This window comes from Zeugodacus cucurbitae, chromosome 3, assembly GCF_028554725.1.
Source record: "Zeugodacus cucurbitae isolate PBARC_wt_2022May chromosome 3, idZeuCucr1.2, whole genome shotgun sequence".
Taxonomy (NCBI): domain Eukaryota; kingdom Metazoa; phylum Arthropoda; class Insecta; order Diptera; family Tephritidae; genus Zeugodacus; species Zeugodacus cucurbitae.
The window spans coordinates 63,898,555-63,970,643 of NC_071668.1; the positions used below are offsets into that span (position 1 = coordinate 63,898,555).

A 72,089-nucleotide genomic window follows, 5' to 3' on the forward strand; every position below is an offset into this window, starting at 1 on the left:
GCGCATATTCAGACGAAATCAAGCTACTCTCATAAAAAGTTCCACATACGCCATGGCAGTCGTAGTATTGGCTGCTATTGCTGCTGGCTAATGTTGAAAAGTGAAGCCTTCACTGCTGTTAAGAGGTTAAAGCGCTAAACAACAAATGTTGTATATACTTGCCAATTACAATAATAACAACAACAAGGCATGCGCAAGCGATTCAAGGCACTTAGCTAGTAATATGCATATCGTACATATACACTTGCATGCATATGAAAAGCATGTTAAGGTCAAAAGTTATGATTTTTATGCCTTTCCGGCCTTTCCGTTGCTCTACGCTTGGCATTGCTTTTGCTTCGTACGTTTTTTTCACTTTTCTAAAGCAGTCAGTGGAAAATTTTTTATGCTCTTACTTGTTGTTAGTGTTATTGTATTGAAAATAAAGAGTATTAAATGCATGCATTTCTTAATACTATATAAAATATATAGAGCCAACTAGACTAAAGCACTAATGTAAATGTATTAAATATGAACTTCTAAGCAATTTAAGAAAATCATTTTTAAAGAAATTATTGAAGAATATTTTATATTTAGAGGCTGAAATAAAGTCTGAATTTCAATTTGGTATAAGCCAGCCTAGATAAATGTTTTTCATGACAAATTCGGTTTTTGGTTCAGAAACCTTTTTGGCAACTTTGACTGTAATATGTGGAAGAAGTAGTGTTTATGTATTTGTTCTTTTCTATTTTATATTTCTTCGTACAATCTTTCCAATATTCCGTCAACAAGACCTCAGAAAGAATTAGTAGAGTTACCATGTTACTGAAATTATAATAAGATCGACATTCTTGGTGACCGACTAAGTCAACAACCACAACATTCAGATGAAAATAAAAGCATAGCTTGGTACATGTCAGTTACGGATATTCTTTGAAGTATGAGTGCCATAAAGAGGGCAGCGGATGTATTGTTTCTGATAACACTGATTGGGCGCTCGAAACTGATAATCTAATGCATATCCTGTTTATCAATTTTCCAATTAGACTGACCGTAGCGCAGTCGCCGAAAATTGTAAGGCTGGCTAGCTATGTCAGTCTACTGTAAAATGGAAACAAGTGGGAGATAATAGTGATCTTGTGGATTAGTACTAGACTGGACAGTCATTAACACTTACGCAGTCGCAAGGTCTTTCTCACCCTAGATAAATGGTAAATTCACGCTGTCTGATTAAAAAATTTTATCGGACGCTACTTGAAGAACATACTCAAAAGAAGACGAGATGTAATCATTGCCTTTGTGAGATCTGAACAAAAATTTATTAGATCTCACTTTTTGAAACACCTACCCGAGCTAGCGGATATAAAATTAAAATCCCTATGCATATTTGTAGTAGGTTCAGAACACTTTGTTGTACCTTAAATACTAATTAAGGTGGCCATTTTGTCTCAAGCTACTGTGCTTAATATCTTAACTGTACTTTCAACCCATTTACCGCTAGGTAGTATGCATGGGAGACAAAATTCTATGTGAATAATGGTACAAATTCTATTTTTGGTAATATTTACACTACATTTGTGAGCATTTAATTTCGTAGCCAAGAGGCATGGCATTCTCATAAAGAACTCAGGTGAAGACAAAATTTTCATGTGAATGGCGAAACTAGTTCTAAATCGATTCAGTTTGAACTATTATTTTCAAATATTTTTTAATGCATAAGGCACAAGTATTTTTATCAAGAAAAAATAGAAAACGACAGCATAAAATATAACTAAAACTTACCCAAAAGAAGTCACAAGTAGGGGACTCATAATGAGAATATCACCACTTTTCTGTACTTGATAAATTAACAAAATATTGACAAGAAAGAAAGTTTTTGGTGTTCTTAATAAAATATAAAGCTCCAGAAACAGCGGTTTGTTACTCAAATTATATTCGTAACTATTAGGTCTACAATTTGCTTCCGCCGTTTTTTTTTTTGTAAATTTAAGGCTTTTTTGTATAAAAACGGTTACAAAAATGTTATTCAAAACATTGTCCGTCGCTAGCTACTACTTTTGACCATCTTTCTGGCAGCATGCGTATTCCGTGCAATGTCGAGAATTCGACTCAACAAGTTGAGAATAAGTTTGGGATGCAAACAGAAGTCTACAAATATTTTGTTGGGTCAATGTTGACACAAATGTCCAAGATCGATATAAAAAAATCGATTTAATCGACTAGTGCTTGACCCTAGAGACATCTAATGAAAAACGGCGGAAGCAAAGTTGTAGAACAATAAGTTAATTCTTCTACAATGCATGTTTTCACATATATTTCAGTATGACAGTCTTTCTTAAATCACGCCATTCAATGCATTCCAGACATAGAATGGTTACATGGTTTGTGTTAGAACTGAAAACAAGAAAAAAAGTTGACTTCGGTTGTACCGAATAATATATATAATATACCCTTCACAGGTGCTTTTCTTTTAGTAACTGTGTGTTTAAGCAAATCTAAAGACGTAAGAAAAAGTAAGTAAAAAAAAGAAAACATTTTATTAACCGATCTGAATAATTTTTTCGGACATTAAATTATTTCTATGAGCAATAACTTACACCAAATTTCGTGAAGATATGTAGTAAAATGAGGAAGTTTTCCATACAAGCCCTTGATTCCGATCGTTCAATTTGTATGGCAGCTATATGATATAGTGGTCCGATATCGGCAGTTCCGACAAATGAGCAGCTTCTTGAAGAGAAAATAACATCTGCAAAATTTCAAATGATATCTTAAAAACTGAAGGACTAGTTCGTATATATACAGACAGACAGACGGACGGACAGACAGACATGGCTAAATCGACTCAGTTCAACATATTGGTCATTTATATATGTACATACTTTATAGGGCCTCCGACGCTTCCTTCTGGGTGTTACAAACTTCGTGTCAAACTTAATATACCCTGTTCAGGATATAAATATTAATTTGCTTAGTTTTCAACAAATTTATTTTAATAAATAACGTATTTGATATCTTAACAATTTATCAAGAAAATATCTTTTTTTTTTACTATAGAATAAGAAAATCTTTATAAATTAACTAGATGTTAAGCTAGTCAAGTGCTCAGTGTATATTCTTAAATATGTTCCAAACAATAAAAAAAAAATTGGAAATATTTGAAAACAAAGTAGAAATTTCTTCTTAAGTAGCTAGAATAAACCATCTTTCTAAAGATCCAAGATAGTTATCGATTTTGTGTCAGATGCGTGCTATTGTCAAAATACTTCTCGATCTCACCAAGCAGGCACAAGTTTAAGAAAGTTCTTCATATGACAACTAAAAAGTTATGATGTTATAAAAATGTCGAACCAATTTATAGGTTTATTTAAGGGGTTAGGGGTAGTCAGAGAAAATGCAAAAATCAAAATTATTATCCTGATCCTGACTACCCCTAACCCCTTAAGTGACTAAATCTTTTCGTATGAAGATTGAACTTCAAGATAGGAGTATGCTTTAAAAAGAATCATTTTATGTGAAGTCTTTAAGTCAATATTGCTGGTATAAATAACTACATATATAAAATATGTCTGCCTTAAATGAAAATATTTAGCGCTCCACTAGAGCGTAAAATTCGTTATAATCTCTATATGATATGCCATCTTTAGCACTGTTTTTGCTTCATTTACAAAAAAATTGCTCTCATCTGAATATTTTATCAAATAAAAAGATATGATAACATCCCGCTGGCTTAAATACTCATACGACAAACTAGCTTTTTATTTACAGTTAGAAAAAGTGATTTTCATTAGGTATAATATTTTCATGCAACTAATTTAGAATACCAAACATATTATTATGCCCATGGCTGTCTTCATACAACTTTTAACTCATCATGTCAAACAAATAGCTTTTATTATTATACTGGTATTAACACAACAACAATAACGTTATATTTTTGCTCCATATACCATTTAGGTAACCAATTATGGCACTACATAATATACATACCGATTTCCAAAAGGGGGGAAAACTAAAAATTTCACAGGTGAATTAGTTTGTAAATGAAACTTTAACAACCAATCGCCTGTGGTGTTTGTTTGTTCACTATTAAAATGTAAGCAACAACTCGCGCCAATTTAAACAAAATTGCGAACAAAACGGCAAAACTCTCTGTGCAAAAAAAAAAGTATGAATGCAGAAAAAGTTTGTGAAATATTTACAAAAACAAAAACACAAAAAAAAAACCAAAACTGCACACATACATGCACAATACGCTTTCGAATTTCACGTCAACACCACAAAATCACTTTATAATGAAGGTAAAAATAGTTCACAACTTTTCATAATTTATACCGAAAGTGCATTTGTTGCGCAAAACATCGAATTGAGCCGCAAACAACGGCCAGCGCAACCACCAGCAGCGGCTAAGTAGCACCAGCAAACAATTGAAAACGAAACAACAACAACATGATATGTACTGTTACTTAACCCTTGGCGTTTGTCAGTCAAACCACCCGCAAAGTGTAAGCGAAACACACAGTAAAATAAACGAATATTGATGGATGAATGAATTTCATATACTTTCTTGTATGCATAAACATAAAAGTATGCATTTTTATATCGTAAGGATTGCCAACTGGTAGGCATAACTTTTTGTATTTTCCGAAAATTATGTTTATTGAAAATTTTCTAGTTAGTAGATATTAAACTTTTATAAAATTCTTTAAGTGATTTTATATGGATATCATGTTTCAGGATTGCCATCTGTCTGGAAATTAATTAATTTGTTAATTGTTAAAGTAATTTTAATTTAAATGAACCATTTCACAGCCATTATTATAATACATGAAAAATAAAAATATATATATACAAAAATAAATTTGTCTAGAGTTGCCATCTAACATTTATGCTTTTTTAATTTTTATATTATTTTTTTGGTTTGCTTTCTTTAAACACAAATATAAAGGGGACTTTTCGATGAAGCGCTAAAATTTTATTATTCTTATGTTACATATGGTATAGGGTTGTCAATTATTTGTAAAATATAATTAAAACAATTTAATACTATTAAATATGTATGAAATGAGGTAGTCAGAGATAAATTAGAATTTTCAGTAATTTTTTTGCCATTAAATCCTGTTATTTTACACAAGTAATAATATGACATTATTACTAAATGCTTTGACTTGAAGCAGGGGCGAACGCAGGGGGGGGTTTTGGGGTGTTAAAACCCCCCCCCAAAGTAATTGAATTTTTAAATAATAGAATTTAATTCTACATGGTCATTTGAAAAATTGTAATTTGTTGTTTTAAAAGCAATCTTTCTGCCGACGATGCATGAATATGTAAAATAAATGAATACATTAGTCACTAACAGCGTTGCCGTTTTGATACAATTGTATCTTTTTTGATACTTTTTTTCTAAATTTTGTGATTTGAAACTTTTTTGTTCACAAACGGCCTATTTTGACACTTTTCTGCTGATAGAATTTAATTTTTTGAAACTATGAAAATGTTAAACTAAAAACAAACCTATTGTATCTGGATAGTATTAAAAAGTTATGGGAATGTAGGCCAATCAAAAAACCCAGAAAAATATAAACTGGACTATGCCTTATAACTCTATGGCTGCTGAACTGGGTTTTTTTTAGAATTAAGGGGAATTGTGAGTCGAAAATGGACTTCTTTTGAAAATTAGTTCTGAACTGAAATATTTCTAATATTTTTTTTAGAGTTTATTGTTAATCATAATACAGGAAAAATAAAAACTCATTTATTATGACTTTCAGTTTTCGTTCCATGAGCAAACTGTTGTGATAATAATTTACAAAGTTATAACTTATTGTGTTGACACAGTTCCAAAAAAAAAAATGTTCTTTGCGGTGACTAACATAAGCCCTTGGAGATTCTTCTAAAACCAATCAGTTAAAAAAAAAAAAAACAATTTTATAAATAGATAATAAAATTCAAAAAAAAATTATAATAATCAAATTCAAAAATTAACAAAATGGCAGCCTTAGGAAATTTTTTCAAGATTTTCGGAAAGAAATCAACAGTTATTGCTCTTAAAAAACAAATTTTTGAAAAAAATCCTTCGATCAGACCTGAGTTTATTATGTAATCTAAAAGCTGTATAAATTTCATTAAAATCTAGTGAGCGTTTTTTGAGTTACAGTTGTCACCAGTTCAAAAAACATAGTTTTGAGAAAACCGCACACACACCAGCGTTTCGGAGTAACTCGGATATTAACTTAACGAAAAAAAATGATTTTTAGAAAATCCTGACTACTCCTAACACCTTATGTGACTATAAATATATAATTCTAATAAAATTTAAAATTTGTAATGTTAAGGTTGTATTATTTAATATACGAATATAATCTATATAATAATATCTACATAAATTTATTTTTATTTTCTATAAAAGTCTATGAACAACGTTCAAAAGTATGTGTTAAAATCTATTTTAAATTCATAAGGTTGCCAACTATAAAAAATTAAAATAGTGAAATAATTTTAGTTAAGCTTAAATAATTTTTAGTATACATACATTTATATAAAATTATCACAACTAAATTCTGTAAAAAAATTAATTTTAGGTTATAGGGTTGCCAACTATTTTTAAATTGAAAATATCTTACTTAAATAATAAAATATTTTCAAATTTATTAAATAGTAAAAAAATTTTACAGGAGAGATTTTTAAATTGTAAAATTAACATATCAAAAATCTTCTATGCAAAAATATATAGGGTTGCCTACTATTTTCAAATTTAAAATGGCTTAGATAAATAATAAAAAATTCTAAATGAAGAAACTCTACTGAGTTTAAAAATTTTAGTTGACAAAAACCATTTCTGTCAACATTATGCCCTACAACCACGCTCAGCGCCTGCTAATATGCTATATAATACATACATTTTCGTGGCAGCTTCACAAAGCCTGCAGCTAAATAAATTCAATTATAAACTCCGCTGTATAAACTGCGTTTTTTAGTTCATTTTAAATATGAAAAACCTAAATCGCAGATAAACAACAAATTTGCAGGTCATGAAGCCACTACTGTGGCGCCCAACAGACTTATACAAAATGTGGTCGCGCTGACAGCAATGACAGCGCATAACTGAATTGTGGTTGATTTTATTTGTGTGTTTCTGTTGTTGTTGTTGTTGCCACTTTTTAACAAGCATAAAAATGCAAAACCAAAAATATTTGGCAGCTTTTGTCAAGCGCGCATACCTGCCGGTCAAATTACAAAGCACACCACACAACACACACACACGCGAAAATAAAACACCACACAAAAGCGACTGAAGCGCACGAGCATGACAGCATTTCCGATATTTGACTTCAGACCGAGCGGTGAACTGGAGAGCTTTTCAAAAGCGTTGTTGCACTTTTTTTCAGTTACTTTTGTGGAGTTGGCTTTTTGTGGCGCTTTTTTGGTTCGCTGCATGGCATGCATTTAGGCGCTGACATGCGGCAATTTATTGTGTGCCCTCAACGAGAGAGAAAAAAGGATTAATAAATAAACAAACAAACAAAAAACAGAATGCATAAAGAAAAGCGAATAAATGGAAAGTAGAAAGTAGTTGGGAAAAATAAACAATTTACTGTGCACTTAAAAAATAACGCAAAAAAGGCAAATTGTTGCAAGCAAGCCGTCAGCGTTCGCTGCCAAGCGAATTTGAGCGTTGCGCTTGTCGAAGCGGAAATGCAAATATGCCCAGCGGCAATCGCAACAGCACAGCACTACAATACTATGTACATATATACACACACCTCAACCAAGCTGCTACAAATAGAATGTATGAAACGACACGAAAAACTGTTCAACTCGCTTCGTTGCGCTCAAATGTATGCTATTATTTTGTAATTAAAATGCAAAAATGGCCCGCCGGTGAATTTAAAGCGAAAATTAATTAAAATCTTTTTAGTTTGTCCTTTCACAACAAACGAAGTACTTTTCAGTCAGCGAATGCCAAGTTAAGTGGCGTCACTATAGCGTAGCTTAGACGCTGTTGCCGACCTTAAGGCACTTATATATACGTACATATAAAATAACTTTTTTCATTGCGCTTCTTACTTCGCTACGCTAACGAACCTTTGCCGCTTTATTCTAAGTAACACAACTATTCATTTTCTAGGCCTACCATGCAACAGCTTGCCATTCCCGCAAGGTAGGAGTACCTCCGTATTCTGTGTATAAGTATACATCCAGGCGCAAATATTTTTGTTATGCATTTTAGATGACGATTATTTAGGCAACTGTGCCGACATTTCCGCATCTTAATTTTCTCTGCGAAAATGTTATGCAAACGCCTGCAGGTATGCAGTAAGTTGCGAGTAAAGAAAGGCTTACAACATGCACAATACAAAGAAGTAAGTGAATGATGATGCGAAGTTGTAAAGAAATGTATAAAATTTAAGTTATCTTAGTTACTAATGAGAAGTTAAATGGTTGGGTGTCATGGTTTTGTAAGCTGCTTGTTAACGCCTAATAATATGCTAAACTTTTCTTATGATTATAGGTGTATTAATAATAGAATTTACCGATAAATTGGAAGACGAAGGATCGCTTCTTTTGAGTCCTCCTGTGACGTTAGAATGGCTACTAGTGTAGTAGTCCGTAATGGTAGCCAATAGAATCTACTAGGCCGTCCGAAGCTCGATACTCTTGAGCGCGTTAAAGTGTATTAAAACGATGTTTTAGAATTTCATGCGCCTATCCTTCATTGAAGTAGAATTGTGAATTTATTGTACGTATAATTTTCATGAGTTTACATTCATTACTTTTTGAAACTTTTTCAATAAAGAAATATATTTCATTAATACTGCAATTGCCATACAGCATTGATTTCCAGTTTTAAAACAAGACCACGGTTATTACAGAATATTGAGCATACATTAAGCTGATAACGAAGAAACATCTTGCTACTGAGCTTCAAAGAATGCAATGTCAACAATGAGTGCTCTTAAGAAGCCTCAAATTATAGAAGAGAGAGTAGGTAGTTAGTACTCAGTTCAAATAAGCACTTGTCTTGATACTAAGATTTTACCTGATTTATAGAAACTTAATTAAGCGAATTAATACAGGATATAGTCATATGAAACCTAATTTCTTTCCATTTATTATAATATAGCTCGTTGAGATCCATTCCCATCCTAAAGGTATACTAATTTAAATATTGCGAGTATATAAAATATCAATCAAAGTGGGATAGAGGTTGTCAATAGCTAGTATAACAGGTCCAAAAAATACTGATTAAATATATTGACGAAGTGATTTCTAGCCACATCCACAAATCCCATCCTTAAGGTATACTATAAATATTGCGATAATAATATATCAGTTGAAGTGTGACAGTTATTTTCAATAGTTGGTATGACAGACCTAAAACAAACATTGGTTACATGTACTAGGGTGGGAAATATCTCCCTTCGGCCTTTTTGCTCTTTATTCAACGCTTTATAAAAAGTGCTACAGTGATCCGATTTAGTTCAAATATGAGATGTTTCGTACGATAATCTCTTTCCATCTAGACGGCAAATTCATAATACGCCCCTCGTATAAGCCTCCCTCCTTATTTGCGAAGAACTCACTTTTCACAAGCCTCTTTTGGGTTCAACTTTACACCACCAAGGTCGTTCGCCATGGACAGGAATAGATGGTAATCACTTGGCGCTAAAAACTCCCATCCGAGCCCCCGTAGCTTCTGACGAGTCATCAACGAAGTGTGTAGTCTGGCGTTGTCCTGGTGGAACACTACACCCTTCCTGTTAGCCAATTCTGGACGCTTCTGATCGATCGCCTGCTTCAAGCGGTCCAGTTATTCACAGTAGATGGTAGATTTAAGCTTCTAAGCATCTGGTAATATGGGGGCAGCTCATAGTGGATAATTCCCTTCCAATCACACCAAACACACAGCAAAACCTTCGTAGCCGTCAATCCCGGCTTGCCAACTGTTTGGGACGCGCTTTTTTGTAAATACAGCCTTCTGTAGATGGTTTAATATGGTTTGGTGACTAACTCCCATCTCCTGGGCGCTGTCATGAGATGCCACATGCTGGTCTAACTCGATGTTTTCCATGATTTGATCGGTATTCATCGTCATAGGTCTTCCGCCGGCTGGCTTATCCCACTCTGAATCGTCGAAACCATTATTCTGCAGTTCTAAGTGATAGAGTACCTTCCCCAACCCACAATTAATCTCACAGAACGTTTCTCTAGCGGATTTATAAATATTTATTATACACAGCAAAAGGTCTAACTCTCGTATGCTCAGCTCATATTTAATTTTACTTGGTGAATAGAGTTCCAATTTAACTATTCATGATTGATTTCTATAGAAAATAATTTCAGACTTGAAACTCTCTAGAAGCTGCCGTCTATTGTTAGATCGTTCTCATGACAGTCGGTTCTACGTAACGGGAATGGTTCCTGATTTCAACCAAGGACTGTTAAGTCGACAGCGTGCCTTAAAATTCTTTACGGGCGATTTTATACCGCTACAACAACAATAATATATGTAAAAGTGTTGGAAGTCAGTTTTCAGCTTCAACCAGTCTATACCTGAATAATAGCAAAAAAAAAGTTTAAAACACATATGTTTACGTAGTGAACCTGGCGACTCTACACCAACTCACGATAAACCAATTCATTAAACAACGGAAAATGGCGAAAATATTAAAAGGCGGGAGTTAGCTCGCCACAAAGTGTGTGTTGATCCTATAACTTCAACGTTAACGACGAATCATGTCACTACAGGCACGCACACACATACTGATCCCGCTATATAAAAATGCGCATAAAAGTGTTATAAAAATGGGTAGATTGCCAGCGTAAACGTTGCCACCAATTCAAAATGTCATCAGCGTGGCTAACACGCCTGCTGACCCTTTTTTTTACGGCGCGGTCGCGGGCAATCAAAATCGCCACTTTAGCGTGAAGGGTTTTTCTGATGATTTTTCTTGTTGTTGTTGATATTTTTGTTTTTTACTGAAGGTACTGCCAACGCAATTTTTTTGTTGTTTTATTTTTATTAATAACACAAAAACAAACATGCGTACCGCTTCGCCTCAAATACACCAAAAAATTTCCGGATGCGCCACGCCGAACTGACCAAACACAGTTCAGTCGATTGTGAATTCGGTCGTTAACGAGTTTCGTATCAGAAATTAAAAATGTATCCAATGTGTACAACGGTAGCTGTAGAATTGATGCAAAATGTGTGTGTGTGTGTGTGGAAAAAGAATCACCACATCAAAGATACATGAGGAGGCACACAAACACACTCACACATACATACTCAAAGTAAGCGAGAGAAAAATGACTCATGTGAGCTGAATAATCACCACATCGCTTGTCTGTCTGTGTGCGCCAGCGGTCAGCGGTAGTGACGCAAAAACTGCTGCTGTTGCTGCTGAAAATACATAAAGTACCATCCACTCGCCATGGATACATTAAGGTGCTTTATGGCACTTTTTGCGGCATGTAGGCATTTAACGTAAATGAAGTAGGCTCTCGGGGGAAACGCGCATTCACCGTTACTGAAACAAGTGCGTACACCGGTGTATATATATACATTTACATCTACATATATATATTGCTGTAGGCGTATAGCGCACTGGAAATGAAAAAAGAATGTCAAGTGTCTCTTGTATATGGACTTTGCAGTCGGTCAAACAATTGGGTAGTTAAGTAAAAGTGTTTTAAAATTAAATTTCTTCATGATTGACGATGATCCGGTGATAGTGAGAGTAGTCGTTACAGGAAATTGCGTTTAACGGCATTGTATGCTGAAAGTGTTTTTTTTTTACAGCTTATGAATAATATAAGACCCAGTGATGGTTATTATGAATTTTAACAAAATTATTTAAAATTAATCACTAACGGTGAAGAAAATTATAAAAATCTGAATTTAAAAAATCATGGTGGAAATGGATATATCGTCCAAAAAGAATTAACTTACGTATCCATTTGTTTGCGTGACGATTCTAAGTGATTGATATTTTAATTTGAAAATCGGAACGACAATTCTTATTTACAGTAAGTGACGTGTTCAAAAAATAACGGAAATTGTAAAATTAAAATTTCACGGCTTTGGAGTTTCACCTCGAACGTTTTAACTATATACTATATGAGGATGACTGTACAGGACAAGGGAAAAAGCGTATATTGAACAACATATTGTCAGTCTGTGAGTCATAGGGGCCTATTTTTAAATTGGAATTCGCGTTACATTCAAAATCATTAATTTCCAATTTTTTCTGTCGAAATTTCAATTTCTACTATAACAATCTTCTCTTTTAAAAGTGTTTCTGGAAATCTATTTTGTGTCTTCTTAATGACTCCTTGCTAAATCGATAATATTATAGAACAACTGAAAGAATGTAGTCTCTTACATCAACTGTTTAGCGTTAGATAGAAAGAAGAGGCCCTCAATAAAATGTGTGGATCAACTCGATACAATTAGTTATTGTTTTGGATAGTGTGTTTCTCTGTTAATTTTAAAAGTTTCTTTAATAAAGGAACTCAAAAGACTTCAACACTCATACCGTTGACTATAGAAAATGTATGGCTATGTACCATACAAAATTGTCCTTATTGGTTGTAATATTAGCTGGTTGTATCCTTATGAAAAATTTAGTAACGGTTTTGAAATTCTCTATTTCACTAATATTGGATATTCCACTTATATGTATATTGTATAGAGACTTAGTCTTCTTACATAAAACACCACCTCTATGCATAAGATTATTTAGGGCCGCTGTTATAACGGTTAATTCACAGAAACACTTACGCCTGAACAACGAAAGAAAGAATGTGTTTCGCGCGCTTCGCTCAACTTATGGTCAACATGATCGGCCTTCTGAGCTTAATGTGCGCAACATTGAATATAGATCATATAGATCTATACCATTACCCATCTTTAGAGCCAGCCAGACCACGTCCAGCATGCAGTGAAGAAAATATGTCAGCCTTAGCTGAGAGTGTGCACGAAGACAGTGGAGAGTCGATTCGGATTCGCCTTTCGCAGCAACTCGGACTGACGTATGGAATGACTTGGCGCATTTAACGTCGAGATCTTAAATTTAAAGGGTACAAAGTACAGTTTGTGCAAGAACTGAAGCCGCTCTATGGGCTCTTGAAAAGTTCCAACAAGATCCGACGTTTTTGAGCCAAATTCTGTTCATCGATGAGACCCATTTCTGGCTCTATGAGTATGTAAACAAGCGAAAGAGATTCAAGAGCTGTCATTTTATTCATAAAAAACAATGGTATGGCATAGTTTGGTATCATCGGTCCATATTTCTTAAAATATGATGCCGGTGACAAATGTGACCGTCAATGGCGACTTTATAACCATCTATTTGATGACTGAAATTAATGCTCGTGATCTTGGCGACATTTAGTTCCAAAAAGCCCCTTCCCACACATCGCAACAATCAATGGATTTAATAAGAGAACACTTCGCTGAGCAGATAATTTCACGTTTTGGGCCGGTCGATTGGCCATCAAGGTCAGTGTAAAGTCTATGTGGATCATCCCGCATCGAATCATGCCTTGGATCAAAACATCATCGAAACGCTCGAACGTGAACGACCGATAATGGATGTAGGCGCTGTCAATATTTGAATGAAAAAATCTTTAAATAATAAATGACAAGGAATGTTCTTTCGAATGACAATAAACATTCCCCATTAGAATTGATTTTTTTTTTAAGGGGAACCACGAAATGCAGCTGTCATTTCTTTGCATTATATTAAATAATTGTCACAGCAGGAATAACAAAGTTCGCTGTGAAGATATCTGTTTGGGATAATGGTATGCCAACAATACACAGACCATTGACGAATTCAACTATGTAAATCACTCGTGCCATACAAACAGTATTACCCAAAACGCTCTTTTATTAATTGAAATTTCAGCAAAAGGAGTCTATTTTGTCGTGGACATAAAAAACGTCACTTATTTATGTTATAATCACTTACATATATATAAATAAAATTTGTTCTTTTTACCTATAGTGCACCCTGTATATTTAATACAATATTCGTATATATGTGCATATGTCAACAATAAAATTGCGCTCGCACACCAACGGATCAACAACGAATATCCGGTGAAAATGGCCGACCGAAAATTCAACAACGAACCACAAAGGCGTATCGTACGTATTGTGGCTGTCGTTATTATTGTAAATGCTATGTGAGTTTCACTTGAAACACTACTGTATTTGGCATTGTAATTAAATATATGTAAGCAGATATGAACATATTTATGTATTTGTATTTATAATAAATGTTATAATTTCCAGGGAATACAAACATTGAATATACTGATATGTGAATTAGGGTGAACCATTAAGTTTGAGAACAATAAAAAAATGATTAAAGGTTGTTATTTTTAGACCTTTGTCAGTCAATCTGAATTCTTAATCGATTATAGCCGAAACCATCCTCCTTTTTGTTTTTTGGCGCCAACTAGAAACACCAAGTGAAGCCAGGTGACTTTCCACTTGCTCTTTTCAACGAAGTGGAGATCGTCCTTTTCCGCAGCTCCCTCCAGCGGATACTGCATCGAACACTTTCAGAGCTGGAGTGTTGTCATCCATTCGTACAACATGACCTAGCCAGCGTAGCCGCTATCTTTTTATTCGCTGGACTATGTCAATGTCGTCGTATAAATGGTACAGCTCATCATTCCATTGTCTGCGGTTTTCACCGTTGCCAATGTTCAGAGGTCCATCTAGCGCAAAACCTTTCTCTCGAAAACCCTAAGAGTCGTCTCATCGGATGTTATCATCGTCCACGACTGTGCGATTTGTAGATTTTGATTTTGGTTCATCGAGAGAGCAGTTTACTTTTCAATTGCTTACTCAGTCCAAAGCTGCACCTGTTGGCAAGAATGGTTCTGTGTTGGATTTCGAGACATTGTTGGTGTTGTCAACGCTAGTTCCAAGTAGACGAAGCTATCTACTACTTCAAAGGTATGACTGTGACGTGGGAGCCAAGACGCGAGTGCGCTGATTGTTTGTTTGATGACAGGAGATATTTCGTCTCATCCTGATTCACTACAAGACCCATACGATTCGCTTCCTAATCCAGTCTGGAAAAAGCAGAACAAACGGTGCGGTTGTTGCTTCCGATGCTATTAATATCATCGGCGTACGCCAGCAGCTGTACACTTTTATAGAAGATTGTACTTTCTCTATTTAGAGATGATGTCATATATAGAAGTTCACGGAAGTGAGGAAAGTTTTTGATTGCCATTCACTTGGGAGTGGCCAGGAACGATTCTTTTGCATATGACTCAAGCAGCTCACCACTTCCGGTTTTATACCAAGTATCCCCTTGGTAGCCAACAGACATCCATTTGGAAGCGAGCTAAAGTGAGAATGCGAAGTCTACTTCTGCGGTTGTGCGTAGGGTTTGGGACCCATCACATAAAAACAATCTCCCCAATGAAAGACCAAACAGAGCCTCGGATGAGAAACCCCAACACAAATATACTGAAATGTGGGGTCTATTGCTTCTGACCAAAATAAAAAATATTTGAAAATTTATTGGTCATAAGTCATTTGGGATTCTTATAAAGCTTATATCATCCTGCATTTAATTTGATAAAAAGATTTTTAGTAGATTTTTTTTTTTGAAATTTAGAAAAAAAAAGCAAAAATTAATTTAATCGAAAATATTATATGCCTAAAAATTAAAAAAACAATTATGACCACCCCTAATGTATGTATGTACTCATATGTGCGCCGCTTACGATATAAGCCCATAGGCTGCCATCTCCTGCCATTTGCAAAATCAGAAATTGCCTGCACGCGCAAGTAGCTGCTACATAAATTATAAATGAATGCATTTCACATATCAAGTGTGTATTCACAATAACAGATTTTTTTTTGGTTTTTCGTGCGTAATCATTTTCTTTCTTTTCGCATGCTGCTTCGCACACATCGTCTTTTTTGACAGATAAAAACGGAAATGTTACATAAATTAACAGGATATGAAAATTTCTTAAATGAAAAGCATAAATATTGTATTTATTATTGATTGCAAATGCCTATAAATTCTGCAACAACAACAATGAGCAGGTGTTTTACCGTTATTGCTTATTTCTATAGACACTTGCATATATGGACTTTTAATGATATGTGTATTTATATGCTCTCTGCTGATTGGAAATGAAGCCCAGCCGCTGTCTTTTGTTATTGAATTCATTATTTGTAGTCAATCAATCGGCGATTAATGCTGTATCGTGCGCATACCTGCACACATGAATAAATACAGACGTATGTATATCATATTTAAATCAACTTCTTTTGCAGCAATTATGTATGCGCATTAAGTGGCATTACTCAGTCGTAGCGCATGTAGCTCATAATCTATGGTATTTACTTGCAGTTATAAGATAATTAACTGTATGTACGTTATTGCTTAATAATTTTAATTATTCGGAGACTTTGTTGAGAACATGCATACAAATGCAGTTCCTTTATGATTATACATATATCTCTAATACATTGAGAGTAGTGCGCCTTAAATTGGTTAAAATTATGATTTAATATGTTTGACAGCTGTTATTCGTTAGAATAAGAATTTGTTTGTCTGTCAAGCATGAAAAGTATCAAAGTATTTCCGGTTTTTGTTCTATCCCTCTCTCAAATCTATCCTTAGTATAAAGCAGGGGTGCAACCGAACATTTTATACTCTCGCAATTTATTGATGTAATTTTATAAAGATAACACAATTCGACCCATATATTCGGCATAAAGTTCAATAGAATAACGAAAATCATCATAAATAGTATATGGGAACTGAGGTAATTCTTGAACCGATTTCACTCGTTTTCACCACCAAGATACAATATATCGAAGACTATAAGCTCACTTAATTTTATATTACTTATAATTAGGTATATGGGATCTGGGGGATGTTATGACTCGATTTTTACCATTTCAGGTACAGAGAGAAACTGTTATAAGAAAAAAATCCAGAGGGAATGAATTACTTTAAAATATCTGAGAGATTTACCTATATTTTTGGTGAAAAATTACCTTTAGGCACTGAGTTCTTAATGTTCTATATCAGGGGCCTTGAAAAGTCATGGTCCGATTTTTACAATTTTTTCACAAGTGATGTCACAGCTCAAATACAGTATTTGTGTAAAGTTTTATTCCGCTATCTTCATTTGTTGCTAATGTATATATGTATTATAAAGTGAACAAATCAGAAGGATTCAAAATTGAGTTATATGGGAAATAAGCGTAGTTGTGAACCGATTTTGCCAATATTCCACCCCTGTCATTAGGGTGTCAAGAAAGTGTTATATACCGAATTGAAATTGGTCGAGTAGCTCTTAAGATATGGTTTTTTGTCCATATGGGAGGTGGGCGTGGTTATTATCCGATATCTTTCCATTATCATTATCATTATTATATCATTTGTATAAGGAAACGGCTAAAAGAAACGACTGCAAAAAGTTTGGTTTATATAGCTTTATTGGTTTGCAAGATATATACAAAAAACCTATTTGGGGCGAGGTCACGCCCACTTTTCCAAAGAAATTACATCCAAATGTGCCCCTCACTAATGCAATCCTATGTTCAAAATTTTATTTTCATAACTTTATTTATGGCTTAGTTATGACACTGTATAGGCTTTCGGTTTTCGCCATTTTGTGGGCGTGGCAGTAGATCGATTTTACCCATTTTCGAAAGCAACCTCCTCAGGGTGCCAAGGAATATGTGTTCCAAGTTTCATTAAGATATCTTAATTTTTACTCAAATTATCGCTTGCACGGACAGACGGACGTACAGACATCCGGATTTCAACTCCACTCGTCATCTTGATCATTTATATATATATAACCCCATATCTAACTCTTTTATTTCTTGGTGACAATCGTTATGTGAACAAAATACTCTGTGCAACTTGTTGCGAGAGTATAAAAACAATTGTCTCTAAGTTCGATTTTGGTTCAGAGTTTCCGCATGACAGAATCAGCATTTCTATATTTTTTTCAGTGTTCTTTATATAGATATATATGTTAAAATTATCAGTTTCTCGGAGTACTTACCATAAGAGGTTAATAGAAATACCACCAAAAACTTTCTGTGCAGATTTCTATCTCGCCCATATTTATTTCATTGTCACATAATATTTCCAGGAGCAGATATTTAAAAAAAATTACATGTGTGGATGCCTTTTACTGGGATGATCGGTATCGTTATTGAGTTTTTTAGCTTCTCATAGTAATTACTTCGGCATTGGACGAATGCTAAACACACATCCAAATATCAATTCAACTTGGCTATCCTATAGATATATTATAAGTAATAGCCTTTTTGCACAGGAGCTAATTGATCAATTAACTGCCCTCTGCTCGATTAGAATGCTTATTAAGATCGATTTACCATACAAAATAAAATCTACATTAATTTTTAATTGAATTTTAATCGACTTGAAAATCAAATGCAACTCTGCGATAAAGACGTATGATTTACGTCCTTTGTCTGCGATTGGCTGAATTTTTTTATAAAAAAAAATTTCGCTGCTGAAAAATATTAATCAGCTGATAAAACTTATCAACTTCTTATGAAAAGCAAAACCAAAAATGTATAACAATTGATCGGTAATCGAGTAGTCGGCAGTAAAAAGGCAAAAAAGGATTTCTCAATAAAAATTTTGATTGATCAATTTATTTGGCTATCTAAAAACGCTATAACGGTTCCTCACGTATACATTTCTAATTTATCAAACACGTCCAGATTTGGCTACCGAAATCGTTGCTATAAGACAACCTGTACCTGTACCTCTTGGATAAGAGTTCGACATATAAAATCAGTTTCTGATATTCCGAATGACACGAAATGAATCTCTGAAGTTAACATTATCTTGCTGAATGCAATCATTGATGTTTCTGAGATACTTTAACTGAGATACTTTAACTGAGATATCTGTTTCCTTCAGATAACTAACCGATGTATAAATGTTAACATCCACAATGGCAGTACTTCTGATGTTTTCCATTGATTCAGGTTTCAAAAATATTGCTTATAACGACTATCATATCGTTTTTCGAATGGATGAAGTTTCTTCTTTTCGGTAAGTATTTACTACAGTACCAATAGGTGGTAGTAGAAGCTAAAGGAGGCATCGCATCATCTACTAAAAAAAGAGGGTGTGTCAAAATTGCCTCAACCTCCTTAGGACTTGCAAAATATAATTAGGTCGTCAAAGAGCTAATTTAGAAGAACCAAACAGCCTACGGATGGACTTAATTGTTGCTTCAAGACGCTTTTGTCTAACTTATCTACTAAGGAGAAAGTTTATAGATTGAGACAAGAAAACGAGTTATTACTATTATTATAGGCTTCCTAAAGGTTGACGTATTAATTTTTAGGATATATGCTAATCAGACCTATCCTAATCGACTCAGTTACCAGAACGAACTGTTGTTAAAGCGAGTGAAAACTTTTCTCAAATATACTATGAAGTATGCTGCTGAGGTGACAGTACTTGGGCGGATAAAAAGCCGGGTCTATTCAGACTCTCGTAGAAACGACTTTAACTTTATGATCGTAGTTTCTTAAGGAATGATAATCGTGTCATACATATGTATTTATAGTATGAGTTAGAGTTAGAAGATCAAGCGTTAAGGTATTTAGAATAGTTGCAGATTAAACTTTTCAAGAAATATTTAACGTTACATGGACTGTATATGAGCCTTGGCGGTGTCTTATATGAATTTTAATTATTTGTTACACATTTTTTTATAGCAAAAGACTTTCTTAGAGGAATCCTTAACAGAAAAGAATTTATTTAGAGAAACCCCCTAAGTGACTTCTTTATTACTCCCACTTCCACACAGCTATCAGTAGATATTGCCAAAGTACCCATGCTAACTTTGACTAATCCACTTCGATGCAAAGATCTTAATTATACGCGTCCCTTGAATGGCCGCTGCGTGTACACCTGCATCAGTGAACGGTACAAAAGTCCTTAATGAAGAGCAACAACTAACCGAACTATGGCTGCGTTATGTCTCTCTCTCTCTTTGCCGTCACCGCTACCAACACGACTTCAACTGTCAACAACATGACCATAGCTCACTTCCACACGACTAGCCACATTTCATTGTGCAACTTGCATTTGCATTTGACATTTGTAGTTAGCGGAATTTCCCTACGTTACGTGACGTGACGATGCAATGAACGCAAAGCGGAAAATGCGTAGGACTCGCAGCTAAATTTTAGCCCTACAACGTTTGCCAGTTCAAAAGTACATAAATACGACTGGTGGACGCGATGCGGACAGGAGACTAAAGTTGCTCAGGCGGGTAAGTGCACACACGTAAGCACATTCAGTTGCATATGTCTGTTGTTGTATATATGTATGTGGTATGACTAAAATTGTTGTAGCAGTCAAACACTAATTGTCGGCATCGCTGTCATGCACAGTTAATTATACGCTGTGTTCCCCATGTCTAGACATTGACATGTAATTTTGCATACGGATATTCCCTAACAGTGCTTTAACAGGAGCATAAATAAACAACAGCAACAACAACAAACATAAACAAGCACTTAGTGGAACGTTGATAATTATATTAATTTTAAGCGTTAGGGTTTAAAAAAAAAATATTGGAAAACGTTTATACTTAAATTAGTGGGAGAACCGGGAAACGTATAAACAGTTATCACGAACATGTAATAAAAACGCGGAAATAATTATAGATGCATATTTATAGGCGCTCAGGCACATTGGTATACATATGTGCATAGAAGGTGGTCAAAAGTCAACGCCCTATGGGCAGATTGATTCGTTGTCAGACTAGCCTTGAACAAAACATATCGGAGAATTTCATGACAGTACTACTTTTTGGAATTAAGATATGGAACTGAATCTTAAGGCCCAACAGCAAATATTGACGATGTGTCCTCAAAATTTTGGTAGAAAACATCACTGACACCCGGAGCTCAACCATGATGAATTATTGAGTCATGGAGATGATGACCTGATATGTTCCCTAAGATTTATAAATAAATAAGTTGAATATCTTATGATGGCTTAAAATCTTTTTAATACCAACTAAAACCCCGTATACCTTAATTTAAATCTCACCAATTCATCATTAAGAATTTAAATTTTTACGAAATAAATATTTCAATACTAGATATCATTATGATACGACTATACTATTATGATACGACTAAACTATTGACTACCTTAGGACCAGCATTAACAACACCAACAATGTCAGCCTCAAAATCCAACGCAGAATCATTCCTGAAAACAGCTGATGCTTTGAACTGAGTAGGGAATTGAAAAGTAAAATCCTCTTTCGATGAACCAAAAGCTAACTCAACAATTCGCTTAATCTTCCCGTACTGCTTTATGGTGCAGAAGCGCGGACGGTTTCGTCATCCAATGAGACGGCACTAGTAGTTTTCGAGAGAAAGATTTTGAGGATAATTTATGATCCTTTGAACGATGGAACGATGAGCTGTAAGTTATTCGACGATATTGAACTAGTTCAGCGAATAAAAAGACAGCGGTTACGCTGGCTAGGTCATATTAGCTGAATAGACGAAAACACTCCAGCTTTAAAAAAGGAAGGTCTCCATTATGTTGTAAAGATCAGCTTGAGAGCGATCTGGTATCGCTTGTTATTTCCAATTGCAAGAAGGAGAAACAAAAGAACAATAGTGCGCAAGAACGAATGAACAAGAACAAGAACGAATGAACAAGAATGAACAAGAACGCACTATTGTTCTTTTGTTTCTTCCAAACCAATTGCTTTCTAGCATCATTTTCCAACACCGAAAAGAATATCATTTTTCCACAACGTCATGTGGTATATCTGAATTTGAAGAACTCACACCTCATAAATTAACCTGCCTGAAATATTCCAGCTTTTGTAATACGGCGACATTATGAAGATAAGGGTGCGTACAAAGTTTTTAATTTTTTTACTGATCAAGCGAAATATTACATGACAATACGGTAACTCGATAGTACCTGACCTCGTGTGACCGATAAAGGTTACTGATCTCGTGAAAGGCCATTGACTCCTGTAAAATGGTCATTGAGTTCATTGAGGTTTGTTTACAATTTGAAGTATCGCTGGAACTCAGATTTGTTTATATTTTGGGGATCACGCGAAGTCCGGTTTGGTTACATTTTGAAAGATCACTTGAGGTCAGATGTGATGTAAATTTTTTATATATATATATATATATATTTGGCGTAGGAACCGCTTTAAGCGATTATAGCCGAATCCACCAGAGCGCGCCACTCATTCCTCCTTTTTGCTTTTTGGCGCCAACTGGAAACACCAAGTGAAGCCAGGTCACTTTGCACTTGGTCTTTCCACCGGAGTGGAGGTCGTCCTCTTCCGCGGCTTCCTCCAGCGGGTACTGCATCGAATACTTTCAGAGCTGGAGTGTTTTCTTCCATCCGTACAACATGACCTAGCCAGCGTAGCCGCTGTCTTTTTATTCGCTGAACTATGTCAATGTCGTCGTATAAATCGTACAGCTCATCGTTCCATCGTCTGCGGTATTCGCCGTTGCCAATGTTTAGAGGACCATAAATCTTGCGCAAAACCTTTCTCTCGAAAACCCCAAGAGTCGTCTTATCGGATGTTGTCATCGTCCACGCTTCAGCGCCATACATCAGGACGGGAATAATGAGCGACTTATAGAGTTTGATTTTGGTTCGTCGAGAGAGGACTTTGCTTTTCAATTGCCTACTCAGTCCAAAGTAGCACCTGTTGGCAAGAGTGATTCTGCGTTGGATTTCAAGGCTGACATTGTTGGTGTTGTTAATGCTGGTTCCCAGATAAACGAAATTATCTACAACTTCAAAGTTATGACTGTCAACAGTGACGTGGGAGCCAAGACGCGAGTGCGCTGACTGTTTGTTTGATGACAGGAGATATTTCGTCTTGTCCTCATTCACCACCAGACCCATACGCTTCGCTTCTTTATCTAGTCTGGAAAACGCAGAACAAACGGCGCGGTTGTTGCTTCCGATGATATCAATATCATCGGCATACGCCAGGAGCTGTACACTCTTGTAGAAGATTGTACCCTCTCTATTTAGTTCTGCAGCTCGTATTATTTTTTCCAGCAATAGATTGAAGAAGTCGCACGATAGTGAGTCACCCTGTCTGAAGCCTCGTTTGGTATCGAACGGCTCGGAGAGGTCCTTCCCGATCCTGACGGAGCTTTTGGTGTTGCTCAACGTCAGCTTACATAGCCGTATTAGTTTTGCAGGGATACCAAATTCAGACATCGCGGCATAAAGGCAGCTCCTTTTCGTGCTATCGAAGGCAGCTTTAAAATCGATAAAAAGATGGTGGGTATCGATTCTTCTCTCTCGGGTCTTTTCCAAGATTTGGCGCATGGTGAATATCTGGTCCATTGTAGATTTTCCAGGTCATTATTTTTTATATAATATAATAAATAATATAATAAAGTTTGGGAATACTAAAAAACATTGTTGTTGTTTCTAACGAGTTAATTATTCTAAATTTATTAATGGTAAATAGCTCAAGCTTGGCTAATATCAATTCCAGACAATTAGTCAGATTCGTCGAAAGTGTTTTAGTCCCAGTATAACAAAAACTGTAAATTGAAGGAGAAGGAGAGCATAGATGATTCCACGTCGGCTTCCTCTATACAGTTTTGACAATTTATTTTCGGAACGATTTTTAAACTTATCGCATCCGTGCCTATTGGAGAATGTCCAATCAGCACTCCAATAATTGTGGCAAGAGAAACTTTGCTAAGAGTCGGGAGAACCACTTACGCTCCACTCCGAACTAGTGAAGACCACGGAAACGGACAAGTGCTAGTTGTTTCCCAGCATTTGAAGAGACTTGGAGTGATCTGACACTCGACTCAATGATTAGCATCCAATTGTTTTTACTGAGGAAAACCGTTTCAATTTAGATGGACCGATGGCTTTCAATACTATTGTTTGTTGTCATGTTGACTTGTATTTGTAGAGGTTGGTATATAATGTTCGACTCTATCAGAAATTAAAATACAACACCTCGATTGAATTTGTGGTAATTAGGGGTGAGAAGAAGACCTTTATACCATAAATCTGACGATTGCCCTTCTTACGAATACGTCAACTTTTTTTGGACTTATTACACTTATCACGCCGTAAGCAAATCCGCTAATATTCTGAGGGCTATTTAATAAAGTTTACTGAATACAATTAATTGAGGAGGAAAGTAACACGACTAAAGTGCAGGGAAGCTTGAGTCAGCCAACATTTATATGGTGAAAGTGTTATTAGTTAAATTTTGTTAAATTTTCGATGCAGTTCTTACATGCAGCTGCTTTGAGGCGGTTGATGACAGACGGTTGTACGGATAATATTTTAATACAAGTCCTATTTAACTCTTAGATCTCATACTTAGAGCCAATTCCACCAGACTCCAGCACAATTTATTTCCCAGACTTTTCGTTACACTGTGTATATGTAGAGGTCGCAGCACCTTAACAAAATAATCAATTCTGTTAACCTCTAAGCAATGGCATACGGGACAAACACTTACAGCTGCATATGTGAATATTTATATATACAGATGTTATGCACATGCTGTGCCTACTAAATGCAAATAATTTCAGTTTAGACCAAAGTGCATCTTCATTCTCAGGGCAAACACTAGAGTCAACGCCTTCAACAGAGCAATCGAGCCAACGACATTGCCAAGTGGACAAATGTCATAGCATTACACAGACGTAGACACACACATCCTTACACACATTTAAGCATAGTATGGATTGTGAAACATCAAGGTGTTTGCCATTAAAATTTGCATACGGCATTATGGGAGTTGAGCATGTTGTCGATGTCAATTGTCGCTAATTTGGTGTTGGTGTTTATATTTATGTACCTATTATTATGTTTATCTAACGTTTGTCAGCTAAATACTAGTTAGATCCCTTTAAGGTGGTGTATTAGCAGTGAATTAAACATATATATATATATATGTATACATTTATATAATTAGTACTCAGTTGAAAATGTCAACTAAATTGTACACACATGCAATATAATTTATATACTCCGCTTGGCTTTGCCTCTACTCTGCTCAATAAGCACTACTGCATTAAAGTCGTAATAAATATTAGTCACTTAAAAATTATGAACACTGCAGCGCTGAAGATGATTATAATATTTAAATTTTCAACATTTGCATATTAAATTATCTTGTTATGCTATATAAATACGCGTATGTAATGGTCTATGGCATTTGTCTGTGATTTGTTGGCGTGTTTGTTTTTGTTGTTGCAAATTATGTATTCAAAATTAATCATTCGGAAAATTATTAAATAAATACTCACATGCAAACACACACACACTCGGTTGAACAACAATTTATGCAAGTGATTTTACACGTACACACACTCACACATAAATGTGAAGTAGTGGTGTCTTAGCGGAGAAACTAACTGACAGGGAAGTTTCTGCAGGGCCCAATAAGGGGCGCATTACATTTTGAGATTAAGTGAAAGACAGTTAATCTAGTGAAGATTAAGTTAAAATTATTATAAGTAAGAAGAACCGGAAGTGATCCAAAAAGGCGACAAAATAATTGTACATAAACAAACAAGTTATAAAAGGTCTAGGCTCAAACTAGAATTTGGACAAACTGTCTATATGGAAAATTACTAGTCTATAAGTGAGAATAGAAGAATGAGCTTAAATTAAAACTGAACTTCGTCTTCTTGACTGGCGTAGACACCGCTTACGCGGTTATAGCCGAGTCCAAAACAGCGCGCCACGTATCCCTCCTTCTGGCAGTTTGGCGCCAATTGGTTATACCAAGCGAGGCCAGGTCCCTCTCCACCTGGTCCTTCCTCTGCTTCCACCAGCGGGTACTGCATCGAATACTTTCAGAGCTGGAGCACCTTCATCCATTCGAACAACATGTCCTAGCCAGCGTAGCCGCTGTTTTTTTATTCGCTGGATTATGTCTATGTCGTCTAATAACACATACAGCTCTACGTTCCATCGTCTGCGGTATTCGCCGTTCCCAATGTTTAAGGGACCATAAATCTTCCGCAAAACCTTTCTCTCGAAAACTCCTAGTGCCGTCTCATCAGATGTTGACATCGCCCACGCTTCTGCACCGTATAGTAGGACGGGAATGATGAGAGATTTGTAGAGTTTGGTTTTTGTTCGTCGAGAGAGGACTTTACTTTTCAATTGCCTACTTAGTCCATAGTAGCACCTGTTGGCAAGAGTGATTCTGCGTTGGATTTCCAGGCTGACATTGTTATTGCTGTTAATGCTGGTTCCCAGGTAGACGAAATTATCTACAACTTCAAAGTTATGACTGTCAACAGTGACGTGGGAGCCAAGACGAGAATGCGCTGACTGTTTGTTTGACGACAGGAGATATTTCGTCTTGTCCTCGTTCACCACCAGCTATCATACGCTTCGCTTCCTTATCCAGTCTGGAAAAAGAAGAGCAAACGGCGCGGTTGTTGCTTCCGATGATATCAATATCATCGGCGTACGCCAGCAGCTGTACACTCTTGTAGAAGATAGTACCTTCACTATTTAGCTCTGCAGCTCGTATTATTTTTTCCAACATCAAATTAAAGGAGTCGCACGATAGTGAGTCACCTTGTCTGAAACCCCGTTTGGTATCGAACGGCTCGGAGAGGTCCTTCCCAATCATGACGGAGCTTTTGGTGTTACTCGACGTCAACTTACACAGCCGTATTAGTTTTGCGGGGATACCAAATTCAGACATCGTGGCATAAAGGCAGCTCCTTTTCGTGCTGTCGAAAGCAGCTTTGAAATCGACAAAAAGGTGGTGTGTGTCGATCCTCTTTTCACGTTTCTTCTCCAAGATTTGTCGCATGGTGAATATCTGGTCCATGGTGGACTTTCCAGGTCTAAAGCCACACTGATAAGGTCCAATCAGTTTGTTGACGGATTAAGATTAACTAGTATAAAAAACCAACTTGATCCTTTTCGAAGTTCCCAACATTTTTAAAGAAAAAATACAGAAAATTCAAATTGAACAGGGAATTTTTTATTATCATTTGAAAGAACATTCTTTGGCATTTATTTTTTAAAGATTATCTGTTGCAAATGTTGGCCGTGGCTACGTCTCGATTGGTCTATTTTCGATTGCTCGTCCGAGCATTTTGACTAGTAATTGCCGAATGGCACGCTGATGTTTTGTCCAAATAGACTTTAGACTTTACCGCACAGAAAAAGTGTGACATCATACGATTTTGGTGGCCAATCGACCGGCCCAAAACGTGAAATTATCTGCTCACAGAAGTGCTCTCACAATAAATTCATTGATTGATGCAATGTGTGGAAAGTGGCTCCATCTTGTTGAGACTAAATGTCGCCGAGATCACGAGCTTCAATTTCAGGTATCAACTAGGCAGTTACAATGGTCGTCATGGACGTTTACTATCTCATCGTCGTCATTTTTGAAGAAATATGTACCATCGGTCCAAAATCCACACGAAACCGTTGTTTTTTCGATATGAAATGGCAGCTCTTGAATCTCTTTCGGTTGCTCCTCGACCCAAATGCGGCAATTTCGCTTGTTTACAAACCCATTGAGCCAGAAATGGGCCTAATCGCTAAACAGAATTTGGCTCGAAAACGTCCGATCTTCTTGGAACTTGTCAAGAGCCTATCGAGCGAAGCAATTTTTAAACGTTGTTGAGGCGTAAGTCCATGATGAAATTTCAAACAATACTGAACAAAAAAAACATGACAGCTTGACACGATTCACGCATGATCTGTCAAAAAAAATGCTGTTGAAAAAGTACCTCTACTTGGATCACCCTTTAAATTTCAAATATTTCAGACCGATTATGGCAACTACCGTCTCGAAGAACTATTGAACTTTTATGAACCCAATTCTAACGCAACTAAAACAAATAAACAAAAGACTTCAGTTATACTAACTGGTGCTGGAAGTTAATACCTTCCGTTCCTTATCCAAGAAAATAAATTTAACATCTTTTGAGCTTCCATTTCAGTTCTTAAAATAATCAATATTTTCTCAAAACTCAGCGCCCCTTACTACATAACAATTATTTCAGGGCGCCTAAAACCTGCAGGACCGCACTGTAAGGGATTGGAGATGTAATTGTTTGTAATGTAAACTACATAAGTGGATAAATACATGAAATATTTGCATTTGTGTGCGTGTGGCGGAAGTTGACTAACATGCAAATGCTAATTACTCTATTTGAAACTTAAATATTGAATTTTAATCAGCAAAGACGGCTTTCTTTCGGTAAATATTAATTTTGTCAAAAGGTCAATAGACGCGGATGTAAAGCAAAACAGAGTTTTAAAGCATAAAAGTGACTAGGTATTCGTTGGGTCAATTGGTTTTATAAGCGATATGTTTGAGGTATTTTTAAAGTGTATTTTAAAGTATTTTCATTTTAGAGGTTATATTCGGTAGTCCACTACCCTCACAGCAGAAGTTAACACTCACAAGCGACTTGTCTTTTATTTCGTAATTATGATAAGAGTTTGGATACCCCTTGGTAGATTTTGGGTTTAAATTCCACCAGAAACAAAATCTAGAAATCCCTGATGTACATACATATACATATCTTCCATCTCTTTCGACGTTTATTTTCTTTCATAGTTAATACATTCCTTAGGAAATCAACAATCAATTTCATTGCAAACTAGAATTTGTAGTTTAATTTCCGTGTAATGTTTTAAAGAAATTTTTTTCATTTGTAAGCATATTCGTTAGGTTCTACCAAACCAGGAATCCTCTTTAATCTGCGGTATCGCATACCGCACTTTTAATGGTGCCAATATGTGGCCAATTAGCTGTTTACATTCAAAAGAGACCACCGGATTCTTAGGAAAAGCAAGTGCAGCATTGATGCGTTTAAGTAGTATATGCACATTGGAGCCATCGTAGGGTAGTCTCCCGAAAACCATTGCATAACAGACAACACCACATGCCCAGACATCGGACATGAAAGGATCGTAGGCAATACCTATGGGTGTGAATAAATAAGTATTGGATGAATTCTATTACAGATAGAAAATGTAGGCGAGAGCACTGAAAACTTTTACCTTTGAGGATTTCAGGACTCGCATAGGCATAGCTACCGCAAAAGGTTTTCGAGAGTATCACTTGCTGATCACTGGTACGCGTATCTTTGCGCGCAAAACCGAAGTCGATTAGTTTTAGCGTATATGTTTCATCTAGTAGGAGGTTCTCGCATTTTATGTCGCTAGAGAGAGAGAGAGTAAAATATTTGATTGAGAGTATTCCAGGTATATTACAGACTCTTTAGATGCTTACCGATGCACCACATTCTTCGAATGTATATATTCTACGGCGCTGATCAATTGTTGGAATAGATTGCGACTATGTGGCTCTTCAAGGAACTTCTTTTCACGTACATAGTCGAGTAGTGTGCCATTCTCTGCCAGTTGCATGATTAAATAAACTCTGGAAGAATATAATGTTCTTAGTTAGAGTGAGCGATAATATATTGATATTTAGCTTCAGCTTAAAAGCTTTTACCACGATATTTGAGTCTACCCAAACAGGTATGGACCTCGATCTATATTCTTCCATGGATTGTTGCAACAGCAAACTTCATAGTTTTATCTATCATTTATTAAAGACCCAACTGAGAACTAGTCGGTCAATTCTACAAGAAAAAATAGTTTTCCAAAGTCTGGCGAAAGAGTTCTAAACTCTTAAGTTTTTGATCTGACTTCTAACACTAAATTCTGAATTCATAAACCGCGGACAACTGACTTTTCTTTATCGGATATGTTTTAACTTGATCACAAATAAACAGATCATCACAATAATAAACTTCCAAAGGTTTTTTGCACACCGGGATCTCAGAAAATGGGGACTTAACGATAGAACTACCTACCTACCTGGAGTAACCATTAGCATAAGTGAGCTAAAACATTTGGCAAACCAAAGTAGTCCTTACCGACTTCAGAACAGTTTCTGAGGACTTAATAATTGATCAGATGATAAGTATTGAGTTTCACCGAGCCCAATGGGGCAACCAGTCAAACTCAAAACATCGATTTAGCAGGATACGCCGCAACCAGTTATCGCAGTCAATTCGAAGAAATTTCAACTCACCTATGACTAGTCTCGATACTTTGATAGAACGTTATCAAGTTCTCGTGATGCAATCCCTTGACGGCTTCAATTTCACGTGGTAGAAATTTTGTCGTATACTCCGCTGGCGCTTTCACTTTCGATATAATTTTAACGGCGACACGTTTGCCATACTCCTCCGAAAACCCAATTTTTACCTTTGCATAATTACCGGTACCTATCACCTTACCAAGTACTATGCCATGATCTTCTAATATGGTTTTCGGTCGTCCATTTATGTAGGACTTTGTTTCAGTCGCTAAAGTTGCACCCGATCCTACGCGTTGCACGGAGAGGTCTGCTTGCGATCGGTCATCTTCTTTGGAAGCACCACCATGCTGTCGTAACACCTCGTTAACATTTGTGCTTTCGTCGGTCTTGTTCGTATTATTATTGATATGGTCGATGATTTGGTTTTCTACAATTTTACTCGTCGCACATTTCGTGAACGTTTTTTGCGGTGGTATTGGCATAACCGAATGGGATCGCCTACACACTACTACGCCGTACTTTTAACTTTTCAACGGTAATTGTTTTTGGATTCTTCTGTGATTTGCGCATGGACAAAACTTGCATGAAATGGAATTAGCGACCTAATTTAAGTTGAATTTTCGTTATGATTTAATTTGATTTGTAGAATCCGTAGGAATTCGCTGTTACAGCGCTTTTATTAACGCAGTTTGATAATGTTTCAAAAATGGTTTATGTTTATAATAAATTTTGAATTTTTTACGTAAGATTTTGAAATTTTATTAAATTTTTTTTCTGACTTTCTTATGATTTTTGAAAACTTTTCTGTGAAAGTGTAAATAATGTTATTGAAGTATATATGACATGAAAAAATCTATTTCCTGTGATTTCATACAAGGTGATGTAGTAGAAAAATTTTTGAGAATTTATTTGTATGTCTTAAGAAAGGAGAAAGGAAATGTATCTGTATGCCTTAAGAAAGGAAAAAGTCCCATTTCCGAAGAACAATATATCTTTCGAGAAAGGAAAAGGAAAACGAAAACGGAGAAGTAATGAAATAAAAATATAAAATAAAATAAGGCAGAAGGAAGTCCTAAAGGACCTAAAAAAATAAAATAAAATTAAATAAAATAAATTAAATTAAATTAAATTAAATTAAATTAAAATAAAATAAAATAAAGTGAATTAAAATAAAATAAAATAAAATAAAGTGGATTAAAATAAAATAAAATAAAATAAAATAAAATAAAATAAAATAAAATAAAATAAAATAAAATAAAATAAAATAAAATAAAATAAAATAAAATAAATTAAAATAAAGTAAATTAAAATAAAATAAAATAAAATAAAATAAATTAAAATAAAATAGAATAAAATAAAATAAAATAAAATAAAATAAAATAAAATAAAATAAAGTAAATTAAAATAAAATAAAATAAAATAAAGTAAATTAAAATAAAATAAAATAAAATAAAATGAAAAACATAATTAACGAGCAGAGAAGCGACGAATCGAATACGGCAATTATATGTCAATCAACCCTTCTATCAAACACACCACACAGGGTGCATCAAAAATTTAAAATCTATTTAAGGGTTGTTTGTCAGGTGTTACACCTGTCTGGCAAGGTCTAGCAGTAACCAAGACGATCAGTAACGACAAAAACGACAAACAAATCAAAAACAGTTTTACAAATTTTTTTATATGAAAAGCACGTGTAACAATAATATTTTAATGATTTTTAAAGAAAACTAAATTAAATTGGAATAAAGAACTGGCGAAAAGCAACAATATAAAGAAACTTAAATAATTTATTACAAAAGTACATCAAAAGTAGTATGCTATGCTAATACCGGTAATATTTGAAGCAAACAAATCCTTTTGATGGCGGAAGTGCATGTCATCGGACAGATCTTAAAAGCTGTTGATTTTGCGGAACCACACATCTACTGCAAGTGGAGCCTGCAAAGCGGTGCGTAACAAACAATGTATTAAATCCACATATTTTTATAACCCTCACCGCTTATTGTATACCGCACAGGTAGCGCTTGGAAACTCATACAAGGTGAAGTAGCCGGTCAGACGTTGGTCTCTTCGAATCGCTTAGAAGAATCGTCCGATTTCGCACATCCCTTGGATATACACCTGGCCACTGCCTCCATACAGGGTTGGCCGAAATTGCATGTGGAAGTGCATGCAGTGAATGTGTTGCATAAAAGTTGGCCCGTTGGTTACGGTTTTGTGCATCTACCCAGTCGCCCGGGAGCGCATCGCTTAGAGTTGCTGACTTGGAAATTGGCACCCCTAACTTGGTACGATAGTGTGCGTGAGAAATTCGGTGGTGGCGGCGTGGGACTTAGTAAGCCAGATCTAATCTATACTGGGGTAGAGAGGTGGGTTAATGTATATATAATTACAAGGCGCAAATAAGCAATAGCGATTATACGTATTTGTATTGCCTACAATTAAGCAAATAAGCAATAAAGATTATACTTTCAAAATGCATTGCCTACAATTAGGCGCAATTAATAATTATAGCGTTATTGCAAGAAATCTTGTAATCATATATATTTTTTATAGATACAAACTACAAACACGTTCATCGGGAAAAATTATCATCGACCTTAATTTGATTTATCGAAATTTCGCTAAATTTGGTGTAGAATTTAAGTGAGCAGAATTCTCAAAATACAAAATGAAGTTAATACTCTTGCCAGCACAGTTCTTGCTGTTGCTACAAGTTACGAGTGCAGTGAAAATTGGTATATCGAGAATAAATTTGGACATAACTAGTACCACAACTACAACAACAACCACAGAAATGCCACTAAGCGCCACAGAGCCCACAACGGTAATTGATTTGCTAGAGAGTACTGCAACAACCGATATTACGGAGCCAGAAACAGAGAGCACTACACCTACAACAACAACTACAACCTTTAAATCAACGAAAACAACAACAATAAAACCTAACTTTACGATATCCCTATTTCCACCACGTCTACGAACTACAAAATCACCAAAAATTACCACAACAACTATTGTTACAACATCAACAATACAACCTACTGTAGCAAGCACGATTGCCACCAATACAGTAGAGGATACCCCCAAAGCTTCAAATGTTAAAGCTCATTCAAGTCCAGGCGTCTACTATTGCAAATGTGATCTTCTGCTGGATGCATGCGATATCAATTGTTGTTGTGACAGAGATTGCTCACCGGAAGCATTAAATATCTTTGATTGTAATGATGCGCCAATGCAGAAACAGTTTAGAAGTCGCTTGGAAGAATTTCAATATCAACATGGACTGCCGTCGTGCAAAGTAAACGATGGTTGGCTGTGCGTGTTTCGGTCAAATACGCGAAAGGAGCGACAGAAGGTGAGTGCATTTGATATTTGAGATTGAGATTAAGATAGAGATAGAGATTGACATTTAGATTGAGATTGAGATTGAGATTGAGATTGACATAGAGATAGACATAGAGATAGACATAGAGATAGAGATAGAGACAGAGATAGAGATTGCGATAGATATAGAGATAGGATAGATATAGAGATAGAGATAGAGAGATAGAGAGATAGAGAGATAGAGATAGAGATAGAGATAGAGATAGAGATAGAGATAGAGATGGAGATGGAGATAGAGATAGAGATAGAGATAGAGATAGAGATAGAGATAGAGATAGAGATAGAGATAGAGATAGAGATAGAGATAGAGATAGAGATAGAGATAGAGATAGAGATAGAGATAGAGATAGAGATAGAGATAGAGATAGAGATAGAGATAGAGATAGAGATAGAGATAGAGATAGAGATAGAGATAGAGATAGAGATAGAGATAGAGATAGAGATAGAGATAGAGATAGAGATAGAGATAGAGATAGAGATAGAGATAGAGATAGAGGTAGATATAGAGATTGAGATTGAGATATAGATTGGGATTGAGATTGAGATTGAAATTAAGATTGAGATTGAGATTGATATTGAGATTGGGATTGAGATTGAGATTGAGATAGAGATAGAGATAGAGATAGAGATAGAGAGAGATAGAGATAGAGATAGAGATAGAGATAGAGATAGAGATAGAGATAGAGATAGAGATAGAGATAGAGATAGAGATAGAGATAGAGATTGAGATTGAGATTGAGATTGAGATTGAGATTGAGATTGAGATTGAGATTGAGATTGAGATTGAGATTGAGATTGAGATTGAGATTGAGATTGAGATTGAGATTGAGATTGAAATTGAGATCGAGGTTGAGATTGAAATTGAAATTGAGATCGAGGTTGAGATTGAGATTGAGACTGAGATTGAGATTGAGATATTAATGATATTAATGTTGATATTGAGAATGATAGGGCTATAAATATTGTATAATATTATTATATCATTATTATAAAATTTTCTGAACATTTCAGTCTCCCGAAATCGATTTGAATACAAACCATTATTACAAATGGCCTACACTCATTTGGGATACCGTTGCCGAACAACACTCTGAAGGAAATTTGAACGCTTACAGATATGGAGACCCACTGCAATTTCTAAATATGAAAACAATGACACTAAAACAATTTGGTGAGTGAATATAGACCTCTACTTATGTTAAAAACTAATAACATACACTTTCAATCCCTCATTAGATCTTCCAAATACTTTTCAACCGCCACACTGTCAAATAATGGAATCTGTCAAATTTTTAAAACCATACAAAGCCAACTGTTTAGCTGTCACATTAGAAGAACTACAATTAAGCGCACGAAATATAATAAATTTTATACAAAATAACAAATTACTCTTAAAACCCATCAGCGAGGCCAACGAACCGGGTTATATTACGAATATTTTAAGTAATTTCAAGTTAAAAATTTGTGATGTAGAAAAGTGTGACATAATGCCACTAAATAATAGCACTGCTGTAGAACAGCGGCTGCAATTCTTTTACCCCGCAGAGATAAAATTTAAGCTATTACATAACTACACACAACTGCTTGGTGGCTTGGTGGAGTTGAACGTTACAAACGGCACGCAAAAGGGACGAGAATTATGGCAAACATACCACTTGGAATATATTTACAAAAACTTAACGGTAAAAAATCTCAATAAGGAATTAAACGAGACCGCTTTCGAAAAAACTGCAGTCAAACTCACCTCTGGCGCTTTGGGTTACACACAAGGCAAACCCATAATTATAGCACGTTTTATAGCAAACAATGAAAGTGCAGCTTTGTCACAATCTAATCAAGTTTTAGATTATTTTCATGTGAATGCCACAAAAGCAACTGCAAATCACACATTTTCCTTATTCACCACACATCAAAGTCTGTGTAGACACGTTGCAGCGCCGGAAAATCTCATCAATTATGGCATAAATGTGCTGAAGCAGTGTAAGCTACGCTTTGGCAATGAAAGTCTCACGAAAATTCCACAAAAGGAACGCAATTTCACTGAAATGTGCCTGCAACTACAAACCCAAATCAACGCACAATTATTTGTTGCTGTTGATTTTGAATTTGATGAAAAATTTCCGGACTTATATATCTCTCAATTGGGACGTCCAGCAAATCGTAGCGACAAATGGACGCCATTAAAAGTAGAAAATCAAAATTTCGCGCCCATAAGTGGTGAATTTAATGCGCAAACACAGAGTTTCAGTTGTCGCAATATGTTGTTAAATATTGCTTACGAGTTCCTAGTGGGTCAATTCACCGAAGCGGGTGTGGCGCAACAGGCGTTGGTGAAGCATGCCACATTGTTGTTTGGCGAACGCAATGATTTGGAATTCGAATTGGATGAAGTGATCGAGGTGCCGCTCACGGTATCCGTTATGTTCTTTGATTACTCTAAAGATGTCTACAACTCTGGTGTTTTGCGAACTGAAGTCGGCATCTTGTGGATTATTATCTTAATGAATTTTATAATTTTATATACGAATAATTAACTATTTATAAATTAACTGCTAAATATTGTAGTATATAGTTACTAGTATTATGAGTACGTAATTAGTATGCAATGAGCATATAAATAATAAATACAAGTGGAGAACGTAGTAATGCTTAATTACCTTGAATATCATTTTCGATATTGGGAAGTATAATTGTAATTAGCGGTAGTAATGGTTGCAGTATGTATGTGATTGGCGTTCAACCGTTTAGCCGGTTATAGCCGAATCGATGAGAGCGCGCCACTCCTCTCTTTCCTTCGCAGTTCGGCGCCAGTTGGAGATTCCAAGTGTAACCAGGTCGCTCTCCACCTGGTCCCTCCAACGGAGTGGAGGCCTTCCCCTTCCTCGGCTTCCTCCGGCGGGTACTGCATCTAACACTTTCAGAGCTGGAGCACTTTCATCCTTTCGCACAACATGACCTAGCCAGCGTAGCCGCTATCTTTTTATTCGCTGAACATGTCAATGTCGTCGTATAACTCGTCGTATTCGCCGTTGCCAATGTTCTGAGGTCCATAAATCTTGCGCAAAATTTTCCTCTCGAAAACTCCTGGTGTCGTCTCATCTGATGTTGAAATCGTCCAAGCTTCTGCACCGTAAAGCAGGACGGGAATGATAAGCGACTTATAGAGCTTGATTTTGGTTCGTCGAGAGAGGACTTTACTGTTCAATTGCCTACTCAGTCCAAAGTAGCACCTGTTGGCAAGTGATACTGCGCTGGATTTCGAGGCTGACATTGTTGGTGTTGTTGATACTGGTTCCCAGGTATACGAAATTATCTACAACTTCAAAGTTATGACTGTCAACAGTGACGTGGGAGCCAAGACGCGAGTGCGCCGACTGTTTGCTTGATGACAGGAGATATTTCGTCTTGTCCTCATTCACCTCCAGACCCATTCGCTTCGCCTCCTTATCCATGCGGGAAAAAGCAGAACAAACGGCGTGGTTGTTGCTTCCGATGATATCAATATCATCGGCGTACGCCAGCAGTTGTACACTCTTGTAGAAGATTGTACCTTCTCTATTTAGCTCTGCAGCTCGTATTATCTTTTCCAACATCAAATTAAAGAAGTCGCACGATAGTGAGTCACCTTGTCTGAAACCTCGTTTGGTATAGAACGGCTCGGAGAGGTCCTTCCCAATCATGACGGAGCTTTTGGTGTTGCTCAACGTCAACTTACACAGCCGTATTAGTTTTGCGGGGATACCAAATTCAGACATCGCGGCATAAAGGCAGCTCCTTTTCGTGCTGTCGAAAGCAGCTTTGAAATCGACAAAAAGGTGGTGTGTGTCGATCCTCTTTTCACATTTCTTCTCCAAGATTTGGCGCATGGTGAATATCTGGTCCATGGTGGACTTTCCAGGTCTAAAGCCACGCTGATAAGGTCCAATCAGTTTGTTGACGGTGGGCTTAAATCTTTCACACAGTACGCTCGATAGAACCATATAGGCGATATTTAGGAGGCTTATCCCTCGGTAATTGGCACAGTTTGTGGGATCTCCCTTTTTATGGATTGGGCAGAGCACACTGAGATTCCAATCGTCAAGCATGCTTTCTTCCGACCATATTTTGCAATGAAGCTGATGAATGCACCTTATATCAGCTCTTCGCCGCCGTAATTGAATAGCTCTGCCGGTAATCTATCCTGCCGCTTTGTTGCAGTAAAGGTATTTATTATGGGATAGTAATTCTAATTGGAATGATAATGTGAATTGTAATTGTAATGGTAATGACACTTGTAATGGTAATGGTAATTATATTGGTAATGGTAATGGAAATTATAATTGCAATGATAATGGGAATTGTAATTGTAATATTAATTGGAATTATAATTGTAATTTTAAAGATAATTATTATGGTAATGGAAATTAAAATTGCATTAGTAAAGTGAATTTTAATTGTAATGATAATGGAAATTAAAATTGTAATGGTAATGGCAAAAGTAATTGTAATGGTAATTTCAAATTATGTTAGTGGGTTTCCGCTGCTTATTGAATTAAATTGTCCTAGTCCCATTTAAGGGAGCCTTAATATCGATACAAATTTTCAGAAATAATCACTACAGTAATGGTAATTTAAATCATATTGTGATTTTGATAACTTTAATGACAACAACAAAAGTAATCGAAACGAGAATTATAATGATAATAGTAATTGTAATGGTATTTGTAATTATAATGCTTGTAGATGATAATGGTTAAGTTAACTCGATGTATAAGGACCATATCGTTACGAGTGCGTTCATTACCCAAACTTAAACCCATATATGAATGTAATTATTGTATATCACTCATATTGTTTCGATTATTTCCCAGTAATTTTCAACGTAAGAATATCAAGAAAAATCATGATACAACACTTAAAGATCGTATTCTCAAAATATAAAAGCGCAAAACTTCAAAATCAATAACTGAAAAGAAAAAAAAATTTTTCACAATTTCAACATTAAATATCGCTCTATTCAAAAAATAAAAAATACTAAAACATGCGTCGTATCTATTCGACGAACCTACTCAAGCATGTTAGGACCGAAGAAGAACTTGTACGAGAAGAAAAGCGCACACATTGTCCGACCATTGCGGTCGAGCAACCGACCGAATTTCCAGAAGTCATCATTGCAACTGAATTCCTGGAGTCCAGTCACTATCACATCGAGACTGCGCAGAAATGGTTGGTTTTGAATGGCAAAAATGGACGACAACATAAATTTCCACTGCAAACCATCTTGCCGAAAGTACAAATGACGCGCACGGTGGCGCCGAAGCAACTACCACGCGACGTTGAAGTTGATCGCCGGCGCCGACAAAACAGTAAACTGGATTTATTGCAAATGCTAGAAGAGGCTGGCATTACCAATACCGATCTGATGCCAAGCGAAACACTTTATTACACCCTCTCAGATAATGTATACCCACACTTTCTACCGCTGAGCTTCTTCGATGATTACGACTTTGACACAAACTCACCGGAGGCGTGGTTGAGTTTGGGAAAAGTAGAGGATGCCGTATATCCATTGCCAGCAAAAGCTTTCGTGCCATACAAACAGAGCCTCTTCGACTATAGGTGGCAATATGCAGCCGTTAGCGCTTACGATAATGAGACATGTAAATGGACTGTGATGAACTTGGCTGATGAGATGTTATATGAATTGCCAAGTATACAGATTATGTTTCTTGCCGACAGTCCGAAAATGTTTGTGCAACGCATTAAGAAAGCGTTAAATGATCGTTCCAATGCCGAACGGCTGATCAAAATGGAATCGATCGTGGACTGTGTGCTGATGCAAGATATTGAAGATCAACGCTTCATGCGCAACGCACGTATCGATAATCTGCTGCAGAAGTTAATCGGTAAAGCCGATGAAAAATTTCAAAATCAAATACGTACCGAAGTTTATCTGGTTTTCGAACATTTAATGGCTTGTTATGAATTCGAAAAGTTCGTTAAACTCATGCCGAAAGAGTTTCCCGCCTTTGATGATAATCTGATCTTGAATTCGTTACCGCGTGCATTCAAATCGGTAGCGAACATCAATGAGGCGCGAAGTGTTAAGAGTTTTCGTGTAGATATCAAGAAATTACGCTATCTGGTATTGCGCTCGACCATATTCTATATTGGCGCCGGCATCGAGGCTATGGGTAATGTTGTCGTCCAATGTCAGTATATCGAGACCTTGTCGATTTTCTTGACGGGCTTTGTGAAACCCGTGGCGCTTAATGATTTCCTACAATCTCAGCAGTCGAATAGTAATAATGTCGCTACATATTTGAAGAACTTTTGGCCACAAAAGATATCGTCCGGCATTACGTTGGTGCTGCGCGCACTCGGCAAAGGTTGGCTGGACATCAGTCTCGATAAATGGAGCGTCTATCAGATGTGCAAGATATCACGTTTCATATTGCAAACGAAATTTCGCATGCAAGAATCCATACAGGTGCTCTTGGAGAAATCGATCAATACATTCAGCGTATATTTGACAGATCCATGCTTGCAATTTCTGAAACTCCAGCAGGACTATAAGTGGCGTAATAATTTCATTGAAACCGAGTTTCCATATGAGAAGCCAATATTTTTTCTAATCATCAGCATATCGGATGCGAGGAAAGTGGTTTATTCAACCACACCCGAAGACTTTGCACCGCAACTGACAGATATCTTCAAGAAGGCGCTGGAGAAGACCAGCGGTGTACGCTGCATTGAGGCTGAAACTTTGTTAAATCTCAAGTTTGCGCCCAATCTTTACATCGAGACGGTGGAGCTCATCGAAGACTTATTCATACAATGGAATGATTTGTTGGGTCGTTGCTATAATCAAGCCGTGCTACCGTTAAACTCTTATGCATCGCTTTACGAACGCTTCATCGACTTCTATCTACTAAATGTAAATGAATTTATGCGCGAATACGAGTCTATAAAGCGATCCTCATCGGAGGTGAAATATGACATATTGGAGCACAAACGTCAGAAAGAGGAATTGCGTGAGATATTACCAGCTTTCATTACGATCGGTCCGTTTCTGATTAATGTGGATCTAATGAAACAGTTGATGATCAAGAAGCACACAGAAATTGTGCGCAAACTTTTCGAATTCTATCTACAACGTATGTGGGATATCAATGAGGCGATTTTGGAACAATGCTTAGGTATTCATCAGAAGATTAGCGATCGCCCACAGAGTATTGAGCATCTCTATGAGATACGTGACTTCGCTGTTACAGTGCCGGACGTTGTCGAGCAACTGCGTGCGGATATACAGATTATGTGGTTGGAATATGAAATGCTGGACAGTTTCTTCTATAATCTTAGTGACACACAATTCGCTATGAAATGGGAGGTTTACGCGTGGCCACACAATATTATGCAGCGTTTAGGTACTTTACGTGAAGAGCAAAAGAATGATATCGAAGAATTTCGACGTGTGCATTCCAGTGAGTGTATTAGTTTTGAAGAACGTTTGGAGTCGCTGAACGAAGAGATACAAGCTTTTTCGCTGATATTTGATCCGAATAAAGTGACCGAGACAGCGGTAGAGGTGAGTACGTATCCGACAGTTGTTTATATTTAGACAACTTGAAGTTACTGAAAGTTAAAAGCTTACCTCTGAAGAGCATCATTAGAGAGGACCCTTCATCCGTCCATCCGTCTTAGTTTTGTGCTCAAAACCGATCAGCGGATTTATGATTAAAGTAAGAGGGTCGTGAGTATTGGTTTGTGAACTCCACAGACTTCTACGAGCGGAGAAGTGGAGCTCTGATAATCGCCGTTTAACTAGACTTATTTCTTTCGTAACTAACATATTTTCCTTCATTACCACCGTAGGTGAAAAAAACCTGGAAGCAAATACAAGAATTGGAGAAACTCGGCAAAACTCTGCAGTATCGTCAGAAACTTTTCGATCTTGAAGATCTCTCATTGGAATTTCTCGAGAGCATTATCACCGGTTTCACACCATACCGCCAATTGTGGCTAACATGTTTGGACTTTATGAAGCTCGAGGAAGCAACCGTTGGGAATCCACTGGTCAATATTGATTTGGAAGAGGTTTGGAACACACTTGAAGACATACGAAAACTATTGAGGGAAACACACGGTATATTCGCCGAGAAGCCCGAAATTCAGGAAGTAGCAAATTTCTACTTAACGAAATGTGATGATTTTGTGCCCGTGTGGGAGTGTATCGATTGGTTAAAGAATGAACATTGGCTCTTTATGCATTGGCAAGAGCTCTCTGCACGTAGTGGCATGGAGGTTAAATATTCCGCTGCCATGAACTTTTCCTATCTCATACGTAAAGGTATAATGGAGAATCTGAGTTTGGTACATGAGATTTCAACGAAAGCCGAATTCGAAGCCAATGAATATAGAAGGCAACTGGAAGAGGAGGAACGACGTAAAGAGCAAGAATTGCAAGAGCTAATTATGCGTAAAGCTTTGCGTAAATGCCGTAGGGATATACTAATAGATGAAGCGGAAGGAGTAGTGGCAAAGAAGGAAGTAGAGAAAACCGAGTAATTGGTGGTAAGTGCGGTAAAGAAGGAATTCTATTTTTATTTAGATTTTGAAGAATGTTGATTTTATAAAAACAGATGTTTTATTTTATATTAAAGAATCTTGCAATGCGGTGTACCGTTTGTATATTTTCTTGTTTTGCTTGTAAATATCTGGAATATTTTATATCTTTCTCAAACCCTTATATATAATATATAAACTACGAAGCCCCTATATGAGGGCCTGTGTGCAGTAGGACGAAGCTTCTGACTTGTCAGAACAGCGCTCTCTGGACAGTCACAGATTGCCTTTTGATGTCTCCGGTTGAGCACCTATTCAATGAGCCCTGTATGCTACCTGTGAAGGAACATAACGAAAGGCTTTCTGTTTGGATGTTTTCGTAGTCAAATACTGGAAGCTGAGTCACCTCCAGAGCCATCAAGATTAACTTCCTGAAATACGTCGACGACATGCAGAACTATACCGACAGGACTTCGGATGCGACAGACTTTCGACTGTTAGGGTGCTTTCGTAGTCACCAACTGGAAGCCGAGCCGCCTCCCAGAGCCATCAAGAGTGCCTTCCTGAAATACGTCGACTATGTGCAGAACTACACCGACCTGGAATCTGGACAAGCACTGAACGCCATTCACAGAGGAGCCACTAACACCTTCATCCACTTCTTCCCTGTAAATGGCGTACTTTGAGATAAAAACATCACCCTTCGCACACACAGAGCTCGAGTTGCCTCGTGACATTAAAGTGGCCCTCGCACAACTTTTTTCTGGATACAGTAGCGGGTTAAGCTCCTACTTATTCACCCTGGCATACTCAACATACATTTGTCCTGCATGCAAAGAGTCCCCGTATGACACTAACCACCTCTTTGCATGTCCCCTAAACCCCACACATCCAACACCCCTGGTGCGACCCTATCGAGCTCGTTTCCTGGGCTTCTCGTTAGATAACTTCGCTGACAATTATTTTATTTAACGTTGATGTTGTTTTCATATATATTTCTTTTAAGAGCTCTCATATATAACAAACAAAGTAGTCAGAACTCGAAAACAAGAAATTTTGTTCGTTAGTTTTGCTTTCTAAATAATTTTATATATGCAGTTGGCAACGCGAACATAAAAAATAAATTATCGAATACAACTCTGCTACAATGACAAAAACAACTCGTCAGCTGTTTCTAATTGGTAGCAAAATCAATTTTGCCGGTAAATTTGTATACACACGTTATCCTAGTCCCCAGCACTTATTTATTTCTATAAAATATAATATTTGCAGAAATATGGAATTTAGCCCTTCAAACAAAGCAGATAATAGTAAGTGCTACACAACACCTAACAACTGAATGTAAAAATTCCACAACAAAATCTAATTTCAACTTTATTTACCAACAGTGATGCTTGATGCCACAAATTCTTTCAGCCTGAATGATAACATAAACTGCAGCGATGTAGATATGAACATGACAGTGGACGAGGTGTCACCAGTAGTAAAAAATACAATAATATTTAAGGAAAATACACGCGACTTATCTGCTAAGTTCACTGATATCTCCTTAGATGAAAGTGGTGTTGATACAGTTGTAGGCGAAGAGAACATTGTTGAAAGTGAAACATTTAATTGCACAACAGCAGATAATGAAAGTGCCGTATTAGATGCAGATCTAATTGCACCTGAAATACACAAAGTCTTTCAATGCGGGCTGTTTGAACTGGGACGACGTTTGTGGAGCTCTTCGGCAGAAAAACAACATTACACCAAAGGTTGTTTATGGTCACCAGATGGTACATGCATACTGACGCCAGTGCATTTAGATGGTAAGCGTTAAAATAAAATAAAATTTCGAATTTTTTTAAATAATTATTAATATACTTGCAGGCATGCATGTCATTGAGTTACCGAACGATTTGTATACAGCATTTGCAAAACGCACTGTGTCAGCTACGCGTGAGTTGAGTAAACTGGAAACTGCGGTGCATGTTAAGGAAGGTGGTACGGTTTATGATTACGCTTGGTATCCGTTTATGAATAGTCAAACGCCGGAAACGTGTTGGTAAAATATTTTGAAATTTTATGTGTTTGTAATTATTATTTAAAGTATTTCTTACTGTTAAGCTGGCTGGCATCCAGACAACATGAGCCTATACATATGTGGGACGCCTTTAATGGTGAGCTACGCTGTACCTATCGCGGCTACGATAGTGTGGATGAAGTTGAATCGGCTATTGCGGTAACATTTTCAAACGATGGCGATAAAGTATACGGTGGCTATAAGAAATCTATCAAAATATTTGACACTAATGTGTAAGTAGGAAAACGATCTATCTACGGCTTAACATACATTTATAATTCATACTTTTAATATGATTCATTTACTATTTCACAGCCCTGGCCGTGATTTGAGTTCGCTAGCGGTAAAACAAGCCATCTCTTGTTTTGCTCTCACCACAGACAACGATAGAACAGTTACTACTGGTTCTTGGAATGGTTACATAAATCATTTCGATTTACGTGCACCCAAATTGGGGCCACTATTTACGCTGGGTGGTCACACTGGTGGCATAACTTGGTTACGTTATGCGGTTTTAGCAAACAGCGAAAGTTGGTCGCTATTTAGTGGCGCACGTAAGGATAATAAAATATTAGAATGGGATATGCGTAACTACACAAGTCCGGTAAGAGAGTTTACGCGTAATGTGGCAACCAATCAACGCATCTACTTCGACTTTTGCGCACGCGATCCGCGTTGGTTAATTAGTGGTGACACGTCGGGATTTCTGCGCATTTGGGATTTGGAGCACAATGTTGAAGAAGCAGTAAGTTTTTATGTTTATTATTGGTGATAGCATAATTTTTACACAAGCAATTACAGTTACCTTTGCATGGAGATTGCTGTAATGGTGTCAATTTCCATCCTTCATTACCCATATTGGCTACTACTTCAGGACAACATCACTTCGTGGACACGTCAGATGAAGAAATTACAGCAAAAGAGAAAAAATCAAATTTAAATGCAGAAGATATAACTATAGATTATGAAAATGCATTGATGTTGTGGTGGATTGGTAAGGAACCGGTGGATGATAATGAAGATGATGTTGTTTAGAAATAAGTTAACAGTTTTAATGTATGCTATGTATATATAAATTAAATTGTTCTACGTAAACACTAATTTATAAACATTTATTTATAAATATTGTAGTTGTAAGTATTTAATTTTAGCATAAGCGTGAATTTAAAATTAATGATTCCTGAAATGTGTATATTTGAAAACAGATGTAAGAATTGTAAACAATTGCTTTTTAGGTAATAAAAATGCTGAATACTTTATTTGCTGGCCTTCTTAGCGTGCACCGCATTTGTTTCCAAACAATACATATACTGCTTATTGGAATACAAAGTGATTTTCTATTATTTTCAAATTGGTTGCTTAAATTAAACACAAGTAAAGACAACTGTCATATTTTTTAGCCTTAGAAACGCTTAAGAAACTCCTCTGCACAGGTACGTGCACGCGCGTTTACAGCCAATTTCATTTCGCTGATTTCCTTATCAATTTCTTCCATAAAGCTGATAACGAAATCCACTAATTTGTGTTTATACATTTGCTCAGTGTGAAAATTGGTGATGAGGAAACTAATGTCGTAGCCATCAATTGGTTTGCGTCGCAATATTATGAATGACTCGGCACGACGCATCATAAAGCGTGTGAATTTATGGCACAGGATTTTCTCGATTTCATCTGCTTGCTTCACGGCGATGCTAACACGCACCGAATTGATGGAGGGCTCAATCAGCACACGTTCGCGTTCGTTGCGTGAAATCACCACTGGTGTTAAAACTAATTCCTTGCTGGAGCATACTTCAACCTCGGGCTTATTGTGTCGCTCCACCACTTGTGAAGGGAAATCTTGTAAACACATAGCAGCGGTCAGCGAATGACGCACGGCGGTTAAATAAGGCTTTAGTGTAGCGGCCATTACGTTTACTTTGGTTTACTATATAACTGTAGTATTAAACTATATTAAATTGATTTGATTTAGTTAAAAAATATTAATGCCGACGCTGATTCACTGTTTTTATCAGATATAAATGTGGAAAACAACAATGCAATGAAAAACAACACCCACATTGGAAACGTCAAAATTGACTACTGAATACATTCCACAAAATACAAGTGTACACGGTTGCTATCCACAAGCTGTGTTTCATAGACAAAAATTGGAATTTTAATTTAAAATATATTTAAAATTTGCTCATTAACAGTATTTAATAGCGCAATTAGTTTTCTTTACTTCATTTATTCAACAATTTAATTTCATTATTTATATTCAACCTTTTACTTAATTTCAAACCAATAAAATATACGCGCGCCAATTCAGTGGCTTTGTTGTATGTCCTTTGGGCTCCATTGCAAATAATTTGGACGTGTCGCTGCTTCGTATTCCTGTGAAAGGCAATCTAATACCATTCTAGAGTGATCCAGCTCAGATAAATCATTTTTAAACATATCCTCACGACGAAACTGATCCAAGAATGCACCACGTTTACGCAATTTATCATATTGCGCCAATGCGCGATTGAACAGCGATGTAATGCCAGTATGATTGGCCATCATGAGGCCGGAAACTTTGTGATTACTCTGTACGTATGGTGAGCTGCGTGACAAAGCCACCTGTATGCTAGCTGGACCCCAGGGTATGAATTGTGCTAGCTTTCGTTCGCGTATACGCTGCAGTGATTTGTGCACTTGTGTGGGATCAACTTCGCCCTGGTGAGGATAATGTAATTATGTATGAACTAAACTTATTTAAGCTTGAAACTAATTAATTAATACCTGTATAATATTCAATATAGAGATGTAGCAGTGATGATTTGTCTTATCAGGACCTGAGGAGACCATCATATTTTTGGGCTGCAGCAGACGTCGCATTACATCCAGCACCGTGGTTTTACGTACACTCAAATTTGGCTGCAGATGAGTTGCGAGTAATTGCTTGTTAACTCTAGCATAAGTAAATATTTTCAAAACTTACATCATTTTCAGTGGTGAGTGGTGTATAACCAGTCATCAGAAAGTGTAATTGCGGTGTTGGTATCAATGGCGCTGTCAAACCAATCAGATTGTTGTTCATATAAGAAGGATAACGCAAAGTCGTTGTACTGACTGACATTATAGTCGAGACTAGATTATTAATTTGTGTGAAAGTTGGATTTTCTATATGCAGACGATCTGCAGCAATGCGATTCAAAGCGGTATTATCCAAAACGACTACACAATCCGCACACACAGTCAAACGCTTAAGTGTTAGCAAAGAATTATATGGTTGTACAACAACATCACTTATTTCATCTTGATTTGGAAATACACTATATGTTTGCAGTAACTTTTTAGGAAACCTGTCTGCCAATCGCTCCATAATATATGAACCCATACCCGAACCAGTGCCGCCGGCAATTGAATGGCAGAGCACAAAACCTTCCAATGAATCACTGCCATCTGCCTCACGATCGATTATATCGAAAACTTCTTCATGCAACTTTTCGCCTTGACTGAAACCCGAAGCCCAATTGTTACCGGCGCCGCCACCATGTTTCGATAAATATATATTCTCTGGATTGTAAAGCTAAGTGTTTGATAAATAAGAAATAGTGTTTGAGAATGCTAACTACAACCCGACTAACCTTGGCGTGCGTTGATGTCATTATTGTATTAATTACGCGTGGCTCCAGATCGAGCAATACCGCACGCGGTATGTAGTGGTTGTCATCCGCCTAAGGTGAGAGTTACTTTATAATATTAAGTTGTGCATATATTAGTTGACCAGTAACCCACCTGATAAAAGAACACATCCTTGCGATCTAAACCATCGGTAGCGTAATCCTCCAGTACACCATTTGGTGAAATGCCATGCTCCAGGCATAAACGCTTCCAAAATTCGAAACCAACTATAATTTTTTATTTGATATTAATTAGTTTGACTTTTTTTATTTATTGTGTGGTTGTAAATTGTTATTAAACCTACTTTGGTTTCCACATTGTCCCAGCTGCAAGGTTATGATTTCACTTGGCATTTTGTAAAAGAAATTTATAGTTCTGCAAAATCTTTGCTACTTTTGTAGTTGTTCAAAATTTAATGCAAATAATTTGTTTGACATTGCAAGCCGTTATTTAGCTAAAGCAATAACAATGCTTGTTTTTGCATGCTGGATTATTTAATATGTGTCAAATTACTTTTGACAACAGCGGACATTTTTTTGTAAATCTTAAATCTTAATTAAATTAATTGAAAAATAAAAAAATTAATTAAAATAACAAAAAAAAATATTAAACTAAAATAAAAAACATCTAAATAAAAAGAATTTAATTAAAATTGAATAAAAAAAATATTTTGTAAAAACGAAATAAATATATTAAATTAAATTTTAAATACAAAATTATAAAAAAATATGAATTAATAAATTAGTTAATTAATAAAAATAATAATAATTATAAACTAAAAATAATGATAAACTAAAAATAAATATGAAACTTTCGATTTAATATTTCTCAAATGACACCCCTCCTTATCCCACAACCTTAACTTACCTCATTAATTTCTTTTTTCAATAATTTCATCTACAATGTACTCGTATACTGACTCACCCAACTAATTGGTTATCCGACAAATTGTATACCTTTTAATTTCAAGATTTAATTTCCTTAAATTATAAAAGATCAATGGCATCTTGATCATGCTTACATACAACAAAAACAAAAACTCACACCATAAAAAATTTAACATTAAATTCTCTTGTTGTAGTCACTTACTTCCTTCTTTTGCACGGTAACAAAGTAATCACCAAACAATTACAACAACAACACGGCAAGCAATCACAGCACAACCGACAGCAGATCAGCCGCATCACCACTACGCACTTGTCTCATCAGCCAGCAGCCAGTACAACAAACGCTGGAAAAGTAAAGGCGGTTATGTGCGCATGCGCAAATGCGTAACAAAGAGATTTTAATCGCAAGCGCGAAACAAGTGAGAAAAAAATGCCGGCTGTGAGTTGAGAACGGATACTTTTAGAAGAAAAAAAAAATAAAATAATTTAAAAAACAACATTAGATTGTATTCTATGAAGTACGAGTACAATATTTTTTTTTGTAAAATAAATAAAAGCAACTGAAATTGTGCTGCGTGCGCATAAAAAGTGGAGGAACACCACTGTGCGAATCACCTGCTTTTATGTGTCTAGAATTCAAGCTTATCGGTTGTTACTTCTTTTTACTTTGTTACTTTTTTGTGATTTTTTTTTAACTTTTTTTAAATTTTTTTTTTATTTTTTAATTTATTTTTCTCTAAATTCGCAAAAAAAAAAATTATGAAAAAATTGGCAACATTATATGATTATTGACATCTTGTGGCGTGGCTGTAGTGTCTCTTCTTCTTTGTTTATTCATTATTTTGCTTGTCATTCCTTAATTTTAATTACTTGTGTTTAATTACACTGCGCAATAAGCAACTAACTTGCGTTATGACAAAATTTATCATTGAAAATATAAAAAAAAATTCTTTCAAACAAGAATTACTGCAAAGTTGAGACAAAGTCAGGGCTAACTAGTTCTTCTTGAATTAACAATATAAAGTTTACGAGTCACTTACCACGAGTAAACAACATTATAAAATTAGACATTTTCTCAATGACAATTGACTAACTGCGAAGTAAGAAAAAAATTCAAAGTTTTCATGAAATTTCCACATTATATAACAAAAGGATGGACTATGTAATATGTATATGTATCCTACACATTGCGATTAAAAGAAAGTTTTAATGAACTGCAAGCAAGTCTCAGAGTTGCCACATGTCTAGAGCACTATTTCTATCTAGTCCTCTTTTTCCTATCTTGCCTATATTGTTAGGTAAACCTTAGAAGGGAAAATTTATGGTTTGATTGTAGCTTATACCGGTTATCTAGTCGATATCTTGTTATAGAGGAAATCAATTCAGCATTAATCGTAATTTTCTTATGGCCAGGGAGTCCCAATCCAGCTCCAAGCTGAAGTTTTCAGACCCAACAGAATTTTTATACCCTGAACATCTTTGAGATTAAAGGTCATGTGTTTTGTAGACTTCATGCTGTTTCTGTTGTGTTCAGTCTCAAGCTGGAAAGTATTAAAAACCGCTTCAGACGCAGTCTCGATGTGTGAAATGAAGTTCATCCAAATGTTGAGATCATAGTTTCCAGGACAGTATCGCTGTGGCGACCTTCATGGAGATCCAGCATCTTCTTAAACAGCATTTTTATTACGTAAACATCACAGTCTCTCGAAGTTCCATAGACCTCTTCATAATACAGCGGAAGATTTTGGAACTAATTGTTTTAATGTCCAATCCGGAGAATAAAATAATCGTGACAATAAAGTTAGACCAGATCTCTTTTCTTCTTAAACAACATTTTTATTATGGAACACGTAAAAGATGTTATATAGATCTCTTCATATGTTTGTGTTCAAATGTAAACTGCCATAGCTATTTGGAAGAAGGCGGGGTGGAAGCACTAAGTCATTTTCTTCTACACTGTCCAGCGTTGGCAAGACTGAGGTTCGAACATCTCGGTAGCTATACTGTTGACGAACCATGCGAACTTGCCTAAATAGATATTAGACGTCTATTAACATTTGTCGTAGGCTCAAACATAAGACACATAAGGGTCTTCTTTGCGGTCCATACTTAGGAGTCTTTTGGAATCACAATTGACCGACACCTTCAGCTGACCAAATGGGATCCATCACGACATCTGTCGCAAGGATCAGCCTTTGAACCTAACCAAACCAACCAAACCGGAGTTGATCGGCCATTCTGAGAAGATGGGTTTCTTAAAAGATATATGTAAGTCGTCTAATAAAATTTGTGAAAGCATCAAAGCGCTTCGGCGCTACATAATGGTATTCTTTACGATCCATACATAGTAGTCTTTTGACATTACAATGGACCGGCACTTTCAGTTGTTCAAGTGGGATCGCGACACCTGTCGTGAGGATCGGCATTTGAACCTAACCTAACCAATCTGGAGTTGATCGCACATTCTGAAACGATGGGTTCCATAAAAAACCAGCCTTCGATAGGCTCTGTCGTTCAATTGATTTGCTTCGTTTGCGTAGTTACTTTAGTTGGAATGACGAGTTCGTTTCCAACAGTCAGTCAATTAGTCAATCGAGCTTGTCGGGTTCATTCAGTAGGCAGGGTTAACTTCCTTTATCGGTTTCTTCATTCTAATGTTTCTGTGAATCTGTGAGAAATCTATAAAAATTCTGCTTCTGCCTTATGATTGTACTGCAAAGTTAAGGAGGGGAGATTTTTAGAGACGATCCTTCACTTAATTCTGCTACTTCTAGACTATTTTTCGAAACTATATAACGGAACAAGGGTCAGTTCTTTTCATAAAACAGAAACTTAAGACCGACTTCGGTGATTTGAGATTTTCATAAATCCAGGGCGCCGCTTGTGGGTTCCATATTTTCTTCAAACCACCTCGTTGCTGAAAATTGTTTTTGAAGATTGCTCACTCTCATTAGCCACCTAAAAAAGTTTATAGATAATAATTTGAGATTTTCATAAATCTATTTAACCAATTAAGACACTTGGCTTGGGCATATTTACAAACTTTCCTACAATATATAGTACTTCATAAACTTTTACTTTAAAATTTTTATTTTTATTTTTGTTTTTTACAGAACTCACATCAACTCAGTCGCCGTAATAAATGTTCTTTGGCAAAAGCGTGAAGGTCATCAGCATTTTGACTTCAACAGATAACATAACCACAAAAGGCCGTATTACCATCGCTGTTGTTGTTGCTGTTTTTTATTGTTGTTGCAATCAGTGCTGTTAATAACACGCCGGTACCATGTAGTTATTCACATCAATGTACATACGTACATACTTATGTACATATGTCTTCAGATGGCGTAATTTGATATTGTTATTATATAAGAAGCTATTAAGCAGCGACCAAAGAAAGAAAAAAAAGAAAAAAAGTTTTTTAAAATAAAATAATAGCAGGAAGACCGAAGCGAAGCATAGAAAAGTACACGAGTAAAGCACCTTAGCAAACAAGCAGCAACAACTGAAGTAATGATAACAATAACAACAAGAGGAGAATGCACAAGAACCACGAAAGCGGCATCTAAGCCAGTCAGCCATTGGTTATAGGTACGTACTAGTTAACAAATATATGCCACACATTAGCATTAGAGATATTCGCACAACTCCTGTTTGACATTAGTTTTCGCGTTGATTCACTGATTCGCCATAAGATACAATATTCTTTGTGACTCCACACACCACAGTTGAATTATTAGAACACTACCAAGCTACGCTTACTCATTTATACAAATGTATATTTTTTATTTATTCCGAAACTCCATTTATTTGCACTGTCCACCCGCTGTTCTATCGCTCCATCTCAGCCTAGCTGGCTTATCGCTAGCGTGTGTTGGTGATTATTTGTTTGCCCGGCCGTGTCGCGTTACGTTGCCTGCGTCGGTAATTATGCCACACATGCCTGTGTACAGTGTGGTGCGTCCGCATGGCGGCTGAGTGTCACCAATTTGACTTCATTTGGTATTAAATGACGGGGTGTGACAATTGTTGAAATGCTCTCGAAATGTACTCAATTAAAGTATTAAAGTTCCGTAATGTGTTGACAATGTTCTACTTTTTTCCGTCACTAATTTTGCTTTATTGCTGGTGTTGGAAAAAAGTGGTAGAATTAGCGCTGATAGTGGTCATTAGTATTTAATTTAGCAAAAAATTATGTTTATTTTATTATTTATATTTTTCAATCCCAAGTTGACATGACGTAATATTCTGTAGCAGTAGGAATGTGTGGAATGTGTAAAAAAATTTGTTAATAATTTATGTGTTGAATGTAGCGTACATAGATAGAAGTATTGAGAATGGTGGTGTTACAAGGTTTATATATTCTAACTAGTCTAAGATTTTCAAAAAGTCGTTCCTTTATATATTGGTTTAACGTATACTTTAGTGATTTTTAAACGTCATGTAGTTGGTAAAATAGTAAAATAATGTAACCTGTTCAATTCTCGGTAGTATTTGGACACTACTGTCGACCAGGTCCAGTCAAATTCTGCATGCTATCTCTAGAGTCCTCGAAGACTATCGCATATGTATATCGAGTTTACATTTAAACTTTAGCTTTAAGTAACTACCTAATATGTCAAATATATCCGCTTTTTTGCTCTTGATTCAATGCTTTATAAAAAGTGTTACGGTAATCGGATTTCGTTCGATAATCTGTTTCCATCTAGACGGCAACAAAGGGCGTTCGTCATGCACAGGAACAGGCGGTAATCACTTGGCGCTATGTCCGGGCTATGTGGTGGATGCGATAAAACCGCCCATCTGAGCACCCGTAGCTTCTGACGAGTCATCAACGAAGTGTGTGGTCTGGCGTTGTCCTGGTGAAACACTACACCCTTCCTGTTGGCCAATTCTGGACACTTCTAGTCGATTGCCAGCTTCAAGCGGTGCAGTTGTTCGCAGTAGATGGTAGAATTAAGCGTCTGACCATATGGGAGCAGCTCATAGTGGATGATTCCCTTTCTATCGCACCAAACACACTGCAAAACCTTCCTGGCCGTCAATCCCGGCTTGGCCACTGTTTGGGGCGATTCACTGGCTTTCGATCACGACCGCTTTCGCTTAATATTGCCATATATGATCCATTTTTCGTCGCCAGTTACAATCCGCTTCAAAAATGGGTCGAGATCATTTCGTTTCAGCGGCATATCACAGGCGTTGATTCGGTCCAGAAGGTTTTTTTGCGTCAAATCATGCGGCACCCAAACATCAAGCTTCTTTGTGTATCCAGCCTTCTGCAGATGGTTTAAAATGGTTTGGTGACTAACTCCCATCCCATCTCCTGGGCGCTGTGACGAGATCGCTCATGCCGGTCTAACTGGATGTTTTCCATGATTTGATCAGTATTTGTCGTCACAGGTCTTCCACCAGCTGGCTTATCCATGGTGTCGTTTTACCCGCTCTGAATCGTTAAGGGAAAAATTTGAAATCTGTTTAGCCTGTTTGCAATTGGATTGAGGTCCAGTGACTTTGGGGCCAATCAAGAACTTTAGATTCTGTATCTTGGTATAAACTTTTTGTAACTCTTGCGGGTTATGTGGGGTTATTATCCTCTTGAAAAGTGGAAATTTCAACAGTGAGACCCCTAGCTTTCTAACAGATTTTGATCTAAAATATGAATGTTAATTTGTCCGGGAATTCAGTGACATTTCCCGACGCAATCCAATTCATACAACTCCATAGCATCAACGAAATTTTAAGTTTATTTCTTACATGTCTCGATGTTAGTGGTTCACATTTCCGGAGGGTGAGGACCCACTGCTTCCCATCTGGTCCAAATCGTATTTTTTTTTTTTGGTCTCGTCCAAGCAAGATCACTTTCTTCCAATCCTTGATGGTGAAATTTTTATGATTTTTTTGGAAAACTCAGCCTCAATTTTATGGGGTTTTGTTAAAAGAAGTTTCTTCACCTTAGAATGACCCTTTTAGCCTGAGGCAGAAGTAGACCGAGTATACCACTTTTTCTGACGAATTTTCCTGCTTATTATGGTAATAGTGAAGATTGAGCAATGCACGCACTCGATTAATAAATTGAGGTACTGTAAATCATAACGAAGGCCTTTAGATTTGTGATTCTACGTAAGCTATAGAAGTTCCAAGAAGATTCAATGAATCTTCTCCAGTTTTAGAAATACACAGAGGCATCTAAATGATTTATAAAGTGAAGCAGATGTTTTGAGATTCCTTTAAAAATAAACTCTTGCTATCGAATGCAATATCTCTCCGACAAAATGTCTGACTCTCTTCAATTGACTGTGATTCTATTCTCTCAATTTAATTTGTCATTCAAAGAGACAAATAACTTTTGGTATTATTGAAAACAAAATGACAGATGTTTTTATTGAGAAATATCTTTGTGTTTAAAGGAATTATAATTACTACCGAAAGTATCCGAAATGCTATTATTCAAGCAAATACTATATGAACCTCCCTATATAAACCTATTGTTTTGAGTTTAGAGAATATAAATTCGAAACACTTGACCGATTTCCTTTCAATTGTCAATTTACAAAAGAAAATTTACATGCAAATGCTATTCATGGTTCTACATAACGAATTTCCGACATTTATCCACTAAATAACTCCCCGACACTTGACTAAGTGCCACGAATTGTCACACATTTAATAAAAAAATGACCTGCAATGAATCAAATAGATATCTATTTCCGTTTCATGGGCATTTATGTCGTAAAATTAACGTAATTTAAATACAAAATTATAACAAATGCATTTGTAAAAAAATAAATAAATAACTCTACAAGGCGCCATTTTGACATATTAATTACGTCTGTGGTGTTCATTATACTTACATTGAGATAATGCATGAAATACCGTACCAGTTATTAATTTGTTTTACATTTTTCCACTGTCACACAGTTATTTTGGTTATGATTTTTAAGCGATTTCACGCCTGCCTTAATACATACATGCTGCATGGAACGTTTTGTCAAAATATTGAAATATTGCATTCGCGCTATTGATTTAGTGACACTTCAAGTACACATTCGTAAACAAATTCAATGGCGCGGCATGTATTTGATGTTAGCGCGTTGAATTATCCAAGTGGCATAAGCGTGAGTGTGGTATTAAACTGTAAGTAGTAATGCACGGGCGCACTGTTGGCTGATTTAAATGACAATTAATTGATTAGCATCCATGGGCAAAAATTTAATTATACTATTTGAAATGCATTTTTGGAAATTTAATAGTATTATAGATTTGTGCTTATTATTTAAGCTGCAATGAATGATAATTTGTATATAGATTATTATTATATGATTGGCACTAAATTCTTTTCCATGATGCTATTTTGAGAAAAATTATAAGATACTTATTACGGTATTGCACAATTTACAGTTATTTTATTTCATAAGAATTATGTGAAAAACGTCGCTTAACATGTTGTTATTCGGTATCTGAAACTGATGAAAGCAGTTTATACCTTTACCTAGCCAACCCCTCACTCACATGCCTCTCTGCGCCGGATCAATGGTCGTTGAATGTGCACGGTAGGCGTTGGACATCAATACGTACCTGTGCGACTGCGAGATCATTCTGGCCTAAGGTGGATTACAGGAGATCCACTGAGCTATTTGCTCTTAATAAGATTCAGTTGGCCGTGATGTTAGGTGTCATCATTGGCCACTGCCCGATAGGGTTACATGCCGTAAGGCTATATAACGGAAGCAAATTGCAAAAGTTGCATGGAACGAGGAGAGATTAAGTCATCGAGATACTTTCTCCTTCATTGTCCAGCTTTCGCTGTACTGCGGCGGGACATGCTTCGAGGAGCCAGCTGAAGATCCCGACTAAAAATTAGTTGCCTGCACAAATTTGTGAAAGGCTCAAAGCGCTTTGTCGTTACTTGAGTGTCTTGGGCATCAATTTTTAGGCGTTTGCAGCATCACAAAGTATTGGCTTTAGGCGTCCTAGTGAGATCTCTTGTGGCACAGGAGTCTTGGGCATCCATTTTTACGAGTTTGCGGCAAAGGACTGGCTTTAGATATTCAAGTCAGATCTCTTGTGGCACAGGAGATCAGCCACTCTAAACTAGCCAACCCTAAAGTTTTTCAACCACCTGGTTGACTTCTATACCTTACACAGCAGTTATCAAGAAAATTTGTTTATGCAAGAGAGTGAATATAATATAATATGTATGAATTTTCGAATTTTCCATGTTAAACAGGATGTAGTTCATAATATGCTTAACAATGAGTTTATTATACTTGAAGGTTAGAAGGAAACATGCCCATAGCTGTCTATACCCCTGTAACATACATATGATTATTTACATTCCACATTTTAATCTTATCCCATATGTTCTCCTTAGCCATATTAAGATTCCATTCATTTACGCTTATCTAAAAAACACCGATAATTTTTTTTTGTGTCCGATATAAGTGCAGGGTGTTCAGAACGCTGCAAGTCATGTTCTACACAATATTTTTAGCTTAAAATGTATATTTATACTGTCATAATATGTATGTATTTATAAATGGTAATAAACTTAAGGCTTTAACTATTTACAGGTCGTAGAAATAAAATCACTAAAAAACAGGTCGTCAATTGGGATGACCCCCTTAAACCAGGTTTTTTTCGATCCATTCAACTATCTTGACTTTGTTTCAGAACTTTTAACAGCAGTGATATAAATTGTCAAGGATATCTGAAAGATAATGAGCTAGAATCTTCTCTATATTTTGTTTTAGACTGTCCGACTTTCGCAAGGTTAAATATTAAACATCTGGAGTTAAGAATTAAGACAGACAGGTAATTTCCCTAGTTTCAAAACTTAACTTAAACAAGTCATATTAATGTGTTTGCTGTTTTTATCATATTGTTCCTTAATACTAAAAATGCATAATATAAAGCATAAAGTCCACTAGAATAACGAAAATCGTTTTATGTTAATGGTATATGGAACCTGGGGTAATTCCTCTTCAGATTTCTACGATTTTGGCCCCCAAACTACATAATATCCAGTATATACTTTCACTTATTTTTGCTAAGATTCTCGCATATCAATCGATAATACGGTACAAAGCCAATCGGATGTTTGAAATCCCAAATATTAGGCATATTTGGATAGTGGAAATTGTGACCCGATTTCACAAATTTTTGGCAGAGAGACACATTATTAAATGGAAGAAAAAATTCCTTCTGAATTTCTTTCTAATATCTGAGATATTTGCCGAAAATGTCAGTAGAAAATTAACAACAAGCCTTAGGTTAGGTCCTTGTTCGATATCTGGAGCCTTGTAAAATTGTAGTCCGATTTCCTGGATTTTTAGAAGGTTGATGTCCTACAAGAAATCCAGTATTTGGGCCAAGTTTTGTTCCGATATCTTCACTGGTCCTTAAATTATATATTGTAAAGTGAACGCATCAGATGAAATTAAAAAATGTGATATAAGAAAAGTAGGCGTGGTCGATTACTTCCTGAGGTATGGTTTTTGACCTACAAGTGGGCGAGGCCCCACCCATTTTCCATATTTTGCACCTACCTGAGTCCAGGTCTATCATATATTTCATTGAATTTAGTACTTCTAGTGGATTTCTTTAGTGAGTTATTTTCAATATAATGGTCCGATTTCGGCCATTTTGTATACCATGTTTTATCAAGACTCTCTGAGCAATATGTTGGGAGCGTATAAAAAATTGCAATAATTTATGTTAACTTCTCGTTTTTAACAAAATGTTCCAAACTAACTATTCTAAACTGAATATAAACACGCGAAAATTTAAAAGAATCATTTAATTCTCAGAAACGCAAATAATAAAATTCGAAACCCCCGTTGGCATGCCAAACAGAGCAGTGTAATTAATTAAAAACTGGTCAAAACTGTTTTAAAAGTAACATTTAAACATAAAAACAATACTAAAGGCAGCCATAAAATGCCGACAATTAAGTAACTAAATCATAAGAAATGTCATATACACCCGAGCATTACGACTCACGCGCATGCAGACATTGAAATTTAAGATCTTCGCGGAAATGTTTATGATTAATTATACACCACAACCGTAAACGGCTAAGCTGTAAAACCACACGCGGATCATAAAACAACAATAATATTTACATAAAAAACTTTAAAGCGGGTTAGAAAAAATAAACAAAATAAAAAAATAAAATATAAAAAATATAAAAAATACAAAAAAAATTAAAAATAATAAAAAATAAAAAATAAAATAATGAAAAAAAAAAAATTATAAAATAAAAACAACAAAAAAATATTTTCAAAAACACGTGCAACCCACACATGTAACTTCTTTTGTTTTTGTTTGTGATGTGACATATGCAAACTACAGGCCTAGTACTTGTACAATTTCTCTACAAAAATACTTTTTTCCACTTAAAAGACACACCAAAACAACCACCACTTCCACTTTATTACTTTCGCCCGCACAGCTTTTGTTTCTTCAAATGCAATTATTTTGAAATTACAAACATGGAATTTAATTTGCTTTTTTTGTTGTTTTCTTTTTTTGTTTTTACGTGCGGTTAGACATGTGCGGCTCATTAAAATTGAAGCAAGCTGTCAATGTTTCATTAAAATTTCAGCATCTTTTTCACTTTTGGTGAACCACTTATGTAGATTTCGTATATGTATGTGCTTTTTGCTTGGAGTCACCGGTTCATTGCGAGTGTCAGACGGGTGTGGCAACTTAATTATTGTTTTTATTTTGTAATTGTTGTAAATGTCTTATATGGTCAATTGCTGACTTTTAGTGGTACTTATGTAATATTAGTGTACCATTTCGAACTAATTGAGTGTGTGTTAGATACTTTACAAGAGTTTAAGTGTATAAAGATTACATCAAACAACTTCATTAAGTTAACAAAAGGTATGTATGAGAAATTGAACGCCTTTTTGAAAAGTATATCAAGTGTTGAGTTGAATTTGAATTTGAATTTGAATTTGAATTTGAATTTTATTTTTAATTTTAATTTTAATTTTAATTTTAATTTTAATTTTAATTTTAATTTTAATTTTTGAATTAAATTTGTTTTTTTTATATTTTTTATAAGATTATTTTTTTTTATTTTTTTTTCATAAATTAATTTAATTTTAAATTTTTTTATTTTTATTTAACATTTTTTTATAATTTTTTTATTTAGTTTTTTTTAAGTTTTCGAATTTATTTTTTTTTTGTTTTAATTTTTTTCCAAATCTAATTTATTTTTTTATTATTTATTTTTTATATTTAAATTTATTTTTAAAGTTTTAATTCAAATTTAATTTTTGAATTGAATTTGATTTTTTTATATATTTTTTTTTTATTATTTAATTTTTTTGTTATTTCTTTTTTATATTTTAATTTTTTTATAATTTTTTTTATTTAATTTTTTAATTTTAATTTTAATTTTAATTTTAATTTTAATTTTAATTTTAATTTTAATTTTAATTTTAATTTTAATTTTAATTTTAATTTTAATTTTAATTTTAATTTTAATTTTAATTTTAATTTTAATTTTAATTTTAATTTTAATTTTAATTTTAATTTTAATTTTAATTTTAATTTTAATTTTAATTTTAATTTTAATTTTAATTTTAATTTTAATTTTAATTTTAATTTAAATTTTAATTTTAATTTTAATTTTAATTTTAATTTTAATTTTAATTTTAATTTCATTTTAATTTTAGTTTTAATTTTAGTTTTAATTTGAATTTGAATGAATTTTTGAATTGAATTTGAATTTTTTTATATTTTTTAGTTTTAATTTTTTTATTTTTTTCAAATTTAATTTATTTTTTCATTTTTTTATTATTTATTTTTTATTTTTTATATTTTAATTTTGATTTGAATTTGAATTTGAATTTGAATTTTAAATTTAATTTTAATTTTAATTTTAATTTTAATTTTAATTTTAATTTTAATTTTAATTTTAATTTTAATTTTAATTTTAATTTTAATTTTAATTTTAATTTTAATTTTAATTTTAATTTTAATTTTAATTTTAATTTTAATTTTAATTTCATTTTAATTTTAGTTTTAATTTTAGTTTTAATTTTAATTGTAATTTTAATTTTAATTTTAATTTTAATTTTAATTTTAATTTTAATTTTAATTTTAAATTTTTTTTATTTTTTTTCATAAATTAATTAATTTTTTAATTTTTTTATTATTTATTTTTTATATTTTATTTTTATTTAAAATTTTTTTATAATTTTTTTTATTTAATTTTTGAATTGAATTTGTTTTATTTTTATTTTTTTTTTTTAATTTAATTTATTTCTTTATGATTTAATTTTTTAATTTAAATTTTTGAATTAAATTTGCATTTTTTTAATTTTTTTTTAATTTATTTTTTTTTTAATTTTTTTTTTCAAATTTAATTTATTTTTTAATTTTTTTATTATTTATTTTTTATATTTTAATTTTAATTTTTTTATATGTATATGTATGTATTTTATATTTTTTTAATTTTTTTTTTCAAATTTAATTTATTATTTTAATTTCTTTTTTATTATTTATATTTTATATTTTCATTTTAATTTTTTATAATTTTTTTTTAATTAAATTTTTTATTTTTTAATTTTATTTATAATTTTTAATTTAATTTTATATGTTCTGCTTTAATACATTTTAATTTTTCAATCATTTCCCGCTTAATCGATTTTAATTAATTTATGTAGTTCTAATATGTTTTACCTTCTCTCAGTTCATTGCATTGCATTGCGACAACTACTTTCAATTTCTATAGCATTGACCTCTTTTGACCGCAAATACAATATTACAGTTATTTGTTTTTGTATTTATTATAATAAATCATAAACGTGTTAACTACTCATATTTAACCGCACCACTTGTGCTCCCTTTTATGCATTACCCACTGCTATAGTATTTACCGTTTACTGCCACCACCTTCAGTACGTAGTGAGTTGAGTATGGCACAATTGCCCACCTGGTGTGTTTGTTATGATGTGACGCCTGTTGTGCGCAACAATCACCAACTATATGCTGGTATGGTGCTGGATATGTATTCATACCTTACATAAAGACAAGTACTGCCTAGTTTGCTACATATGTATGTATGTATGTCTGTACTTATGTATGCTTTGTAGCGTTCAGTATGTAGTTGCATGTTCCTGTGCTCTTGTATTTCGCAAAACATATGTTATGTTATCTTTTCTTAAAAATTTCATTATTCATTTATAATCTTAACTATATGTACATTTGACATTCGTACCGCCAGCATACCGACATATTGGCGTTTCAGTACGCTTTTAATAATATGCAAAAGAAAAAAAAAAACAAAAATTTACATTTTAAATTAAATTTGAATTTCTTTGAAGTAAGTAAGCGGCAGCAGTTGCCGATAAATGAATATATGAATGAATCGTTGCATGAATGCAAATGTTATACACTTCAATTTGCTTATCTATTGTTTGTATTATTAGTGTAATTTATTACTTAACCGAATTAGCGTTTAATTAATTACTTTGTTTCATTTTGTTGTTGTTGCAGTTTTGGTGCTTTTCGTCTTTTGTTTTTAATTTGGTTTCTCCTTGTCTTGTTTGATTCGGTTGAGAAATCAAAGTTTAAGGTGAGGCTGTAAACTGGGTTATGAATAGAGATTTATGTGTCGAACTGTTAAATACATTTGTATTTATATATATCTATATCTATATGTATATTACTAAAAAAAGTGATGCTAAACGCTACACTAGTAAATTTGCATAAATTGTCTGTGTGGCAGGTCAATTACTTTAGGTTTGTCGCTTAAGTCTTTTGTAGCTACAAGCGATTATAAATACATAGGAGTATTCAAGCATTTGTTTTAGATATCTCAAATTTATTGTCGTCTCAAATTACTGCTGTTGCATTGTAGAACACCTTATATTGTCTTTCGTATATTTATTTTAATTAAGCAAAATAAATTATCTCACTGCGGTCATATTTTTGTATATGCCATTTATGGTTGTAATTAGATAGTCAAGCTTCCATATTAATTTTTATAAAATCTTGTTCGATACAGTTATATTTATTTAGCTAATTTCTTCGCTCGAAGTGTTTCCAGCCATATTATTCATGAACTAATTTTGATATTTTTTTCGTTTGTTCGGTAGACTGAAACTGTGTCTAACCCAAATTTACTGTAACCTGTACTTTACCAAGACATAAAATAGCAGGCTTCCATTTGCTGACAAATACAGATAGAGAATGGACATTTGTTATATATCCCGACGAGAAAAACGTTAATTTTGATGACATATATAGGTCTATGGGAGCTAGGGGAAGTTTTTAACCGATTTCACTTATTGCACGGAGAAATATGTATTATTAGTAGAAAAATATTCCCTCTGAATTTCTTCGAAATATCTGAGAGACTTACTTATATTTTCGGTAAAAACTAGTTCGAAGCTCTGAGTCCATCATGTTCGATATATGGGGCCTAAAATACTTACGGTCCGATTTCGGCGAATTTTAGAAAGGCGATGCCATACTAGAAATGCAATATTTGTGCAAAGTTTTGTTCCGATATCTTCACTAGCGCTTACTTTATAAATTGTAAAGTAAACGCTTCTGGTCGACTTGGTTCTGGTGTATGGAAAATAGGCGTGGTTGTGAACCGATTTGGACTATTTTCATAACATATCATTGGGAAGCAAGGAAGATATTATGAACCGATTTCATTGAAATTGGTCGAGTAGTATCGGAGATATGGTTTTCGACCCATTAGTGGGCGACGCCATGCCCATTTTCCATTTTGTAAAAAATCTGAGTGCAGCTTCCATCTGCCATTACTTATGTGGAATTTAGTGTTTCTGACGTTTTTCGTTAGTGAGTTAACCCACTTTTAGTAATTTTCAACCTAACCTTTGTATGGGAGGTGGGCGTGGTTATTATCCGATTTCTTTTTCGATTCGTGGTTTCGTGGTTATAATCCGATTTCGACCATTTTTGGACTATGTAAGGAAATGCCTGAAAAAAACTACTCCTGAGAATTTCGTTGCTATAGCTTTAGTAGTTTACGAGATATGTACAAAAAATTTAGTAGGGGGCGGGGCCATGCCCACTTTCCCAAAAAATTACATCCAAATATGCCCCTTGCTAGAACAATCCTTTTCAATAAGATATCTCAATTTTTACTCAAGTTACAACTTGCACGGAGGGACGGACAGGCGTAGGAACAGACAGACATCTGAATTTGAACTATATTCGTCACCATGATCATTTTGATGTACATAACCCTATATCTAGCTATCTAGTTTTCGGACTTACAACCAACCGTTATGTGAAGAAAACTATAATACTCTCTTTAGCAACTTTGTTACGAGAGTATTCAAATTTATGAAACTTTGGAGGTGGGTCTCTTATGGTTTTGGCAGGTTTAAAGTATAGAAGAACCACCCCAATATGTTTCGTTTATATCAAAATGGAATCAGAGTATTATGTGTAACTGTGCAGTTTTTCGAATTAAATTTAATACTCCTTAATAGTGAGAGAATGTCTAAAAATGGCGCACCTAAACCCTCGTTAAGCACCTGTTTTCTCAAGTAATATCCAATGATGTACCATTTAGCAACGTTAATAATTCATTTGAACATTTTCCACCCTTGCTGCTCAATTTCATTTGAATAGTAATATTGAGAACCACAGAAGATATCCCGCTTCAATTGACCAAAGATTGGATATCTGAAAAAGGTAATATTCTATAATGTTTTATCGTCCCATCATTCTCAGCGCATGTTCTGTATTCTGCCGATTTCACTATGTCAAGTTTCTAAAGATGAGTTAAATTCCTTCTGATAATACTTAATTCTCTCTTATCATTAATCATCAGAAAATCATTTTAATCTGTCCGTCTTCAGTCCTACCCCATAGGTACCTAACATGGGTACGTTTCTGGTGTTTCAAGACCTAGAGTGTTCCTCTAATGTCACTTGCTTTAAGCAGCCCTATGGATTCAAATGGTCTTGAACAGCAAAAAGTACTATACATAGTCGTTTAGTTTGAGGTTATCTTCTGTGTGCTGATTGCTATAGAAGATCCTTGTTGCTCTTTCTGTTCCGCACTTTGATCTTAGAGAGAACACATAGATTTTGTTGTTAGTACAATCAATTAATATAGTATTGATCAGTTCGCTTGGCCAATATAGGGAGAATTCTTTGAATATACCTTATACTATATTTGAATATCCCTACTCGGCACTAGCCCTCTCCTTTAGTCTCGAAGATGTGAACTGTGTTAGTTTAAATTACTGTTTATTAAATTAAATGCGTTCCACTTTTTCATTTATCACCACAAGCTCACTTATTGAGTCTCCATTATTATGAATTTAAATAATACAAGCTTAAAATTCAATTTAAAACCAATTAAATATAAAAATTAACGAAAACAGTATCAAAAATGCAAAACCAATACCGTACAATACAATAATTTATTAATTAAAATAATCACCACATTAGTTGCGCGTTCGCTATTATTTCCAAGGATTTATGAATTAACACTACATTCAATGAGAGTTTTGGAAATCAACCATGCCAATGCAAATCTTAAAGTAACCGTCAATAATGACACTTTATGGCTGTTTAACCCACTCATTAAGTCTTCATGGCTATCATAGCATCCAATCCACATGCGCATTGTACATGGCGTATACGTAACCGGCAATTAAAGTCGATGATGAACGGTGTAGTTATACATATGAGATATAGCTCATATTTATATTTATTGTTTATAATTCTGCACTTTATGAGTAATTAAATTAAATTACTCAGAATGTTGCGGATTAATATAAGGTGAGAAATGTGTTGGTTGTTATATTAAAATACATGCGGGCATATTGTAATGCGTTACTGTAGTATTAAAATTTAATAAAAAATAATATTTTATAAAAAATATTAAAAAATGTAAAAAAAGATATTTTGTTATTATTTTTTTTTTTATAAACAGTTTTTTATATATTTTTTTAATAAATAAATCCCGTCGATTTTCATAAAAAAATATAATATTTTTTTTAATAAATTTGATAAAAATATTTTTTTAATAAAAATAAATGTTTATTAGATTTTTTAATATTATTTTATTATTATTTTTTTTATTATTAATATTTTTTAATAAATTAATCCAGTCGATTTTCATAAAAAAAAATAAATTGATAAAAAATATTTTTTAATAAAAAATTGTTTATTATATTTTTTATAATCTTTTAATTTTTTTTTATTTATATTATTCTTTTTAATTTCAATTATGTTTTATTTTTCATTAATATTAATCATCATGCATATGTGAATTTAATTAAAAATAATTTTTCTAATTTTTTTTGTTTCATTCTTCTGTTTTTCCTCTCATATTTTTGCGCAGTTGTGTTTGAAAGTAAATTGTTTTTGTTTTCGTGCGCAATTTTGATCTTCAATTTTAGCTGGTTTGGCGGACCAAACTAGTGAAGCTTGCGCGTGCATGTTTTTGCACAGTTTAATTTTTTTATTTTTTTTTTTTAATTATTTTTTTCTATTTTTTGTTTTCTATTATCGGTTAGTTTCTTTTATTATTATTTCCAACAATGCGTATTTGTATTCGTCTAATAAAATCTACAATTCAGCAGCAATATTGCTGCTGCTACCACATATTGCTCATATTGTTCATATTTCGGCTGTTTTTTTAATTGTTTACCTCATCTGCGTTAGGCACAAAAAAAGCAACAAAAACATTTAACAGCTTAGTTTGCAAAAATGTTAATAATTTTTGTAATTGAAAATAATAAATTTTTCGCCAAATAGTTATTTATGCATGATTGCAGGAAGTCATTCGGCGCCATCAAAATTGCTGATGGCAACTCTTGTCCGCCTGTCTTCGTTGATGAATGGGCTTATGTACGAGTGATGCGATTTTGATCGAGCGTTTTATTTGCCGACAACTTTTTTGGCAAAGATAATCTGCAATTTACCGCGTTTATGAGTTAATTTGTGTTGGCAATTGATTTTAATTATTTTCGGCGTTTTTGCGCTAATGTATGAAAGTTCAAATAATGAGCGAAGTGCATTGAATTATGAATGTTTTATGGTGTGGTATGCAAAGTAGATTTGTTTGATTTTGCATTGTAGTTGAGTGCGGAAGTTAACAGTCAACGCGTGTAAGAAGTCAATGGTGTAGATAGCATATAACATATAACAAAAATATTGAAACAATGAACTTGGCAGTTGAACGCTATTGTGGTTTTGCATTCAATTAGTTTTGCTGATTTTTTGTCGATTAATAATTTTTGCAGCAATATGAATTTTTGAAGTTTGAATAATTGAATGAATTTTTAATAATCAACAACATTTTTAATAACTATTTAATAAATTCTAAATCTATTTCGTCGTCTAATTTAAATTAAATGTAACTAATAATTCGCTCATTTAACCTTCAATTGATTTCAATAATTAACTAAGTAGTCAAGCAGTATTTATTATTTGATAATTAACACCATATGCAACCCTGTGAAGTGTCAATAAGTGGAAAATTATTTTTTCAATTAAAACACGAAGTTAAAACAAGTAAGGAAGGACTAAGTTCGGGTGTAACCGAACATTTTATACTCTCGCAATTTATTGATGTAATTTTATAAAGATAACACAATTCGACCCATATATTCGGTATAAAGTTCAATAGAATAACGAAAATCATCATAAATAGTATATGGGGACTGAGGTAATTTCTAAACCGATTTCACTCGTTTTCACCACCAAGATACAATGTATCGAAGACTATACGCTCCCTTAATTTAATATTACTTATGATTAGGTAGATGGAATCTGGGGGAAGTTATGACCCGATTTTTACCATTTCAGGTACAGAGGGAAACTGTTATAAGAAAAAAATTCAGAGGGAATGAATTACATAAAAATATCTGAGGGATTTACCTATATTTTCGGTGAAAAATTACCCTTAGGCACTGAGTTCTTCATGTTCGATATCAGGGGCCTTGAAAAGTCATGGTTCGATTTTGACAATTTTTCCACAAGTGATGTCACAGCTCAGATACAGTATTTGTGTAAGGTTTTCTTCCGCTATCTTCATTTTTTCCTAATGTATATATGTATTATGAAGTGAACGAATCAAAAGAATTCAAAATTGAATTATATGGGAAGTAGATGTAGTTGTGAACCGATTTCGCCCATATTCCATCCGGGTCATCGGGGTGTCAAGAAAGTGTTATATACCGAATTTCATTGAAATTGGTCTAGTAGTTTCGGAGATATGGCTTTTGACCCATAAGTGAGAGATGCCATGCCCATTTTCCATTTTGTAAAAAAATATGACTACAGCTTCTTTCTGCCATTTCTTATGTTAAATTTAGTGTTTCTGTCGTGTTTCGTTAGTGAGATAACCCACTTTTAGTAATTTTCAACCTAACCTTTGTATGGGAGATGGACGTGGTTATTATCCGATTTCTTTCATTTTTGGACTGTATTAAGAAGTGGCTAAAAAAAACGACTTCAGAAAGTTTGGTTTATACAGCTCTATTGGTTTACGAGATATGTGCAAAAAACTTATTTTGAGGCGGGCCACGCCCACTTCCCCAAAAAAATACCAAATACCTTCATACCAAATTTTATTTCTATAGCTTTATTTATGGCTTAGTTATGGCACTTTATGTGTTTTCGGTTTTCGCCATTTTGTGGGCGTGGCAGTTTTCCGATGTTGCCCGAAAGCAACCTTCCTATGGTGCCAAGAAATTAGTGTGCCAAGTTTCATTAAAATATCTTAATTTTTACTCAAGTTACAGCTTGCACAGACGGATGGACGGACGGACAGATAGATGGATTTTGACTCGCCTCGTCGCCCTGATCACTTTGGTATATATAACACTATATCTAACTCGTTTAGTTTAGGGTGTTACAAACAACCGTTATTTGAACAAAACTATAATATTCTCTTAGCAACTTTGTTGCGAGAGTATAAAAATAAATTTAATAAAGTTTTAATCTAGTTAGTCGCCTAATTTAAATTAAATGTAACTAATAATTCGGCCGGTTGACCCTCAATTGATTTCAGTACGTGGATGATTATATCTTCAATTATAAAACGAAGTTAAAGAGATACTGAATCTTTAATTTTTTCATAATTAACACAAAAGTTTTCATTAATAGAATCCAAAATTCTAATTTACTAATTGTTTCAGCTAAATTGAGTATATTGGATAACAAAAAATATTGAGTCAATTTACTTTTCAATTATTTTAGATAATATAATTGATTGAGGTTTTATATGAACAAGATATTAGTTTTCTTTCAATTTGGAAAATGCTCGATCTGATCCGAGAACAGAAAACTTTGCTAATTTCCTTTAACCTTTGCGAGGTCACGCCAGTTCGACATTGCAAGCGCGGACAGTTCCCTATGCAATTGGTCCTTCCATTGGATATGATGAGGAATTTTATGCGCTCAACTATAAGCATATCGCCGTAGAGCTCGTTTCTTTTTCCAGGCTACGTTGACGGCTCTGTTGGTATGATGTCAATATCGTTTGTATATCTCAGTAGTGTTGTCGTTTTAGAACAGATTGGCCCATTGTGGTTCAGATTAACGGTATTTTTTCCTGAATTACATTGAAGAAGACGCACAAAAGAGACGAATTAAGTCTAAAAATTCGCCTGGAATCGAGCAGCTCGGATCTCCGATTTTGATGGAGCTAATAGTTGTGCTCAATGTCAATCTACATAACCGTATGAGTTTCGCAAGGCGTCGAGTACACAGTTCCTGTCTGCGTCTTTGAAGTTAACAAAAACTGGCAGATGTCTATCCGTTTGCCGAAGATCTTTTCCAGAATTTGACGTAGTTGAAGTTTTTGCGGCATTCAAATGATACTCTTCAGTAAATTGTTTTATCGATGGCAATTATTTGTACTATCTTAAGGAATTTCATTAACATAATAGTGTTTAACTCAGTAAAATACTTTCTCTTCCATACTCATATTTGAACTCATTTTTCTATTGTTATATGCTCCACAAACCATTTGTCAATGAGAAAACCAACAACACATCGAAATAAGAAGGTGTGGAGAACACATTATCTTTTATGCAAGAAGAAGAAAAATAAATATCATATTGACTAGTATATTTTAAAGTATTAACTTATCTTATCATTTGACCAATTTAGTATCGTAAACTGAATTACATACATAAGGCATCTGTCAGGAAATTATAGTATAATTTTTATAAACAATTATATTTCCACTATAATCTGATATATTTATCAAGAAATATATTACACACAAATAAAAAAATCAAAAAAATCATTCGGATACTAACTTTTCAGTTTCATTTATTCCCTAAAATTTTGTACACAGATATATTTATATATCTCTTTCATTATATACCTCTTATCATCAAACAATGCATTCAGCAAATTTCGATAGATTGTACTTTTCAACCACTTAATAATTGTCATTATACCAAAAAACTATCGAACAATTCAACGATATCATTCGATCAGTGAATTAAAGTGAACAAAATGTAAACAATTTTTAACAAAATACCAGCATAAATATATACTCGTATATATACTGGTAACTATGTATGTGCGTACTTACAATCGACAAATTTGAACTCCAGACAACATTGAAAATTTATAATTTTGTCAAATTTCAATGTCAAAATACAATTAAAGCTATGCAGATTACAATAGAGCGTATAAAGATTGATTGTAGAAGTTAAAATTGTATAAGACCCATATAAGCGTTTAAAATATCAAGCGAGTTTGTCGCTTAAGTCTAATGTATTGAGGCTGTGCGGGTGCGATTAAGGCTGAGATATAATTTTGAATTGTTTGTATTTGAAATAACTTAGTGAACAGAATGTTTAAAAATTCAAAAATTTCATCAAATAATTTTCTAAAATATTTTTAAATAAAATTTTGAGTATTAAAATAATATAAAAAATTAAATTTAATAAAATTAAAAAAATTAAATTTAATATTTATAAGGCACTAATATATACAATTATTCTTAAAAATATTCTTAATTAAATTATAAAAGAATATAAAATTTAAAAAAATAAAAATATATAATATTCAAAAATTTTTATTTCAATTTCCGAAAAATATAAAATTATAAAAAAAATAAAAAAAAGTATTTTTAATTAATTTTCTTCATTCTCATTCTTCTGAAATATTCTACCATTTCTTGTTACTGCATAATTTTCTGCATAATCATTCTTAACCGAAAATTGTTATTTTTACTTGAACTCCAAGCATATATATTTACTATTTTATTTTCCCCACATTAACCACATCACGACTGCTTGCCTGTATATATCATCAATTGTACAGCTTACTTAAGCCCAGCAGACATTGACACCACGCAACTGCCATGGTGATTACAAACATGTATGTACTTACATATATAACCGCATGTACCTCCCATTTAGCAGATGAGCACAAACTCTTTGTGATGCTGCATTTTTGCTTACACAAAAAAAATGAAAAAAAAAACAAAAAATTTCAAGTGTCGTGGCCGTCGTCTTCGCCACAGCCGCACATATGAAACGTGACTTGCCACTCGAGCGTTAAAGTGTCAAGTTGAAGGCCCTTTTTGTGTTTGCCAAGACAAAGTGCTTAGGCATATACGCGGTAAAAAGTGGGGGAGGCGTGGTGTAAACGTTGCTTTCTGCTGCTGACCAACAACACTTCATCAGTTGGAATAACAAACTGTGCTAAACAGGTCTGCGCTGCCGCATCTTTACAATTTTATTTTTAGTGTTTTTTGCAATTTTATTGGGTGTGCGTAGATATGTCAACAAATATTCAATAGACACTGCCCTTACTTTAAGGATGTGAAATAAATATAAATAAATGGTTTTATGTATTCACATTGTTGTTTAAGTTCTGCATGGGTGTATGCTGCTTGTAACTGTTGTATAGGAAGAATTTTTAAGTATTCCAGGAGCTCGACCTGCAGTTTTTCGTATCAGCATCACTTGATTGGCTTATTAAGCTTAGTTTACGGTTAAATCTTTATGGTTTTATTATAAAAATACATTAACAAAGTTTTAAATTTAATTTTAGGAGTTTCTTACAATTTTTTAAAGGACCACAATATTGTATTAATGCAATCTGACTACCGAGAAAAATCATTCGGGAAAAATAAAATGAATCTTTGCCATAGAAATTTAACATATTCGCGCTTATTGAGATACACTTTCTTAAAGTACTATCATATTTTAATTATTTTTAAGCTCGTATATTACTTACTGGCTATTATCTTTTTAATGGCCTGTTTCTGCGAATTTGAGATTCAGGTAATAAATATAATGAATATTTCTAAAACAGATGAAAGTAAATGCATTTTATAGCTGAGTGGCTTAAGGGGTTATAATGATTTCAGATCTTGAAAAATAGGGTATTTTTACAATTTGTTTTTTACGGAGGTCATCCCATGTGATT

General features: G+C 34.6%; 6 protein-coding genes across 7 annotated transcripts; 3 read left to right on the top strand and 3 right to left on the bottom strand.

The window, feature by feature from the left end:
- Positions 1 to 28,599: 28,599 nt before the first annotated feature.
- Positions 28,600 to 30,963, bottom strand: Tssk1b_1 (testis-specific serine/threonine-protein kinase 3). The gene is made up of 4 exons (XM_011178352.3): positions 30,127 to 30,963; positions 29,317 to 29,466; positions 29,085 to 29,245; positions 28,600 to 29,005 (listed from the first exon to the last, which is right to left on the bottom strand). The coding sequence occupies exons 1-4, from the start codon at positions 30,615 to 30,617 to the stop codon at positions 28,749 to 28,751; spliced, it is 1,059 nt and encodes a 352-aa protein (XP_011176654.1). The 5' UTR covers positions 30,618 to 30,963; the 3' UTR covers positions 28,600 to 28,748.
- Positions 30,964 to 31,784: 821 nt separating this feature from the next.
- LOC105208483 (B9 domain-containing protein 2) lies at positions 31,785 to 36,167 on the top strand. Of its 2 annotated transcripts, XM_011178353.3 has the most exons (4): positions 32,368 to 32,507; positions 32,695 to 33,496; positions 34,537 to 34,696; positions 34,762 to 36,167. In XM_011178353.3, the coding sequence occupies exons 2-4, from the start codon at positions 32,810 to 32,812 to the stop codon at positions 36,057 to 36,059; spliced, it is 2,145 nt and encodes a 714-aa protein (XP_011176655.1). In that variant the 5' UTR covers positions 32,368 to 32,507; positions 32,695 to 32,809; the 3' UTR covers positions 36,060 to 36,167. The 2 variants fall into 2 exon arrangements, with proteins under 2 accessions (XP_011176656.1, XP_011176655.1); XM_011178354.3 differs by lacking the exons at positions 34,537 to 34,696; positions 34,762 to 36,167 and adding an exon at positions 31,785 to 32,086 and having other exon boundaries at positions 32,156 to 32,507; positions 32,695 to 33,016.
- Positions 36,168 to 38,416: 2,249 nt separating this feature from the next.
- On the top strand, positions 38,417 to 42,197 carry LOC105208485 (dynein axonemal heavy chain 1). Its single transcript, XM_011178355.3, has 2 exons — positions 38,417 to 41,092; positions 41,380 to 42,197. Exons 1-2 carry the CDS (start codon positions 38,546 to 38,548, stop codon positions 42,070 to 42,072), a joined length of 3,240 nt encoding a protein of 1,079 aa, XP_011176657.1. The 5' UTR covers positions 38,417 to 38,545; the 3' UTR covers positions 42,073 to 42,197.
- A 1,021-nt stretch (positions 42,198 to 43,218) lies between these two features.
- LOC105208486 (telomerase Cajal body protein 1 homolog) lies at positions 43,219 to 45,393 on the top strand. Its single transcript, XM_011178356.3, has 6 exons — positions 43,219 to 43,379; positions 43,458 to 43,880; positions 43,942 to 44,116; positions 44,179 to 44,367; positions 44,450 to 44,879; positions 44,936 to 45,393. Exons 1-6 carry the CDS (start codon positions 43,346 to 43,348, stop codon positions 45,167 to 45,169), a joined length of 1,485 nt encoding a protein of 494 aa, XP_011176658.1. The 5' UTR covers positions 43,219 to 43,345; the 3' UTR covers positions 45,170 to 45,393.
- On the bottom strand, positions 45,363 to 46,203 carry LOC105208488 (actin-related protein 2/3 complex subunit 4). The gene has a single exon (XM_011178357.3). It carries the CDS (start codon positions 46,041 to 46,043, stop codon positions 45,537 to 45,539), a length of 507 nt encoding a protein of 168 aa, XP_011176659.1. The 5' UTR covers positions 46,044 to 46,203; the 3' UTR covers positions 45,363 to 45,536.
- Positions 46,204 to 46,344: 141 nt separating this feature from the next.
- On the bottom strand, positions 46,345 to 48,254 carry LOC105208489 (tubulin gamma-1 chain). Its single transcript, XM_011178358.3, has 6 exons — positions 48,090 to 48,254; positions 47,900 to 48,012; positions 47,749 to 47,838; positions 47,100 to 47,690; positions 46,901 to 47,035; positions 46,345 to 46,834 (listed from the first exon to the last, which is right to left on the bottom strand). The coding sequence occupies exons 1-6, from the start codon at positions 48,136 to 48,138 to the stop codon at positions 46,442 to 46,444; spliced, it is 1,371 nt and encodes a 456-aa protein (XP_011176660.1). The 5' UTR covers positions 48,139 to 48,254; the 3' UTR covers positions 46,345 to 46,441.
- Positions 48,255 to 72,089: the final 23,835 nt, after the last annotated feature.

What these genes read in the sequence shown, in the direction of transcription:
- Tssk1b_1 (XM_011178352.3), bottom strand. Translation starts at nt 30,617, where the DNA reads ATGCCAATACCACCGCAAAAAACGTTCACGAAATGTGCGACGAGTAAA. An exon ending in AGTATCGAGACTAGTCATAG is followed by an intron (nt 29,467 to 30,126) that starts GTGAGTTGAAAT and finishes ATATTCTTCCAG; the next exon opens with AGTTTATTTAATCATGCAAC. An exon ending in GAGTCCTGAAATCCTCAAAG is followed by an intron (nt 29,006 to 29,084) that starts GTAAAAGTTTTC and finishes TCACACCCATAG; the next exon opens with GTATTGCCTACGATCCTTTC.
- LOC105208483 (XM_011178353.3), top strand. Translation starts at nt 32,810, where the DNA reads ATGAAGTTAATACTCTTGCCAGCACAGTTCTTGCTGTTGCTACAAGTT. An exon ending in CGCGAAAGGAGCGACAGAAG is followed by an intron (nt 33,497 to 34,536) that starts GTGAGTGCATTT and finishes TGAACATTTCAG; the next exon opens with TCTCCCGAAATCGATTTGAA. An exon ending in AATGACACTAAAACAATTTG is followed by an intron (nt 34,697 to 34,761) that starts GTGAGTGAATAT and finishes ATCCCTCATTAG; the next exon opens with ATCTTCCAAATACTTTTCAA.
- LOC105208485 (XM_011178355.3), top strand. Translation starts at nt 38,546, where the DNA reads ATGCGTCGTATCTATTCGACGAACCTACTCAAGCATGTTAGGACCGAA. An exon ending in TGACCGAGACAGCGGTAGAG is followed by an intron (nt 41,093 to 41,379) that starts GTGAGTACGTAT and finishes TTACCACCGTAG; the next exon opens with GTGAAAAAAACCTGGAAGCA.
- LOC105208486 (XM_011178356.3), top strand. Translation starts at nt 43,346, where the DNA reads ATGGAATTTAGCCCTTCAAACAAAGCAGATAATA. An exon ending in TTCAAACAAAGCAGATAATA is followed by an intron (nt 43,380 to 43,457) that starts GTAAGTGCTACA and finishes ATTTACCAACAG; the next exon opens with TGATGCTTGATGCCACAAAT. An exon ending in AAAATATTTGACACTAATGT is followed by an intron (nt 44,368 to 44,449) that starts GTAAGTAGGAAA and finishes ACTATTTCACAG; the next exon opens with CCCTGGCCGTGATTTGAGTT.
- LOC105208488 (XM_011178357.3), bottom strand. Translation starts at nt 46,043, where the DNA reads ATGGCCGCTACACTAAAGCCTTATTTAACCGCCGTGCGTCATTCGCTG.
- LOC105208489 (XM_011178358.3), bottom strand. Translation starts at nt 48,138, where the DNA reads ATGCCAAGTGAAATCATAACCTTGCAGCTGGGACAATGTGGAAACCAA. An exon ending in GGGACAATGTGGAAACCAAA is followed by an intron (nt 48,013 to 48,089) that starts GTAGGTTTAATA and finishes AAAAAATTATAG; the next exon opens with TTGGTTTCGAATTTTGGAAG. An exon ending in CTATATTGAATATTATACAG is followed by an intron (nt 46,835 to 46,900) that starts GTATTAATTAAT and finishes TATCCTCACCAG; the next exon opens with GGCGAAGTTGATCCCACACA.